The 72,089-nt window shown below is 41.7% G+C and overlaps 2 protein-coding genes across 4 annotated transcripts in view; one reads left to right on the plus strand and one right to left on the minus strand.

Annotated features, from left to right (window-relative positions):
* Window positions 1-2,971, plus strand: part of LOC121871785 (PRELI domain-containing protein 2-like) — a 41,655-nt gene extending 38,684 nt beyond the window's left edge. For all 3 annotated transcript variants that reach the window (XR_006089947.1, XM_042374265.1, XM_042374266.1), the window contains one exon: window positions 2,534-2,971. Coding sequence is in view for 1 of the 3 variants with exons in the window: in XM_042374266.1 (XP_042230200.1) it covers window positions 2,534-2,591 (58 nt within the window). In the remaining 2 variants the exon portion in view is untranslated. The remainder of the gene's footprint in view (window positions 1-2,533) is intronic.
* An 18,949-nt stretch (window positions 2,972-21,920) lies between these two features.
* Window positions 21,921-39,257, minus strand: LOC121871786. The gene is made up of 3 exons (XM_042374267.1): window positions 38,743-39,257; window positions 31,131-31,451; window positions 21,921-23,427 (listed from the first exon to the last, which is right to left on the minus strand). Exons 1-3 carry the CDS (start codon window positions 39,175-39,177, stop codon window positions 22,837-22,839), a joined length of 1,347 nt encoding a protein of 448 aa, XP_042230201.1. The 5' UTR covers window positions 39,178-39,257; the 3' UTR covers window positions 21,921-22,836.
* Window positions 39,258-72,089: the final 32,832 nt, after the last annotated feature.

Genomic DNA, 72,089 nt, shown 5'->3' on the forward strand with positions numbered 1-72,089 from the left:
TGGTCAGGATAATATGTACAGTGGTCCCTCGGTTAACGAACACAATTCGTTCCACAGAGTCGTTCGTTAATCGAAAATTTCGTAAACCGAATCTATTATTTCTGTGGGATATTGGGTAATTGTTTCCAACTCACAGAAAAGGTACATACAAAGTACTGTATACCAGTAATAGAATTAACATAACATTAAATATAAACTAAATACAATACAATACAGTACTGTACTGTACAGTATACTGTACAATAATAAATAAAAAGCAATAGAATACTGTATTTTAACCCCCTTTAAGGTGTGTATGTCGTATTACCGGCAGCTTTGTTTACATATCAAACAGCTGATTGTAGAGGCAGTCGATGATGACATGCCATATTCTTTACAGAGTGCATTGGTTCTAATGCCTTCTTAATGTTTCATAATAATTTCTGCATTGTATATTATCATATGTTAACTAAATTTCAGAATAACCAATAATTTTAATGTAAAAATGCAAAAATATTCAAGAGACCAACAAAATCGATGTTCACTCCACTGTAAACAAAGTTAAACTGAGAAGCGTTGTTGGGTGATTCAATCAGCTGATGGGCGCACAAAAACTGTTCCCTGTACTGTCTATATTATCAATATGTTAACTAAATTTCAGAGTGACCAATAATTTTAATATAAAAAATGCAGAAATATTCAATAGACCAACTTTCTTGATATTTACTTCACTGGAAACGAATGTAAACATAGAACCAATTACTGTATTGGCAGACTAGCCATCAGCTGATCAGCTAAAGAGCACAACAAAACTTGTTCATCGTAAGGATTTCGTTAATTGAAGTTTTGTTCGTTAATCGAACTGAAAATCCTTATGGGAGCTAATTCGTTAACCGAAATTTCGTTAATCGAACCATTCGTTAACCGAGGGACCACTGTACTGTATTTTTGGTGTTCTTTATATCACTATTTATCGTTTTTATACATTTATAACATTCGCCAGAAGATTCGGACAATCGGCTTTTTCGGACAGGTAGCCCCCCTTTTCGTCCGGATCTTCGAGGGTTCACTGTAGTTCATTAATAGTTTCTTTTGAAAGCCTGATGCATTCTTTGATCAATTTGAAATCTGGGACTGCCTGCTTTTTCTTTCATCTGAAGATGTGATTATGTGTTATTTTTGTGTGTGAAAATGTGTTCAGAGAAAACGTATCCCATTTTAAAGAATCATGTCTTTCTTCATCCAGAAAAGAGTACAGGTATTTAAAAAAAAATCATTCAGTACAGCATTATCATGTTACAGTACAAAGACAATATTTCTCAGCATTTGTTGGAGATTGGTCCACTAGAAAATCACATGATTTTTTTAATTAAAACTGTTGCAGAGAAGTACAAGTGAGGTATACAGGAAACAGTTTACCTCAAGACTGCAAGCTACAAATATACTGAAGAGTCATCAAACCTACACCAAACATTTCATGTTTAGTGGTCAATAAGGTCATATTTATATAAGTTATGCTGAGTGTAAGAATGTACTGTTTAATTATTTGAATTAATTGTTTTTATGAATCACACAACAATTAATGTTATTAATAGATACAACCACAGTTATTTTTACCTATCACTGACTTTTTATATATATTTGACAAATCTTTATGCTACCTGGTGCTTGGGTTGTGGCAGCCAATAGTGACTGTTTTGCCAATGTAAAGATGGCAGCACATGGGCTTCAGTCTGGTTCCTGTTTATCACTGTCTGTGCCACCTCCAGTCATAAATTGTCCATGGTTCTAACCATACAAAAGTAAACAAGAATGAGCCAAAGTAACAATATTGATACAGAGCAGTAACAATCCTTCCAAAATTTGAAAATAAATTTAAGTATCAGGAAGAGTCCAACTTAATCCCAGCATTCTGGTTGAGGATGCAGTTCTTTCTTGTACTGTATATGAATTATAGTTAATGTGTTTATTGAATACTGTACTTTTATTAATTTTTTCCTAAATGGAAAGATAAAAGGTTCAAATAAATGACAAATTGCACAGACATGTGTTGATTTAGTTATTTTTTGCAGTTCAGGATGATTGATGAACCAGGTGTATCATATATAACTTTAATTCATTGTGTACAGTACTGGACTGAAAAATTATATACAGGGGTGTATCTGATTTTTTCAAAGGTGCAAGTCAAGTGAGCTGCAGTGTTTGAGAAACCATTGATATAAGGTCTAATTGTAAAGTGAATGGTAAACCTTTTCCCATTAATTTTTTTATGTACAGTCTCGTTCAAGATTCTTCGAACACTGTTGGAGACAGCTGGCAACTCAAGGCTGTTTGTTTACTATAATACGTAGTAAAAATTATGAATAAATGTAAAAGTGATTGGTGATTGGTTACATAGTTCCCCGTTGCTTAATTTAATGGTTGGGCTTTGTTGTTTCATATTATATTATACTACGTACTAAAGTAAACAAACGGCTTTGAGTTGCCAGCTGTCTCCAGCAGTGTTCGAAGAATCTTGAACGAGACTGTACCTGTATTGGTATTTTTTTTCCAGATGTGTTATGGTTTTCTACATTCGTGACAGTATTGACTCCAGAAACACAATCTCCTGAAGACATTTATGATCCACAGTGCCTTGTCCATATTTTAGCAACTAAGCCCAATCTAGACATTTGAGTTAGGTTATTACTTGAATTAGTTAGGTTATTACTTGAATTTGCTAACTATAACATAAGGTATTAAAGGTATATATATTATAAAAATTTAGAAGATGTTACTTGATCATCTGTCATAATTCTTTTGGGGTTATATGATTCCATACTCTTATGAGATCTTCACTTGGTAAAGCCACCTAGAATTAACCTGTTCCTTACAGTACAGTCAGTTCTGCTACAACGCGATAGTTGTGTTTTTGTAAAACCTCGCGTTGTAGAAATTTGCGCAATAGAAATAACACGGCTTATGGAGAAAATAGGGCTAGGTGCAGATTACTCGAAATCGAAAAAACTTTAGTAGTTAGCCTAACTCAAAGGATAGCACAGTCTAAATAAATGTTACATTCATATCTAATAATGAAATCATACGGTAAATGTAACACTTTACCTTGAAAAAATATTAATATAACTTGATGGGGGAGCAGGGTGATTTTGAGGTTGAGGAGTCATGCAGACAGGAGTTGAGAGTTGTCATCGTCATCATCATCAGGTGCAGTTTTGGTGGCATGGTTGGGACGAAAAAACGTCTAATTTCTAATTCCAGAAGTGGATTGCTGTGGTTCATGTCCTCAGACTGCTTCTTGGGGGTTGACTTAAAAAAGACGTCTAATGTTTGCAGCATTGCCGTCTTTCTTCTTTCACAAAGAAGCTGTTCATAAGGTGCCAAAAAAGACTTAACACCACGAACTGCAATCCTGCTCCGTTCTGCATTGTAGTCATTGTCTTCCAAGAGCTGCAACTGCTTATCAACTTCCCTCAGAATAGAAGACAAAAGAGAAGTGGGAAGCTCTTGTGGTTTTGCATCCTGGACTTCATCATCTTTGGCATCTTCAATTTCCCCAGCAGCAACAAGTTGTTTTAGATCAGCTGTAGAGAGGTCTTCACAGTAGGACTCGAGCAGTTCCTCAACATCAGCACTGTAAACACTGCATAACCCCGCGCCAAGTGACAGTACACTTTAAACGTTCAAGTGGAATCGCGTTACAGCCAACATGCATTCGCGTTTTACAAATATCATTCTTCTATTCATCAATCGCTTTATAACCAATTCGCATTGAAAAAACACGCGTTGTAGCAGAAATGACTGTATTGTATTCCAGTATATTGCTAGATGTCCAAAAATTTAAGCCAGTTGGACAGAAGTCCAACTTTTTAAATTAATAACTATATAATACAGTAAACCCTCACCACCTTGGACTAATTGGGGCAAAGAAAAACCTGCACAGGCTGATTTAACATGTAAGCCAGAGTCTGACCTAGGTCTGAGAATCTAGTGCAATTGTAGTCTGAGATGGAAGGGAAAGTCCATGTTAAGTACAGTAAAGCCTCGAATAACGACGGTAATGTGTCCTCCAATATTGCAGTGTAAGGTGAATCATCGTATCGTGAATCATTAATTACCATTAAAATAAAGCAATAATAATGAGATGCGTTCCAAAGACTGACCTTTTCTCATCTTTTATGTTGCTTTTTACCCTCTTTCCCCCAAAACAATAAAATTAATGAGAAATGCAAACTATATTCTTTAAATATTGTTTATGAATGCACCTTATACAATATACAGTAAATGAATAATAATATGGTCACACAACAGGAGATAGGACGGCATTGTTTTCGTTAGTGTTTACAGCCGTGATAATGGTTCTACATATGAAACTGAAGAAAATAAGACCCTGGTTATAGCTGGAGTAAAATTAATGTAAAAAAATTAATATATATGTTTTAAGTAATGTTATTTAATGTTAATAAATGGAACAATAGAAGTAGCTAACCAATTATGGTTAAGAAATAAAGCGAGACGGATTGGGAATGCCAACGTATGTAATTGCGTATATGTGAAAACATATCGTCACTTCTCTACATAAGAATATGAAAGCAACACTTATATGCTGTTCATATATGTTTTAAATAATACTAATGAATGTAAAACAAAATTTCTACTCACCAATGGTGGTAAAAGCTTAAACATAGGGACAGCCAATGATGTTGTGTGAGTTTTTACTCAGATGACAAAGTCATCAGGTTGAACTCTGGCTGAAGCTGTAGGTTGAACTCTGGTTGAAGCTGTAGGTTCAACTCTGGCTTAAGCTGTAGCTTTCCATAAAGATGTCATAGCTATTGCTGAAACTGTTACTGAACCTGAAGTTGTTGTTGAAGCTGCTAATGATGCTGAATTTGATGGTGTAACTCAAGTTGGTGGTTTAGGCCTTTGAATAATAAAGTTGTTGAAAGAATATTGCACAGCAGCTTTCTTTTTTCATTATTTATCTTTATGTAGAGGTCATTTGCATTTTTCATGTCCCTGTTGATTTTAATGCTTCATTCTGTAAATAAATTCACTTCAGAAAATATGTTCATTGCTTGCTCCATATAATATCCACAGACCTCTCACCTTTTTCTTATTGTTTTAACACATCTAGTTTCTTGGCTAAGCTTATACACTTTCTTTTAGCTTTTGAACTAACACTGCCATCACTTGCTCTCTTGTTCATGTTCAATAGGGACACAAAAATGCAGTAAGAAACCTGAGAAAGTTTTTCTCTTTTTCCTGTTGATGCCTGAAAACAAAGGGCCCGCCAGTTGCGACTGTTTATACTAGTGATGCTGGCATCACCACTCACAAGCCCGGCAGCCTCCATATGCAAGGTGTGTTTTTTATTTTTTATAATACATATTAGGATTTAGTTATTATTTATATGAAAAATTATTTTTATATTTTATTTTTTATTCTATTTTCATCGTAAATACGAAGAAAATAATGGCATAAATTGAATTGAGTCCTAAATTAACCAGGGTCTTAAATACGAATCGTTGCTAGTAGAACCGTCGTTATCGGAGGCTTTCCTTTACCTTGGTGGATTTCAATATTGAGGACAATGCATAGATACAATCCAACTGACCAATTTTTATAGAAACTTTTTGAGAATATTTACCAGCTGATCATATGGACACATATCACGTGTTCTGACTCATTTACTCTCAAGACATTATGGATGGACAACAATGTATTGTGTATAGTAAATATGATTTGTTAAAATGTGTTTTGAAATGATAGAAGTGAGAAAAGTTTTCATTTGAGAATTTATTGCTGCATTTTATGATATATAAGATACATAGGAATGTAAATCACACATCCCATTTCAGCAGAGAATAAAAAAAAAAAAAACTTTCTAGTGTATATAAGCATTTAATGTTTACTAATATGGAACATGACTCAGTAAGTTTGTAGCTAATAATACGGCTTGGTCTTTTCCCTCCTGTGGTCATAGTGTTCTTAAAGTGAGTGTAACATACTGTACAGTACTGGAAACTCAACGTGTTAGCACTGTCCTTGTTGATATGTTATTACCAAGTTTTTGTTGTTGTTATGATCATTACTTGCTGCTCTAAAATGTCCATACTACGGTAAGCCCTGCAAACAACATGAAATGGCAGCTGAATACTAGTTCTCTGTTGCACAGCCGATAGTTGCCGTTATGTGCAAGTGAGACTGCAAACGAATGGTGATTGGCTGTCGGCATTATTCACCGGTATTATCAAAATTTCAAGTTTCATTCAAAGGCTGAAGGATGTTTTGAAGTAAAAATAATAAGATAATTGCAGTACGGTATAGTTATAACATTACTACATGTAAGATAGTAACACTTTTAAGAGTTCAGGAACTGTTGCTGATTAACGTTGAAGAGTTGGGTGTCATCCAGACAATACTATTTATCTCAGGTTATCGAGCTTTATTATTGATAATTATTCCTTATTTAATTAATTAAAAGTAATAATGATGTACTATACAGTATATTCGAGTACAGTTTCAGCTTTTTTATTATCAAATTTTTATGCAAAAAATAGGGGGTTGAACTATATATGCATGGTATTTTTGAGAGGTTAAATTCATGCATTTCCATGGCTCATTTACGGTGAACGATAGCTACCTGGTACACTCGGAAACCACAATTTCTAGCCCACCCAGGTTGGGAAGGAGTTGAGGACCGGGTTCTTTCTGAACGGCGGGCCATGTAAACTATCACGGGGCAACACGCGCATGAACACACAAGTTATGAACCCTTCGAGGCTTCTCTATCAGTCTGCCATGTTATACTCATCTTGCTGTATAATGGTAAGCAGTCATAGTATGGATGCATGGATGACAATATGTATTAGTATATTGCATTTTATACCCTTCAAATATCTTTGTAAATCATAGAAATGAAGGAAACCTCTCTTTGATGGTAATTTTGAAAATAAGATTCGAACGAACCAACTCCAAACCAGCCAACGCACAAGCAAGACAAGAAAGGTAATATTACTCTGTAATGTCATGTGTGTGTGTGTAACATCATGCTTCATCCTTAGTATTGAAAATGTTTCATAAATTTGTTTTATCCATTTAGTGTCCGAGGTAGCTCTCCCATACGTCGTTTTAAGCATAGTGCCAGAGCACAATATTTCCACCACACCCAATCTTTACCCTTATTTCCCTTCTTCCGTGTAACTACGTATATCCAAATGCCTGTTTTTTTTTTACGGGAATTAGCCCACCCGGGCACAGGTCAAACGACCCACAATGGGGCCGGGGGGACGAAAAAAAAAAAAAAAATTGAAAATAGAGAAGAAAAAGGTTATACTGTGTTAATCTACACCACAAAGATGCTAAAAAACCAGCTTTTTAAAGTGAGACAGATTGTATAAGTTTGGAAACACAGAAGAAGGCAGAGCATTCCACAGTTTGGCTGTATGAGGAAAGAAGGAGGTACTACTATAACGGGTTATTCTCGTGTGACCGCTATCCACAGAGAAACGGTGGGCACCACGGGCAAGACGTGTGTTATGAGCCCATGGCCTTGCCGGCAGAACACAGGATGCCAAATCCACCGAACATTGCCTGTTAAAGTACAGGTTGTACCTCTCTAGTCCGGCAACCTCAGGACCTGACCGGTGCCGGACCATGGAAATTCACCCTTTTCCTGGATAGATAGTGACTTGTGCTTATGCTTGGAAGCACTAGCACCACTTTCTCTGCATCATGGTCTCTTTGAAGACATATTGAAGGGTTAAATGTCGTATAGTAGCTTCTCAAATTTCGCGAATTTTTAATTCTTAACGTATTTTATTGGAACACAAAAAAAAAATAACTAAAAATTTTGACGGCGGAAACTTGAATATTGACGGGTTTGAACGGCCCGCCAACGTGCAGACGACGTGCATAATCGTGTAAACAGTATCATTTCTCTTACTGTATGTACAAAAGATTCATTATTGTTTATTACCGAATGTCATTTTTATTGAATTAATGTCTATGTGTGCAAAATGAGCAATACAATTCATTAATAATACGTAGAATATTAAAACACATGAGGAAATGACACAGCATTGTATTCGTTGATTACAAAACCAGTGACTGACTGGTTCTACATATAAAACTGAAGAAAATAAGACCTTGGTTGTAGCTGTAGTAAAATTAATATGGTTGTTTTAAGTAATGTTGTTTAATGTTAATAAATGGAACAATAGAAGTAGCTAACAATAATGGTAAAGAAAAAAGAGAGATCGCATATGTAAGTGCGCATGCGCACACGTGAAAACATATCGTCATTACTTTACATAAGAATTTGAAGCAAAACTTATTTACTGTTCTTATATATTTTAATTAATGTTTCTGAATTTGTTTTTATTGAATTAATGTTTGTGTGTGCAAAATTAACAATACAATTTATTAATAATACGTGGAATATTAAAACACACAAGGACGAGACGGCTGCCGGCATTGTTTATGTTAAAGCTTACAAAACCAGTGACTGATTGGTTCTACATATAAAACTGAAGAAAATAAGACCCTGATTGTAGCTGTAGTAAAGTTAATGTAAAAAAATTAATATGGTTGTTTGAAGTACCTGTAATGTTATTTAACGTTAATAAATGGAACAATATAAGTAGCTAACCATTAATGGTAAAAAAAAGTGAGACTGCGCGTATGTAAGTGCGCACATGTGAAAACATATCGTCATTACTCTACATAAGAATATGAAAGCAACACTTATTTACTGCTCATAGATATTGAAGGGTTAATTGTTGTACTCTGTATAGACAAGCAGAGAGAGAGAGCAGCCGAACTGCCGGATGTAAACAAACCTTAATTTCCCGCGGCTTTGTTGTTTTTTTTTACGGGGATTAGCCCATCCAGGCATAGGTCACTGACCCACATTGGGGCCTGAGGGGCAAAAATTTAATACTCCTGTAATAATAATAATTCAGAAAAAAAAAGCGGCCTATCTACCTATTGGACAAACTAAAATCGTTCCGGACCATGGGAGTTTCCAGACCACAGAATGCCGGACTAGAGAGGTACAACCTGTACCTGTAAAAGAGAGAGAGTGAAGCAACATTGCGGCGAAGAGAAAGGGAAGAGAGATTGTCGACTAAAGGAGGAGAGTTAATAAGACGAAATGCCTTATGGTTGGACAGGACAGAAGAAGAGCCACCCCCAGATATGAGAGCAGTACTCCAAGTTAGGACGAATGAATCCCTTATATACTTGGAGCAACTGCTCAGGAGTGAAGTAGCTCCGGCATCTGTACAGCATTCCCAACTTTCGGGAGGCAGCTTTAGCTATACTAAGGATTTGTGATTTCCAGGACATATTGGAGGAAATGGTGATTGTTTTTCACCCATATATTTACCAAAACTAAATGTAAATATGGATCAGTTACTCGTCATTTCACACACACATGCACACAGAGCATCAAGATTGTTTTGTAGGCATGACTGTTGGTTAAATGAAACCACAAAAATATTTTGTCAAAATATATATAAACATGTATCCATTGTAAACATTACAATTGTTCATAATATTTAAAACGTGTGTGAAACAATTAGAAAGCGATATGGGTGTGCGGTTACATGTCCTGCAACACATTTACAGTATGTGGAGTGTAGTAAAAACACATAGTTTAATAACTTGTCCAACCTCCATCTGCTGCTATAACTTCATGCTGTCTGGTAGGCATGGAATCTAACAGATTGCTGCAAATGTCCGGCCTATTCTTTATTCCCTCCCATGCCATTCTTTCCTGTCTCCTCACTGCCTCCCTAGTCTTCTCCACACCCCATATGCACCTAAAGACTCTCTATTGGGTTACGTCGACCCCTTTAGGGGGCCAATCCAATAGAATAATCTCTGGGTGACCCTCAAACCAACGCCTGGCTGCCTGACCTGTATGTATTGTACTGTGGTCTTGCACCATATATGTAGGTTGAGGCTCTGGGATGGCATATGCCTGCACCGGTGGGAGAAAGGATGTCTCTAGAATATCAATATACAGTACAGTACTTGTCTGCAATCATATGTCCCTCAATGTCCGTCAGTTCACTTACACCTCCCCACCACATCCATCAGTGTATGGAGGTTGTCACACGACCGCTTGTCGATGTCTCATGGAGGTTTCTTTGAGCATATCTTGTATTACGTATTCGCCAACACTGGTGACCGACTGCTGCGACGGATGTGAAAAATTTTTCATCGGTGAAAATGACGGATCTCCGAAAATCAACCCCCACATCTACATACGTCTCACCAAACCTTTTACATGCTTCTCTGTGTGCCTCTGTTAAGGTTTCCTAACATGCTGGGATGAAACACTGTCTGCCAGTCTCCCATATTTGCCTCCTGGTAGTTATTGGGTGACAGTGAACTCCTGTTACCCTTCTTATGTACACTGCAGTTGAGAGTGGTGCTCTCTCTGCTTTCCTTCGTATCTGTTGATCCTCCTCAAGCGTGGTGACTCTTGTCCCTCCTGTTTGGGGCCTGGTGAGCATGTGACCATCCTCCTGATGTCGCCTCACCCAAAGCCTAACTGTATCTCTAGAGATACCGAGAAGGTGACTAATCTCCCTTATCCCCTTCCCTGCCTTGTGAATGGCAACAATCCTGGTGCGATGTGTTATCAGCTCAGGCCAATTAGTCCTCATCTGTGGTAGCCTCATGTGACCTTGTGGCTGAATCTCCATAACTGTAATAATAAAACGATAAAGTCATTAATGTATCAGATCTTTAATAACAATTGGACATTCATTAATAAATATTTAGAATGTTATAGGGTATGGAGTAAATATCAAAATGTGAATGAAGGATGACAACGATTCACTGACACTGTATCGAATATCAATGTACCCTGTATACGAATACCCATTTCCTGTTATTTTGCAGCATTGTAGGGTTCGACAGCCTTTTAATTATCACAGTTAGCCTGTAGACATCATATTGGTTGGAGTTTGGATTAGTAGATGGAGAGGTTAGTGAGCGAGGTGATACCGGGTATTTATAATTCATCGAACACAGGACACAGTCCATGTTGCCAGGGATGGCCCACCTGGAGGGTAGGGGGGGGGGTTGCTCCCAATGATTGGGCTTAAAGTTGGTCATGATCGTCGTAATGACAGCTAAACTTCAGGTTGTTGGTCAAGAAAGGAAACAAGAGGTTTTCAGGACCAATACATGGCTTTAATAGGTGTTCAAGAAGCAGACAGACTTTTAATAATGGTAAATAATTACATATTTAACTAGACAGCACTCGGAGACTGCTAACCTCCGATATGTGGAAAAAGCATCAGATCTTGGCAGATATGAACAATTAAAAATCTTGCACAACGTGGTAACATTATCAGTGGAAAAGGTCACATGATGTTAATAACGTGTCCAGTCTCTGATAGTGTTATCACATGTTACATACCCACAAAACGTTATTAGTTGGGCCATTGGTGGGTAACTATCTCATAATTCTTCAACTCATAACAATTGTCGCTATGGTCAAAATGCTGTATTTATTAATGCAAATAATAAGGCATTATGCTTGTAAATGAACTTTACTAGCAACAGTGAACCTTTAATTTGCATCCTATAGTTTTCCTCACATTCCTACGTAGTCTGTCACATGTTCTAAGTACAAAATTTTATGAGAGTTTTCTATTTTGTCATGTCTCAGGAAAACGCCCCTACTTTATGAATGGTATTTATGATACGCCCTGTACTATATTTAGGGAATCCGTTTTACTCACCGGAGTCACCGCTTGAGATGATACAGGAAAGGATGGGAGGATGGTTAGCAGTCCTGTTGAGCTTACAGGTGGACAGAAATCAAAGCACACACGGTGAAGCTGAAAGAAAACAGATTGAAAATATGACCTTAGTAAAGAACAAATAAGAGGTTGTATTAAACAATAATGTCAAAATATATCCACCTTTGTATATAGATTGGGTTATATACGGTATATTTAGCACTTGTCAAGCAATACAACAAAGAAAACCTACGACTTACCCATTGAGCAACTGCGTCCTACCCACGACTTCAGGTCGGTCATTGCTGTGTGATTCGCAAACCTGTATGGCAGTGCTTCGGATATTAATTTCTTAACTAGTGTGTGAGACTTTTCCTTCCTGTCCAATGTTTATGACGATATTTTGAAGGGTATAAAATGCAATATACTAATACATATTGTCATCTATGCATCCATACTATGACTGCTTACCATTATACATAGCAAGATGAGTAAAACATGACAGACTGATAGTGAAGCCTCGAAGGGTTCATAACTTGTGTGTTCATGCACGTGTTGCCCCATGATAGTTGGCGTGGCCCGCCATTCAGAAAGGACACGGTCTTCAACTCCAGCCCAACCTGGGTGGGCTAGAAATTGCTGTTTCTGAGTGTACATGCTCTTGGTAGGCTAACCTTACCAAGTTCCTTTACCCTCGGATTGCCTACCATACACCTAGATTATCTTGCTGCATGAAGAGCAGAACCTCATTCACTATACATATATGGCATGCCACTTTAGATCTACAAATACCTGATGCAAATGAAGATTTACAGGTATACAGTAATGCTTTATTCATTTACATCTATTATCATCACAACTTGGGAAGCCACCCATAACACATATTTACGTATGTACATCAGGACTTGGGAACCATTCAGAATCTTTGGGAAGTTTCTAGAACTTTTGGGAAGCTTCTAGGAAGCTTGTAGTTATCTGAACTTATCCATCCATTTCAGATATTGTCTGAGATGGATGGGAAAGTGTCCAAGGCTGACCTCCTGTCCAAGATAACAGGGTCTATGTTGGTGAGGGTTTATGGTATATATTTTGGGAAAATTGTTTTGTTTATCATTTTGATGTTGTTAGGGAAAAAAAATCATAATTATTACTGTGTAAGGTACAGTACTGTAGTAGCTTTTAGCTGCTTAAAAACCTGTTTCAGCATATGAAACGACCTTGACTTTATCTCCGGTGAATACTAAATTAAACCTGATATATAACTACAGTACTGTATAAACTAAATCCTCATTTGTAATGGATAAGTATGGTGTATGCTCCTGAATGAAATTTAGGTTTCTGTAATTTAAAGAAATTTCTGAAAATGTGTAACACTTTTCTTGAATTTGAAATATATCCTTCAGTAAAGGAGGATTGTAACACATGTGCAAGTTTCACCATATGCTTGAGGATCACAAGGGTACCCAGCTAAATTTGTCATCAGGTCTAATAACAGTGCTTTAAACATTCTCACGTGCACAAACAGGATACTGTATTCAACTTATGTGAGAAGTGCACAAGATTTATGTCATTATAATGGATTCCAATACATGTACTGTGTTAGGGCTGATGTAGCAAATTTAGTGATTCTGATTAATTAATGTTTTAATAACTATTGAAGATGTAAATATATAACATGACATTTTATATTAGGTTAATCATATGGGATAAAGATTTTTTTGTGTTCCACCCCATTATATTAAGAATTGGAGTACTGTAAGGTTGATAATGGGCTCCAGTCCTAATAGGTCATGGTTGTAACAGGTCCCATTACTAATACTGTAGTCCCCCAGTCTATCCAAACCATTAGATTGATGTTCATTGTTGTAAGTGCCCATTGGAACTGGGATCCATGATGACTTGGGTCCAATCTTAATGGATGTGTTTGGTTTGATTGGGATACATTTGGGCTGGCATTTATAGGACATTCACCCATAGAAAAAGAGCAAAAAACTCTTACAAGCCTAAAGAAAGAGTAGCAACAGTGGGACAGAAAGAGAACATATTTTAGTATGATATTATTGTGCTTTCATTGGACCTGAGCTGTTTGATCAATTATAATTAGCATTATGTTTTTAAGAACTAATCCTCTGTACATTCAGGTTCTCCCCCACTTAATGTTTTGGTTGTCATAAATCTATCACCCAGATATCTAATATTAGTAATGTACAGAATATAATAGTGCGTTTTATGGCAAGAAATTTTTAAATTCATTCCATTCTCTATTTATATTTTTAATTATTTCTATGCCTCTCTCATTTTTAAGCAGTCAATGGCTAATGTACCATTTAACTTTCTAAGATAGTTTCTTTGTTTCTAGTTATTCCCAATATTTTAGTGTTCGCCTCTTATGCCAATAAGAAACGCACACAATCTTGATCTCCATACAGTTAAATAATGACAATTTCCCATTCTCATAAAACTTTAGTACAGTGGTCCCTCGGTTAACGAACGCCTCGGTTAACGAAATTTTGGTTAACGAATTACCTTCCATAAGAATCTTCAATTCGGTTAACGAACAAAAATTCGATTAACGAAATTCTTACGAAAACATGTCAACATGTTTTGGCTCGCTCATCGGCTGGTAGATTAGTCCGCCAATACAGTAATCGGTTCTAGGGCTTACATTCGTTTCCATTGGAGTAAATATCAAGAAGGTTGTGTTACTCAATATTTTTCCAAGTTTTACATTAAAATTATTAGTCGTTTTAACACTTATTTAACATAATTGCAGTACAGAGAACTAGTTTTTGGTGGGCCCATCAGCCACTTCACTCACCCACCAAGGTGTTAGTTTGTGTCTCTGTTCAGTGGAGGAAACATCTTGCTTGTGGGTCTCTTGAACACACAGTATTTTTATGTTTTTCAGTGCAATTATTGGTCATTCTGAAATTTATTTGACATATTGACAATATATAGCGCAGTGCAGTGTTGATTTAAAGAAAATAATCTTGAATTACACTTAGTGAACTTAAAATTTTATTGGTGAAATCACGGCATCAAGCATGGGGTGATTTCTCCTCCATCCCCACTTCCTTCTCTTCTCCCTTCTCCTCCACCCCCACTTCTAATTTCCATCATCATCATCATCAACCAGGAGCCGTCTACATACACACCTCAAAGTAAGTGTACTTTACTGCATTTTGTTTTTACTTTGTATGTACTTTTCGGTGACCTGGAGCTAATTACCCAATAACCCATTGAAACAATGGATTCGGTTAAAGAAATTTTAGGTTAACAAACGACGTTCTGGAATGAATTGTGTTCGTTAACCGAGGGACCACTGTAATTATATTTGTGCCTTCTCCATCACTGGTGGGGAAGAACCCCATGCCATCTAGTATTCCTCTGTAGCCTCAACTAAAAATTTTATGTAAATACAGTACTGTACTATGTTTACAGTAGAAGTTCGTATGAAAAACAAAATGAACAATAAGAAAGATCAAAACGTCATCCTGTCTTTGGTATAAAAATAAAGAAGGGTGGCTCTTGTTCTCACTAATATTGCATGTATGATATGCTAAGTAGTGCAAGAAGTAACTGGGCAACTTATAATATTTTTGTAGCTTAACTAATAATATTTTTTTCTGTACATTAGTAGTGAAATATAAAAGAAATAAGTGAAAATTATTTAGTTCAAAATGGTTTATGTATTGATTTGGTAGTGAATCCTTGAACATTATTGACTGATTGAAATTGAAAAAAGAGGATAAAATAAGTAAAGTAGCTATATGCAGTCAGCCCCTACTACAGTATTAGCACAGAGGAATAGTACATATTTGCAAATTTTGTGTAAAAGCTACATGTGGTATGTATACAAGTTTTATATCTGCTTTTTTTGAATACCTTATAGCTCTGTTCAGTACTGTAATTTGGATTAATTTGATTGGAAGAGAATGTGTAGATTATATCTGTATTTCATGATTATGGATTTTGTAAATAACCTATAATTTAGAAGGCTTTGATCAAGCTTTGAGAGCAGCTGTCGGGCCAGGGACCTGATTGTTCCCAGATTGAACCTGAAGGCCAAAAGTGTGATGGTCAAGGTCTGGGAGTGGCTGTCAGAAATCACGTTCAAAATCATGAGGCACTACTCTTCCAACCACAAGTGGATCTCAAAATTCATAAGATAAGGCTCTGTAAGATAGCCATGCCATACAGAGTGGTAGTGAGCATTCTCAGCAGCGCAGAGTAATAGGGAAAAGTCTGGATTTACATCGTCAGTGTTAAATGGCTAGATTTGTAGTGAGACACTGACATTTTGTAAGGAGATCTTCACAAGTGCAAAATCGTGATATTTACGAAGGAAATTTTTTGGTCTTATCCTACGTGGGTAATTTGTAAGGATTATTGCAATGTGGGAGATTTCAACAGATGCTTTGTTCAGGAATAAAGTTGAAATTATTATTTGAATTGATAAAAATTACTTGGATCGACTCTGTGGGAGTGATTCATTTGGTAGATTTATTGGCCTTCTTTTAGTGGATCTGATTGCTGTGGCTGACCAGTCCAAATCATCAACATAAGTTTAACTTTTTACCCAAAATAGCATAAATGATGTGAGAACTTTTCACTTGAGATTGGAATGGTTGTGAATAGGTATTTATTGTACTGTGTTTGTTTACATCATTTTCCAAGCTCTTGAAGATTATGATAACATCCATGAAATTACTGTACAGATAGTTTCTCTCTAGCCAGACAGGAATTTGTTTCCTCTGCTGCTTTTGGTTTGTGTGAAGTTTGTTCCCATTCCTTCTTGTGTTCAGTTATAAAGTTGGTAAGGAAACAGCTTACTGACCTTATCCTCAGTTTTATGGGCTTCATACCATGATCTTCTAGGGTTACTTTGTTTCTCAAACGTTCATTCTTGTTCTTTTCTGACCTTAACAGTATGCACACAGTTCTCTTGGGGAGCACATCTTCCACCACTTGATCTTTATTAAGATGTGTGTTGTTTGATGTATATATGGGATTCTGATTTTAAAGGTTAGTCTCCCAGAGTAATGAATTCCTGTTTTGGTAATTACAATAGATCAATTCTTGTTGGGGTATTTAGCTATTGATCATTGAAAGTTTTTGTTGCAAATCCTCAGCCTTCTTAGTTTTACTGTAGCTGGCTCAGCATTACAAGTACTGTGCCATCTGGCAGAAAGGTAGAGACAGAAATGGAGAAATGATCTTTAAATCCCCTTTTTAACAAGATTCAAACTTGTGTGGCTTGGAAACTTCCTCCCTTCTCCCTTGGTTTCTATACTAGTCATTACAAATTCAAGTGTGAGCAGTGGACTCAGCCTGGGCTTTCTTAGATTTGTTTGTGTTTAGTTGGATTCAAAACAGCGGAATAAGTCATCATAGGGATTCAGTACAGGTACTTAGTTATATGGTAACTGCTCTCAATGGAGTTATGTTTTTTTTTGGGGGGGGGGGGGACCATTGTGTCTTGTCCCCTTTATTTGAGGCTGATGGGACAAAGGCAAGGGGAAGTAAACAATTTATCCAAGGTATGAATAGATTAACCTTGGCTGATGTTAGGATGTTCTGTCTGATGGACCCCAATTCATTATATGTTGCACAGTACTGTATTGTGATAGTTTCCTTGTTCTGATTTTCATGAAAAAATTGGATTTCTGGATCAATTTTTTATTTTTCTGGTTTTGGAATCATATTTTCAGTAAAATACCAATTTTATGTTTATACAATTTAATAGAAATACTGATTCTCGGGAGTGGATTTGATCTGCTACCTACTCTTGGTGCTATCAAGAAGAGGAGATGAATTAACTTGTGGTCCTTCCCACTGATCCGAATATTCAGTTCAGTGACCCTTTCCTTCCATGGTTGGCATTGGCAGTCAGTCTAAGTGATGACAAAGGCCAGCCCACATCGCTCGTGCGTTTTGATTGTTCTGTTTCATGCCTCAGTGTTAACAATGTCTTTCAAAAAGTGATTAATGGATTGCCCAGCATCATGTAGTGCAAAACATAGATGACTTGCTCTGATACTAAACAAGAAAGTGGAGCTATTACGATAAGTTGAGGCAAGTGAAACAGTATGCAAGCTTGTGAAGAAGTATGGGGTTAGAATAAGCACAGTCTACAATTTAAAAAACAGAATTTGAAGCTTTATACCAAAACAAGATCAAACAAAGGAATTTAAAAGAGAAAAAAACGTAAAACAGTTAAAGTTTTCAGAGTTAGACAAAGTGGTTTCGGAGAATTGCAATGAGGGTAAACTTATTTGAGGACTGATGATCATAAAGAAAGCCGAGCATTTTCATCAGCAAATGAGTATCAAAGAGCCTTGTGGCTAAATCGCTGCAAAGACATGCATGGTATTCGAAAGCTAGTTTGAGGAGAAAAACATTCTGCAGACTCTGAAAGTGCTGCTAAGTATGTTGAAACATTTTCAAAATTTATAGTGGTACAATCTTGCTGCTGAATAAGTTTTCAGTGCAGACGAGAATAGACTTCTTTTTTTTTTTTTTTTTTTATATATAGATGTTTACCTTGGAAGACGTTTGCCACTGGAGATGAGAAAGAGGCAGCAAGCTTTAAGGAGTTGAAGGAATGTGTGACACTGTTTTTGTGCTGAAATGCTGCTAGATGCAAGCGCAAGCCATTAGTTATTTGGAAAAAGTGCTTATCCACGTGCTTTTAACCCTTAGCCGGCGGCAGCAGTGATTGAAGAAGCGCCCAATTTAAAAATCGTCATTAATAGATGCCGCTGACCACTGAAGTGGAACATAAATAAAGTTACACCGCATTTTGTGAAATTTTAGCACCATCTATATATAGACTCTACCACAATATGGAACAGTTGCTATATTTCATTAACATAGCAAAGATGCTTTTAATATTAAAACGTGAATTTTGTAAGTGGCTGGCTATTATTTATATTTGTATAAGTAAGGCACGTGGAGTCACTCACACCCACAGCCAAAGCTGTGTCCAAGATTTGTGATCTGGATGTGGTTTCCCTCCCACCCGTCCTTACTATGTTGTTGACTTACTGTTGCTTCTTATGGCATTTGTTCATTCAATGCTGTCACTCCTACGTTGGAAGGCTTTCTGATGTGTGGTAAAGCTTAAAACATGGAGTAATACACAGTGCAACTTGACAAACATCACAGCTGTAGATACTTCTCCTCACTTTCTTTTGTATGGCACAGTAAGTACATCTCCTTTGAACCTTCTTTGTACTACAACCTTCAGCTGACTCTGTCTCTATTGGGAAATGTCTTCCACTCAGTCTTGTAGGGCATGGCCCAAGAGTCACTGAACTTGTGGGTTTCTTTATCTAATAAACATCTTTGCTATATGCAGACACAATCTGTTCGATCAAGAGCAACTTGAAGTCAAGGAGGTTTTTTTGGCTTCCATTTTTCTTGTAGATTACATGGCAGTTATGCAAACTCATTTCTATCAGCCTGAAAAATAGCTTCTTGTAGTACTTTGTAATACACTTGTGCTCCTTCTCTTTTCTTTACAGACCTTGGCAGCATATTTGTTTGTCTCTCTCACTTTGACTCCCGTGTCTCCAGTAAATGGAAATTGTTCTCTACTAACTGGAGAATTGTTCAACCATCCAACTTGAGCACTGTCATCTTGACCATCAACTTCTGCACCTGACAGAATATCATCTGGTTCCTCTGTAATAATCTCAAGTTGTGATTCATCACCACTATCTGTGTCATCACCACCACTATCTGATTTTGCATCATCACTAATAATTATCATCCATGAATTTATTATCAAAATTGTGGTCTAGAATATACTGTATTTCCTCATCAGGAATGTTCCTCCTATGGAACATAATTATGGCTATAATTTCTATATACTGTACAGGCAAAGAAAATAAAAAGTAAATAAATGGTGAAATGCCAAACAGACAAAAAAAAAATGAAAATTATATCTGACAAAACTTAGCTCTCTTCAAAATATCAAAAGAAATAATGGAAATTCAGCTCCACAGATGAAACCAGAGAGAGTGCTCTGTACCTTATGAAAGTTAGGAACAGACTGTTCGAGTGATTGGAGCTTTAGGCGGCTGGCGCCAGCGATCAGGCAAGCCATCGCCACCCTTGAGTTGCTAGTTAGGGATTTCTGAGGCTCTAGGGCACTCATACATATCCGACTATGTATAGTCTCAGCTGGGAAATACAGGAGATGAATTTTGGAGAAGTGTCTATATATAGTCTCACCGCAATTTTTCAGCACATTCTGGACCATCTATATATAGTTCGGCCGCCAGCTAAGGGTTAAACATATTAAGCAATTTCCAGTTATTTACAGGAGCAGTAAAAATACTTGGATAACACAACATTTTCCTGGACTATTTTAATCATAACTTAAAATGTGAAGAAAAAAATCCATTTTGCGAGGTTTGTTTAACAGAAAACAGTAACGCATGCTAGGTATAGACAGCTGTGGAGCCCACCCATCCTGAGACAGATATGTTGATTCATGAAAACCTGTTTGCAGTATTTCTCCATCCCAAGGCTGCAAGTTTAATCCAGTCTATGAACCAAGGCCTTAATACATGGTAAGTCTGTGAAACAACACCAACAGAATAATTTTATAGATTGAATGATTGAAGATGAAAGTAAAATGGGTGACACTGATGCTGTGTGTTACTTTGCCACAGCATGGGTGTTACCCAAAAAAGCAATAAAGGCAGTCTCACACTAGGAGCTATGCGAGCCACACTACGCATGCTCTGTTAGCTATGCAGTGGTCCCTCGGTTAACGAACACCTTGGTTAACGAAATTTCGGTTAACGAATTACCTTCCATAAGAATCTTCAATTCGGTTAACAAACAAAAATTCGGTTAACGAAATTCTTACGAAAACATGTCAACATGCTTTGGCTTGCTCACCAGCTGGAAGATTAGTCTGCCAATACAGTAATCGGTTCTAGGGCTTACATTCGTTTCCATTGGAGTAAATGTCAAGAAGGTTGTGTTACTCAATATTTTTCCAAGTTTTATATTAAAATTATTAGTCGTTTTAACACTAATTTAACAGAACTGCAGTACAGGGAACTAGTTTTTGGTGGGCCCATCAGCCACTTCACTCACCCACCAAGGCATCAGTTTGTGTCTCTGTTCAGTGGAGGAAACATCTTTCTTGTGGGTCTCTTGAACACAGAGTATTTTTACGTTTTTACAGTACAATTATTGGTCATTCTGAAATTTATTTAACATATTGACAATATATAGTGCAGTGCAGTGCAGTGTTGATTTAAAGAAAATAATCTTGAATTACACTTAGTGAACTTAAAATTTTATTGGTGAAATGACGGCATCAAGCATGGGGTGATTTCTCTTCCCTCCCCACTTCTTTCTCTTCTCCCTTCTCTTCCACCCCCACTTCTAATTCCCATCATCATCATCAACCAGGAGCCTTCTACATTCACACCTCAAAGTAAGTGTACTTTACTGCATTTTTTTTTTTTTTTACTTTGTATGTACTTTTCGGTGAGCTGGAACCAATTACCCAATGTCCCATTAAAACAATGGATTCGGTTAACAAAATTTTCAGTTAACGAACGACCTTCTGGAACGAATTGTGTTCGTTAACCGAGGGACCATTGCACGTGCTCTGTCGTCCTCACACCAGAAAACGTGTATCTCAAGTAATGCTCTCAGTTATGTTCCATCAGTCAAGATGGCTAGTTGTGCTCTGTGATGTGATGATTATTCAAATGAGGAAACCTACTCCTGACACTGGGACTATCCAAGAAAAAGAGGAAATGGGTACACAAAACACATATGAAAAGACAGAAATTTGGCGAGTACAGTACCATCATTTAGTACAGGAGTTTTCCCCTGATGAGGACAAATTTAAACAGTATTTTATAATACCTGTAGCCCACTCTTAGTTCAAAGACATTTTGTTATTAATTGACAATATATCAAGAACCTGGATGTACAATCAAAGATAAAAGTCATGTCGCGGTTTTGTCTGAAGATTAAATATAACTCGTGTAACATTATGTGAGCCCCCAACCACAAGGCAGAGTGCACCAAAAGTTTAGCCCTTCGGCATATGTTTTCACCAAATTGCACGATACGACTTTTGTCTTCCATTGTACACTACAGGAAATCCATATCACCTCAGGAATGAAATGAACAAAACTTGACTTTGGTTACGTTCACTTTAATAATTACATTCACTTCCATTAATTAAGTCTAATGGTAAAATACATCATTTAATTTGTTGTGGGCACACCACCACCTAGCAAAGCTGAATTACACGCTATAACATCATCTTGTGGGTGGTGACTAGGAAGGGAGCCGGCAAGACCATTACATGGGGCTATTGTCCTGGTGGTTTACATGTTTACATAAGACCTGACTCATGATACAGTTTTAATAAATCACTCATTTTAATGGGCTGCAACCATAATGCTTAGGTCCGTAATGCCTAAGAGGCGATTATGATTAGTCGTTTTTGGCAGAGAACCATTTGATCTTCAAATTTTCAGTGTTGACCTTGTCACAGCTCAGTATCAGAGATCAATGTTTTTGGTGAGTTGGTTCTCTCCTCCCGTTTTAGATGTGTGTGAACGTCCTCATAATCATGCCTCGGGAATGTCCTCACACCTCGGAAGCATTAGACTGCCTCCTCGTGTTTCAGGAACATAATTTTAAGCATACAGTACCTGTACAATACTGTACTTTGAATAAAAAACCATTACATACAGATTTTCAAGACCCAGAGTCAAGTTAAAATAGGTTTGTTTATATCCCAGCAACTTCTTGAAAGTCTTTGGACTTTGCGAGTAGTAGGTTCAAACCATAACGCACTTTTCTTTCCATGTATTCTGCTAGATGAGGATTTCACATCTAATGGACCCTCGATATAAGGGACTTTCATCTCTATGGAGTTCATTAGATGGAGGTTTCACATAAAATGGACCCTCGATATAATGGTCTTTCTTCTCTATATAGTCCATTAAATAGAGGTTTCACTGTACTATATATGCTTTTATACTGAGTACTAATTTGGCTTGTACCTTATCAATCAATGTAAGGTTGATCGAGCTGGATTATTCACTTATTTTGGAACGAATGCTTCTTTTGGAAGCAGAGTTACTGGATTATGCATAGAATAATTTCGATGATAGTTGACAATATTGTTCCACCAGATTGAGCGAGGAGCAAATTTAATGAACCAGACGACCTCGTGTCCAAGGGTTTCCATCTTGATACGTGGACCACCATAATATTTCTGGAAGGGTAACTGTTTAATACCGGCCTGTTTAGCCAAAAGGCCACTGATGTAGGCATCATCCACCCACAGGAAAGGGACTACTTTGGATGCTTCTAAGAGGCGGGGAATAAACTTTGTCTGCAAGAACCATGCCCCGCCAGAGCAGTAGAGTGGGTAGTTCTTGGCTGGGTACTCCTCATACCTGACTTTCCATTTGCCTGACCTTATTGCTGGCCCATACATATGACTGCACACAAAATTCTGCCTTGATTCTTCATTAAGCTCGTTAAGGGCCTGGTGGTAGAGGAAGATGTCAATGTGTGTATCGTCATCAGCATGAAGAGTCCAGGGAACCTGAGAACAGTGCTTATTGATCCAGTAGAGGCCAGCCAACCCCTTGTAGGTCAGCAGGCGGTAGTGGTCACCATAGTCACCCTGGTCAAAAAAAAAAATAATAATTTAATTGTAAAATATGTCTTTGAAAAGATGTAATAATACAGCAACAACTATCCAGATTTCACTCAATTTTATATCTTGCCTTTTTTATTACTGACCCCCTAAACCTTTTACCATTAATGGAAAGTGAGTCCAAATAATAAGCCTTTTCTTGGTATATAAATAGGGAGTTTCTAACACTGCACCTGACCACCTTTATTTCCATAACTGTAAAGTTATGGTTTATGAATTGATTTGCTTTATCCTCTTTGTCCCTGGTCAGCTTAATAGCAATGGACCCATTCACAGATACTGTAATAGGATTAGGGGTGCCCTGGGTCCAAAAAGGTCAACCTTTAGGACCAGAGACGAGGGGTTTCCTCACTTGGCTGGTGCATCCCTGTGCCCTTTATATGTCAGGTTGAAGCCCTGTAAAAAATGTATTGGTATTCCAGGCTTTTCATAGGGCAGTATGAATTCATAATGCCATCCAGTTAACTCTGGTAAAAAAAAAAAAAAAAAAAGTATTTGTGTAATTGTTTGATGGAACTGTAGTTGAGGGAAAATCATCTTCATATGAGAGTAGCACGAACATTTCGGTTTACAATAGAAAAATTTATGCCGCACTGCATGTGATGCATAGAGAGGAAACATAAAGAAAAATCAGAAAGAAAATATTTAAGTACAGTTCATACAGATATTTATAGCAAATGAGGAATGTTGAAAGAAAGAAGCATGTTTAAGAATGCAATACCAGGCCGCTCATCGAGCCTCTGGACGGGCCCTGAGCCAAATATGACGCCACAATAGTAAAGCCTAGTCATAAAATTTAAAGATAACAGTAAGTCCTCGTATAATGTCAGCCTGCTTAACGTTGTTTTGGTACTACGTCGCTAATCTTTAGATACCAAAAATTCGTTTTAACGTCCCGATAACTCGGTACAACGTTGCTTTGCGTCGTCACGGACTACTTTTTATGGCGCATCACCCCCTCTTGTCTGGCCGCGCTACACTCGGCTCGGCAGTCTCAGTGACTCGCCACCCTCCTCTCCCGCCCTCCTCCGCTCCCGCCCTTCTCCGCTCCCTCCCTCCTCCTCCGCTCCCACCCTACTCCTCCCCTCCCACCATCTGCCTCCTCCTCTTCGCTACCCACCACACACTCGCTCTACCACCTCCGCCCATCGGTGAACATCGGTGAGTACCAATACAAACTTAGTAGTTGTAATGCATTTCATGGGGCAAAGGGAGACTCAGGAATGTAACTCCCATATTTTATTTATTTATTATGGGGAAAATTGATCCGCTTAACGTTGTTTCGTATAACGTTGCACTTTTAGGAACGTAACCCCGATGTTAAGCGAGGATTTGCTGTATTTGATGCTGAAGTAAAAAGAAGAATATAATAAGTGCACAATGCACATAGAAAACTGAGTTGTGATTAAATTGGGAACAGAACTGTGCAATGAGATCTGATTGCCTGAAGATGCTACCAAAAAACCTATAAAGCCCATCCCTAGTGTTCTTCTCTAAAGGGAGCACAAAATACTATGAACGCAAAGTATATATTTGAAGATGCGGTTAGTGTGGTTCTGTGTTTGATAAGCAACCATGGAGACTGATGGCATGCATTTTCAGTACAGGCATCCCCCGCGTTACGGAAGGGTTCCGTCCCTGGAAAATTGACAGTATCGCGAAATTCTGTAACGCGAAACCTATTTTCCCATTGACTTCCATTATAAAACTGGAGATGCATTCCTACGGAATTTTTTTAGGCCTCAAAAACGTAATTCAAGCACTTTTATGAATGAAAATAAACATTTATAAACACATACAATACAGTACATTAAATAATTCATGATATACATGTAATATGAAGAGAAATACAGTTGGAATAAATAAAAATATTGTACTGTACTTACCACAAAAGATGTTGACTGCTGCGTGAGGATTGGTGGTGCAGAGGAAGTTATTTGGAGGGAGAGGCAATACTCTCTTCTGCCCTGCCCTGTAAACCATCTGCTTTTAGCTTTTCTCTGAGGATGAATAACTCATCCAAAGTTGTTTGACATTTACGGCGCACCTTCTCCTTGTACAGCTCATTGTAGGAACTGAGAGCATTGTTAACTGCTCTTGCAATCTTCATGTTCCTTTCACGGTTGGGGTCGTTATCAGCAAAGATTTGCAGACCTTCCTGTATTAGTGCAAATGCTTTAGACATATCCTTTGTTGTCAACTGAAGTGTTTTGGATGGAGATTCTATATCCTCTTCTTGTCCTGCAGCTCGCTCTTGTTCCAGCATCATCAGGTCTTCATGAGTCAAATCTTCTCTATGGGACTCTAGCAACTCAACCACATCATTTTCTATGATTTCTTCAAAGCCTACATTATTTGCAAGTGTCACAATGTCTTGTTGAACTTGCTGTAGACTTTCAGCCTGTGAAAAACAGTGAAATTCATGGACACACTCTGGCCATATGTTTTACCATGAACCATCTCATAGCTGAGGTTTTCACTTCATCCCATGACTTGGCTATATTATCCACAGCATCCAAGTTGTTGAGCTTTTTCCAGAAGTCCCTAATTATAGGTTTATCCTCCCCATCAATTGCTTTTATGAGCTGCAAAAAAGTTTTCCTAAGATAATATGCCTTAAAGTTAGCTATCACACCTTGATCCATTGGCTGGAGCAAGGAAGTTGTGTTCTTGGGGATGTACTCTACTCTCACATTATCAGAAAGATCATTTAAATTTACCGGGTGGCTTGGTGCATTGTCTAAGAGGAGCACTGCTTTATTAGATATGTTACACCTGGCATTATATCTTTCTACAGCAGGGCAAAAATAGTTAGTGAACCAGTCTTGGAAAAGGGTTATAGTCATCCAAGCCTTCTTATTGGAATGCCAAATCACAGGTAGATTAGACTTGGCATAGCCCTTGAGAGCCCTTGGATTTTCTGAGTGATACACAAGTAGGGGCTTTAATTTCATGTCACCTGAAGCATTTCCTCCCAGAAGAAGTGTTAAACGATCTTTGGATGCATTAAAGCCTGGTGCTGATTTATCTTCAGTGGAAATAAAAGTTCTAGCAGGCATGTGCTTCCAGAAAAGCCCAGTTTCATCAACATTGTACACTTGTTCTGGTGTGTAACCTCCTTCATCAATAATTTTCTTCAGCTCAGCAGGATATTTATTAGCAGAATCTGTATCGGCACTGGCAGCTTCACCGCTCATTTTTATGTTGCGTAAATTAAGGCGCTTCTTAAACCTTTCAAACCAGCCTTTACTAGCCAGAAAAGGTTTAACCTCAGAAGATGCACCTTCCTCTTCCTGCAAATCATTATATAAACTTATGGCTTTCTGTTGAATAACCATAGTGTTTAGTGGCACATTGCGTTTAGTCTGATCTTCAATCCAGACACTCAGGAGTCGTTCCATATTTAGCATCACATCACTTCTATGAAAATACAAGGTTCGAGCAGTTAATGGAGTAGCAGCTTGAGCTCTTGACCTAATTTTGTCCTTATTATCACGGATTGTTCCCACTGTTGAAGTAGCAAGACCTAATGTTTTTGCAATCTGGCTAAGTTTTTCTCCAGCATCAAACCTTCTTAAAACGTCAAGTTTAATATCCAATGTAATGCCTTTGCGGCTTCTTTTTGCACTACTGCGGTCACTTCCACTTGATGACCTCTTTCCAGTCATCTTGAATAAGGGTAATGCACTGTACTGTACTTACTGTATGTTTGTAAAAGTTAAATCCAACTGCTGGGGTGAGAAACATTTAATTTTATATTGTATAGTGATTTTTTTTTAATTGCGAAAATTTACCCCAATTTCCGTTAGGGCGGATTTACGGGCCGTAACGCGAAATTATTGGTCATAATTTACAAATTCCATAAGAGCGAAATTCCGTAACCCGGGCTTCCGTAACGCAGGGATGCCTGTACTGTGGTAGGTGGTTTTGTAAGGACTGCGAGCACAGATGATGATTAACGCAGTTATTCGACAGATTATGTCCTAGAAAATAGGGACAAATAGTGAAATGAATATAACTTTAGAATTTTCCCCATAAGAATTATTTGAATGAGGTGGGAACATTCCTATTGTTGCTAACGTCACTTAAGCAGCGATAAAGGGGCAATTTCTGCCATAAGAAATAATGTACAGTAATATTGTAAGGATTGGTTATATTCCGCGTTGTTGTCACTGTACCCTATGACATCCAAGCAAAGAATACACAAGTTAATACTTTTACAATACATAGTATGATGTGCACTGAACATTAACTAATCATCTGCCTTATTATTTTTGTCACTGAAATTTTAGTAGTCAAGTTAGGTTTTGTTTGATTTTGCCCTGCATCTTATTCAAGGAATGAGCAGTGATAGAAGGCAGTCCCTAATGTGCAAGCGTTGCTAGCTGTATTCTCGCCACTCAGCTCTTTTAAACTTCTAACTTTAACTCTTCTGCTTAGGCTCACTCCTTGCACTTAACACATGCTTTGGACACAGGATGGCAAAAAACAATGCAGTAAACCCTAGGTGTAACGGACACCCTAAACCTATCGAACAAACCCTCAAGATAACAAACAGATGCCCATTATCCCAAAGAGTTGTCCAATAGCTCCTCACTGCCTGAATATTAATCTTACGTTCCTAGTTATTCTGATGAGATAACAAAGTAAGTATTTAAATGTACTGCTCGAATTACTAGTAAGATTCAGATTTGCCCCCGAGGGGGCTAGTTTATTGGGCACCCCCCTTACATAATGTGCAAGGTGAAGCGCAGAAGTGTTTACAGCGCCCATCTGGGAAGTGTGCAAAGTTCATACGTGCCTTTATGACTCGCACATTAAGGGCGTAAAAGCCTGAAGGGTCATAGGTTTTGTCAAATGACTAGAAAGAAAAGGAAATTTATATTTTGGCGGGAGGTGAAATTTCTGTCTTTTAAACTATGATTTGCTTAATTAACAAATTTAAGAAGAAACTACTTCTTAATGAAATAATAAGAGTATCAAAATATAAACAACTAATATTTATCATTTAGGAGAAAAATCAATTTTAGGCTTAAGACATTTTTCCGCAGATTTAGCTGTTGGGACACCAGGCACTACGTCCACATGGTGTCAGTCAGACCAGCAATGATACTAATGGAGGAGAAACTTCCTAGCTGACTTCCCAACCACTGACGACTAGACCTTCGAGTAACTTCTCATAACCGAGAATAAGTCCATTTAAGTTTATATTAGTTGTGTATATCAATACTTAATAGAAGCATGGATGTCCAATCAACTATAGAAGTTATTATGGCTTAGAAATTAACACCAGTCCAGGAGTCAAAAATGTCTCGCCATCAAAGATAATTACTTTATATTTGTTATATTTTAGAGTAGGACATTAGACTATCTAAATCTGACTGTACAATTCAGTTTTGATAATGTTTTGGCCAAGTCATCTTATGGTGGTGTAAAAGACACTCGAATTATAACATGTATTATTGAGACAGCATATGACAACATCGGTTGTCCATAATAGTTAGTAACACTGTTTAAAGTTAATGTGATCCCTTTGTTATCTGCTTATACCAGGTGTCTGCCATTGAATCAGTGCATGGATTACTTTTTTATAATTATTAAATAGTAATTATAAGTAATTCTTCAGAGTTTTGATTTTGTAGCAATGGTAAAGATTTTAACTGCAATGGAGTAGGGCCTTGTGTTTCTACCACAAATTTATTAGCGTAAACTACTATTCCAAAATTCTTTACACCATCTTCCACAGAACAACCTTTTGCAGGAATTCCATTACAGATGTATACTTGACACAGCTGCTGGAGGTACTGGATGTATGGTCACACATTCTAAAATCTAGGACATGGTGATCATACTGACGATATTTACTTCAACTCTACTTAGAAATTTGATAGTATACTTCATGAAAGGTTTAAAGTAACCTTTACTAAATTTTACTTTTATCCTCTTCGCCAGTGACTGGCTCGTTGGTCACTTAGGCAGCCGGTCACATCTCTATTATGCACTGTTGGCAAGTACTGGCCATGCATTGGCTCCTGAATGTATCTGAACTTGCTCCAGTGTTGGTCAAGTATGTTCTTGAAAGAGTTCACATTCGGTGCTGTCATAACACTGTGGCAGGTTGTTCCAAGAGTTCACAATTCTCACTCCCAAAAAGTTTGCCCTCACATTTTTCTGGACTTGTGGCTTTTTCAACCACTTGTCCATCTGTAGTATAAGCTAGGCAATTGCAGGCTGGGAAACACCTCACTCTTGAAGATCGTTACAAGGGATGGACCATCTAGATAGAGTATCTGAACGACTTTCTTACAAGACCTACTTTTAGGTGCTTGATTCACCTTGTCACAATGGCCTAAGAACTTCACGACTTCAGTTCATTGTCAACTTACACACCTAGGTCCTTTTCGCATTTGGTCTCTATTAATGCAGTTTCTTCGTCCCGTTGGGATATATGAAACGCCTCCTTACTGTAATGATACGCCTTCTTACAGTTAGTATGACCCAGGTGCATCCTCTTTCACTTTGCGACATTTTAGCAGCCATTTCTCTGACCTTTCTTGAAGCTCATAGAGATCTTTGTGCAACTCTTGGTAGTCTGTTTGGTTCTTAATTTCCCTGAATAACTTGGAAATGTCTGCAAACATTTGTTTGGAGGAGTGTATAGCTTTTGGCATGTCATTTATGAAACAAACATCTTGTCACGGGTACACATTTATTTTTTTTTTTCGGGGAATAGTCCACCCAGGCACAGGTCATCGACCCACAACGGGGCCTAGGGGGCAAAAAAATTAGAGTAAAAAGAAGTTAAAAATAGAAAAGAAAAAGATTACTGTATATTAATCAACACCACGAAGATGCCAAAAAACCAGCTTTTTGAAGTGAGACGGATTGTATGAGTATGGAAACACAGAAGAAGGGAGAGCATTCTTCAGTTTGGCTCTGTGAGGAAAGAAACTATAATGGGTTATTCAAGTGTGACCGACAACCACAGAGAAACAGTGGGCACCGCAGGCAAGACGAGTGTTACAAGCTCATGGCCTTGCCAGCGGTACACAGGATGCCAAATCTACCGAACATTGCCCATTAATGTACTGTACCTGTAAAAGAGAAAGTGAAGCAACATTGCAGTGAAGAGAAACGGAAGAGAGATTATCAACTAAAGGAGGAGAGTTAATAAGACGAAATGCCCTTGATTCCACCCTATCTAACAGTTGGATGATTTCATACCATTTATCACCACACACTGCTTGCAGTCATGTAGAAAGTCTCCAATCCACAGTAGGACACTTCCCTGAATCTCGTACACTCCCAGTTTAATTCTCAGCCTTTCATGGGGTACGCTGTCGAAAGCCCTAGCAAAATCTAGGTATATATTGTCGATATTGCCCCCCCCCCCTGTTCCAGAATTTGAGTCCAAACATCTCCTACTTTGAGTAATTGTGTTAAGCAGGAGCATCCCTGCATAAATTTGTGTTGGCAGCCTTTACAAGGTAGATGTTCCATCATGGCATCTCTTATAATGCTCTCAAGTACTTAACACACTATGCTTGTCAGGCTCACTGGATTCAGAACACAAGAAAAGGTCCTGTCAAGGATTGGTGAATTTCTTAACAATTATAAATAATGTGTGTGATGATCAGCAGCACATAATGGTCGTAGCATCGTAGACTCACCTGGATAATATCATGGTAGCGTTGACTCTCCTCCTTCACAATCATTCGTTCCACTTCATTCTTGGCTCGCCCAACCATGAAGACAGCGCCAACTTTAACACTTATATCCCCCAGATTGTAAGCAGACGCGTTGGCCCAGGTCTGACGGGTCTGCATCCTTTGTGTGACCCGCATAATGGAGGAATGGACATAGGCAATCACTTGCAGGTTGGGTCTTTTCTTGCAGTAGTCCGCCTCCTCAATTATAAACCGCTTCGGGATGTGAGCAGGCTTTCGTACTGGAGAAGTGTCAGGTTGGTCTGGGATAAATTCCTTAGTTGACTGGAAATAACAAAACAGATTACATGGTTGATTCTCACTAACAGAATGTGTTAAGCTAATGACTACCACTGATTCCTCACCTGGGATTAGCAGTCTTATTACCTTTGATAGTGTCTGCAAACTGTGACAACACATTTAAAAAAATTTAATCTTCAAAATATGGCACCATATTCTGCCTACCATTAGTAACACTTCATGAGGCTGCTCCAGTACCTAAACTTCAGAATGATTATGAGGAAGTGACAGGTAATAAAGTGTCCGCTATGCTGTCTTTTTTTTTGTGCCAAAGGATTAGTCTTTAGTACACTAATAATTGGACGAGGCTTGTTAATGGAGGGCCATCCTTAACTGATCATCAATTTCATTATGGAAAAAATTGTGATGCTTTATTTAGCTGTAGATCAGTTGAAGCCAAACCTAACCTACCCTACTAATTAGGGTTGGACCCATTATGACTTCGATCTAGTAGGACTGGGGCCTCAGTCCTAATGATTGGAATAGGTTTGATTGTTTGAACAGTGTACAGTAAGCTCCGTTAGGAATGTAAATCCTTGACAATCCACCATTCCATTTACTATCCTCTAGTTAAGTGTAACCACAGCTAATTTACTTAGTCACCCTTGGGTGGATAATGTTACCATGACTACCCTCATTCCAGAGATTCATCTGATTAACAGGACCCGCCCCAACCTCACTCAGATTATGTCTATGCATTTAAATTTTCTTACATTAAATATTTCATGTTATTTTCTTATTCATTCTTATTGTGAAAAATAAAATAAAATTTGTCACTTCTTCACTTTACATCACGTAGTACCACGTTTGAAACACAACTTCTTGTCCGATCAGCGAAGTTGAGCAATGTTGGGTCTGGTTAATACAGTACACTACTTGGATGGGTGGACCACCTTGTCCTAAGAACCCCAGATGCTATAAAGACTCTACTGGAAACAAGCCTCTCATGCTTTTTCAGTTGTCCTTGGTGAAATTGACTGAATTTCAATCTCACCACTTTTCATTACCACTCACCTCACCTCCTCAATCACCACTTACCTATCAAACAGGGAGGTACTACCGCTTGGGAAGATATTGGAAGCATAATGTGTTGTCTATGATAGACCCTGCTGCCATGTGAATCACAAAAATTTGTGACCAAGTCCCAGGTTGCTGATCTGACTTTCTGCCTCATTTACACACAATTGCAGGGTTTTAATTGTTTTCTTACTACCTGTATTGACAACACAACATGCTGTAAATCGTTTCTCACTCTTTATTTTTTCGTTTGTCTATTAATTTATGGTTATTATTAGTATTATTAATATTTTTTGGTTGTAATTTGTATCTATTTTTGCTAATTATTATTAAATGTTATTGTTATTATTATTATTATTATTATTGTTATTGTTATTATAATTATAATTATAATTATTATTATTATTATTAATTATTATTATTATTATTATTAATTTTTATTATTATTATTATTATTATTATTATTATTATTAATTATTATTATTATTATTATTATTATTATTATTATTATTATTATTGTAGTGGACGTCTCTACAAACTGCGTAGCTGCACACCACCTGCTACCGTCTTCCCTAGCAACCAAGCGTATCCGCATTCCAATGCCCGCCGTATCTTAGCAACGGAACTAGTCACCGGCTACTTCTCGGGTTTTCCCAACATGACTCATAGAGGACTGGCGGCCGCTGCTGGGTGTATATGAGCTCTGTCTCTCCATTGAGATTCATTCTGCCCATTTTCCTGAACAAGCAACATCTCCAGCAAGCTCCTAGCTATCCAGCATTCATTCAATCAGGAGGCCAGCAACAGGCAACATCTTCTCTAACGAAGCTCCTGCACATCTACCTCCTTCACCAAGCTACTCACCGAACGTCTCTATTGACCAGCTCCTCACCACACAGCACCTCCAGCACCAGACTGTCTAGCATATAACTTTTATATTATACAAGAAAACCACATTAGAGTTTCCTTCCATCCTGAGTGCTAGACAACATTAATATCTCGATACCCCTACAATGGTGACTCCCGGAGATAAGCACTCACACAGGATGGAGGACGGACGGATCTCTCTGCCGATTTTCAACCACAACGTCGAGGACTGGCTTGACCATGTGGAAGCAGCCCTCGCCGGTTCACGAGCGACCGACGGGCAAAAGTATTGCGCCCTGCTCTGTGCCTTACCCACGGAAGTGGCCACGCGGGTTTCACAAACCATTTCCAACCCTCCAGATCACAACAAATTCGCTACCCTGCGGGCTGCCTTGAAGACGTGTTATCAACAGACCAGCCCCAATCTCCTGCAAGATCTATCCTCTACCTCCCTCGGGAACTCAACCCCGGGACGTCTCTGGGAGGAGATGTGTCGGCTGAACTCCCGTCACACAGACAGACTCCCCGACTCTATCCTGCGCCAGCTTCACGCACAAAAGCTACCCACAGAAGTACGCAACATCTTGTCCGCAGTAGATTACTCCACGACACCGGAACTATATGCAACCGCGGCAGATAGAATTTTAACGAGTGCGCTGCTGCACCCCTTGCCGCCACGGTCACACCAGTACCTACCATCGAACTTGTAAGCCGGGTCAACACCCCTCAGCCGAGCAATACCTCACAAGACATCAAGGACCTGTTGCAAATTCTGAACCGCAGGATGGACACCATTGAGCAGTTCTGCTCCTCCATACCCGCTGCTGCGCCGGTTCCTGACTCACACACTACGCCCTACAAGTTCCGACACACAGCAGCCAACCCCCAGCACAACAAATTTACCCTCTGCTGGTATCACCAGACTTTCGGCCGCTATGCTCGAAACTGTGAGCCCTATTGCACCTATTCGGGAAACGGCAACACCGGAGGCTGGTAGACGCCTCAGCCTCCGTCCCTCCAGGCGTCTCATTACTGCGCGTCACCGACCGCACCTCCGGCAAGAAGTTCCTCATCGACACCGGTTCATCGGTCAGCCTCATCCCTCCCTCACTACGAGACAAGTCAAAGCAACCCTCGTATGACCTGTTCGCTGCCAACGGTACCTCCATCGCCTCCTACGGCGTACGCACCCTCGCCTTAGACCTCGGTCTGCCCAAGACTCTGCGTTGGTTATTCGTGATAGCAGACGTGTCTCAACCCATCCTTGGTTTCGACTTCCTCACCTTCCACAAGCTCGGCGTCAAACCAAGTCATCTATGCCTCAGTCATGAGCCTACAGCACGCAAGATCCAGGGTTCTCGTGCCAGACACACGGACGCTATCACCTGTCTTGCGCCTTCCAACGAGTTCTCCTCCCTGCTCGACGAATTCAAGGAGCTTTTCTCACCCCGAGTCTCCATACCCCCACCACCTACGTCGGGAATTTTCCACCACATCGAAACCAAAGGACCACCAGTCTTTTCACGCCCTCGCCGCCTGCGCCCTGAGCTCCTGTACACAGCCAAAGTAGAATTCAACAAACTACTGCAAGACGGCATCATTCGCCCTTCAAGGAGTCCCCGGGCATCGCCTCTTCACATGGTTCCTAAGCGAACACCCGGCGAGTGGAGGGTGTGTGGCGACTACAGAGCCCTGAATCTCGTCACCAAACCTGACAGGTACCCTATTCCGCATGTCCAGGACTTTCACCACAAACTTCATGGCAAGACTATCTTCTCGAAGATCGACTTGGAGTGTGCTTTCCACCAGATCCCAGTAGCACCGGCAGATACCCAGAAGACAGCCATCACCACTCCGTTCGGACTCTTCGAGTACACTTTCATGAGTTTTGGCTTACGCAATGCAGCACAGACTTTCCAGAGGTTCATGGACCATATTCTTCGCGACCTCGATTTTGTCACCGTCTACATTGACGACATCCTCGTCGCATCTTCGACGCCTGCCGAGCACCGCCACCACCTACAACTCCTTCTCCAACGCCTGCAGAACAACAACATGAAAGTTCATCCTGCTAAGTGCGTCTTTGGAACCTCGGCCATCGATTTCCTCGGTCACAGAGTCTCGCCCAGTGGCATACAACCCCTACCACAGAAGATAACCGCGATTAGGGAATTCCCCAAACCTGAAACGGCGAAGAAACTCCGAGAGTTCCTGGGTTTAGTCAAATACTACCACCGCTTCATTGACAAAGCTGCCACCGTCCTAGCCCCCCTACACGACCTTCTCAAGGGACGCCCAAAGAAGTCTCACAAGTCTCTCATGTGGACTCAAGAGGCTACTACGGCATTCACCACTATCAAACAGCCCACCCCGCACCTAACGCCCGGACCACTCTCACAACAGACGCTTCTTCTACTGCAGTGGGCGCCGTCTTACAGCAGGAGATCAACGGAATTTTCATGCCCGTTGCTTTCTTCTCACAACGGCTTCAACCACCACACCTCAAGTACAGCGCTTTTGATCGAGAACTCCTGGCCATATACTTGGCTGTCAGACATTTCCAACACTTCCTCGAGGCCCGTCAGTTCACCATCTTCACTGATCACAAGCCCCTCGTCCACGCCTTCGCTTCAGCTTCCCAGTCACATACACCTCGTGTCCTGCGCCACTTGGCTTACATCTCGGAGTTCTCCAGCGACGTCCCACATTAAAGGCAGCCACAACGAGATCGCCGACGCCCTCTCTCGCCTTCTTCCCTCATCTCCACCCATTGATTATGGGCAGCAGCCGCGGCTCAAGAGAAAGACGAAGACCCAGCATACAAGACATCCCCCTCAGGCCTCATACTCCAAGGCACAAAGATAAAATTGTGGTGCGACGTATCCTGTGGACAGCCTAGACCGTTCGTGCCTCACGTCCACCGCCGCGCTGTTTTCGACCGCATCCATGGTCTCAGCCACCCGGGTGTGCGGGCCTCCCAGCGCCTCCTCACGCAACGTGTCGTCTGGCCCGGCATCAAGTCTGATACTAAGAAATGGGCTGCCCAGTGCCTGGCCTGCCAGTCCTCCAAAATACATCGTCACATACGGGCCCCCTTACAAGCCTTTCCTATTCCCAAAGGACGTTTTCAAGTAGTACACCTCGACATCGTGGGACCTCTACCATCATCCTACGGTAGCACCTACATCTTCACCTGCATCGACCGTTTCACCAGGTGGACAGAAGCAATTCCCATGCCCAACGCTACAGCAGAGACTACTGTCCGCGCCTTCATGTCCGGTTGGGTTTCCCGTTTTGGCCCCCCCGCAACCGTAATCACTGACCGAGGAGTACAGTTTGAGTCACAACTCTGGCAGCACCTCCTACAGTTCCTCGGCACGTCTAGACAACGCACTACAGCATACCACCCTCAAGCCAACGGCATGGTAGAGCGTTTTCACCGGCAGCTGAAGGACGCACTCAAGGCACAGCACGACCCTTACAGCTGGACTGATGCGCTTCCCTTAGTGCTCCTCAGCATCCGTGCGTCACACAAGGAGGATATGGACTGTAGCCCAGCAGATCTGACACTAGGCGAGCCCCTTCGGCTACCTGGGGATTTCTCACTCCCTCCTGATCCCAACCAAACCACTCCAGCCGTTCGTCACGACTTACTCCAAAAGCTACGACAAGCAGTTTCTGCATTCAGAGCTACTGCTCCACGCCAGCCTACTCGGCGCCCTGAACACATCCCTCCTGCACTACTCACAGCCGAGTATGTTTTCGTCAGGCATGATGCTCACCGCAACCCATTACAACGCCCCTACGATGGACCCTTCCAGGTGGTTACCCGTTCAGCAAAGTTCCTGACAATTATCCGGAATGGCAGACATGACACCGTCAGCATAGACCGAGTCAAACCGGCCACCTTACCCGTCGGGCCCCCAGCCCAGCAGCACCATCAACAAACTACGCCTGCACCAGTCCACCCGCAGTTACCACCGGCAGCAACACCACGCCCACGACATTTCTGGGCACCCTCTTTTCACCCTCATGTACAACCTGCTCCTGTCATAGAACCTGCACCTGTAATAAACCTCCCTTCTATCATAGAACCTGCTCCTGTCATAGACCCTCCTCCTGTCATAGAACCTGAACCTGTAATAGATCTCCCTTCTATCATAGAACCTGCTCCTGCCATGGACCCTCCTCCTGACGCAGCCCCTGCAGCAGCAGGAGCACAACAACCATTGCTTGTACAACCTCCTCTAATCCCAAACCCTCTTTCTCCTCCCAATTCTCCCACAGGTTTTGTGTCACTGGATGGAGTTGTTACACGTAGCGGTCGAGTCGTACATACACCTGCCCGGTATGTGTTATGTGTGGGACACAACCCGGACAACATCCAGCCTCCCGCCGCGCCGGGAGGGGAGGGGGAGTATTGTAGTGGACGTCTCTACAAACTGCGTAGCTGCACACCACCTGCTACCGTCTTCCCTAGCAACCAAGCGTATCCGCATTCCAATGCCCGCCGTATCTTAGCAACGGAACTAGTCACCGGCTACTTCTCGGGTTTTCCCAACATGACTCATAGAGGACTGGCGGCCGCTGCTGGGTGTATATAAGCTCTGTCTCTCCATTGAGATTCATTCTGCCCATTTTCCTGAACAAGCAACATCTCCTCCAGCAAGCTCCTAGCTGTCCAGCATTCATTCAATCAGGAGGCCAGCAACAGGCAACATCTTCTCTAACGAAGCTCCTGCACATCTACCTCCTTCACCAAGCTACTCACCAAACGTCTCTATTGACCAGCTCCTCACCACACAGCACCTCCAGCACCAGACTGTCTATCATATAACTTTTATATTATACAAGAAAACCACATTAGAGTTTCCTTCCATCCTGAGTGCTTGACGACATTAATACTTCGATACCCTACATTATTATTATTATTATTATTATTATTATTATTAATTATTATTAATTATTATTATTATTATTAATTATTATTATTATTATTAATTATTATTATTATTATTAATTTTTATTATTACTATTATTATTATTATTATTATTATTATCATCATCATCATCATCATCATCGCCCCCCAGGCCCTAATGTGGGTCAGTGACCTGCGCTCGGGTGGGCTAATCCCCGTAAAAAAAAAAACTTACCTTGCCACCTTCAGTCACCACTTACCTCACCATCTCAGTCATCCCTTTTACCACCTCAGTTACTACTCACCTCACTACCTGTCACCACTTTCCTTGCCACCTTCAGTCACCACTCACCTAACCACCTCAATCACCACTCATTTCGTCTCTAATCTTCATATTCAGTATCTCACCACCAATATTTCATTGTACTGTACTTACTCCTGTCACCACCTAAGTTGTCATAAACACTGATTACCTGTTCTTCCTCGTTGTCATGATCAATGTTGGTGTTTACTTCCTCGTCACCTTGAACAGTATTTGCATCATTTCCATCGTCATGACCAGTGTTCACATCACCTCCTCCACTGTCACGAGGACTGATCATGTCACCTCCCTTACTGTCACTAGGACTGATAACATCACCTCCCTCACCATCACGAGGACTGATCACGTCACCTCCTTTAATGACAAAATCACTGGCTTCGTCATCAACAATAACTTTGGGGTCATCGGACGTGGTACCTCTTTCAGGACGGTCTGGGAGAACCTCTAACTGGCCACTGCTGCCAATCTTGAGGAGTCGCCCTTGGTATCTTAACAGCTCCTGAACCTGCCATAGAGGGATGTGGATCGGAGGCAGAGTGGTGGTTGAAGGTGTGTGGCTGAAGAAGAAGATCACGACCAACAGCATGAACACAAACGCCTGCACCACCAGGAGTGAACACCAGAAGTAAGCTGATAGAGGAAAAAAGCTCTTACTTTAACATAATAAAAACGTAGGGGTCTCTCTCTCTCTCTCGTACATACACACACACACACACACTGTAGGGGATAATTCACTACAGTGTAACTTGATTTAACAATTTGGTGCTTGTACAAAACCAATAAATTATAATATTACCCAGAGTACATATATACATTACCAATCTAATACTGTATTATACATAATCTCATGTCACAGTAAGAGCTGGTGAAAATAAACTTGAGTACATATTATATATATATATATATATATATATATATATATATATATATATATATATATATATATATATATATATATATATATATAAAATATATATATATATATATATATATATATATATATATATATATATATATATATATATAGTGGGTCCTCATGTAAACAATCTGTTTCCAGAATATGTTCGTTAAACCGAAATTTTTGAACTCGAATCCATTGTTTCAATGATATTGAATATTTGGTTCCAGCTCATATACATGTAAAAAAATTTAAAGTACACTTACTTTGAGGTGGTAGAAGGTTCCTGGTTGATGATGATGATGGAATTAGAAGTGGGGTGGAGGAGAAGGAGAAGGAAGGGGATGGAGGAGAAATCACCTTCAGGGATTTTTTCACTACAAAATTTTTAGTTCACTAGGTGTAAATCAAGATTATTTTCTTTAAATCAACACACTGCACCAATAATACTCATTATACCAAATCTGAGAATGACCAATAATTTAATAAAATGCTAAATATTCAAACACTATCAAAATAGATGCCACTCGACTATCGTTGCCCAACTGACACCTAAGTGCTGAGTCGAGCTGCTGATGGGCTAACAAAAAACTAGTTCCTGTAATGCATATATTATCATTATATAAAAATGTTAAAATGATTAATAATTTTATATAAAAAATGCAAAAATATTGAAGAGCACAACTTTATTGATATTTCATCAAACAAATGTAAACACAGAACAGATTACTGAATTGGCAGAATAGCCCATCAGCTGATCGGATGATGCTCACAACAAAACGTGATGCTTAAGTAAGGATTTCTGTTAATCAAATTTTTGTTTGTTAACCGAATTGAAGATTCTTATGAAAGGTACTGTTAACTGGAATTTTGTTAACCAAACCGTTCTTTTAACAGAGAGGGTATATATATATATTTCATGTAGATCCACAATGAAAGCATGGATAAGATTAATCTTGATAAAATCACACGAAAAGGAAACAACGGAGCACCTCCTAGCTTTCGTCTTTATTCAAGACATTCTCAGAAGCAACTGGATTAATGGACAGAGAGAGGCTTAATATATGAAAGTGACCTTAAAAACATGAGGTTAGGGTTCCTAATGATGTCATCCATTAATCCCCACACCAACATCACGTAGAGGAGCTTTTAAGAAGGGGGTGACGTGACTAGTCGGTCAGGTCAAAAAATAAGGGACCCATTAAATAACTATCATACATCTAGATCAAAGGTTTCAAAGCATTTTTTAACCTTTGGACACTGGACAACAATTTATGTAATACATACAGTTTGAACTTAACTCCTAAGTCATTGATTTAATTCCTAAATCAAACAACTTCAACCAGAAGTCTTTCTGTGACACAAGACGATTTAAACACTTCCAAGCTTTTTCCCCAGCAATGGGATGATTATTATTCCTAAGAACAGAACAAAGTAAAATCTATAGCATCATTGTACATATAATATATTTATAAAAACCAGAGGTTCCCTTCACCCATCCTTAGTGCGAGATTACATATAGCCTAAATAAAAAATTCATACATTCCACAGTTATTCTAGTGATGCATCGTGACCGACATCCACAGAGAACAGTGGAGCACCACAGGCAAGACGTGTTACGATCCCACAGCCTTGCCGGCAATACACAGATATCAAATCAACCAAACATAGCCAGACAAAATACCTAAAAAAAAGAAAGGAAGAAAGATTGTAGACTATATATATATATATATATATATATATATATATATATATATATATATATATATATATAATATGTATATATAATATGTATATATAATGAGCAAATAGTTAAGTACCTATTTTCATCTCTTGTGGTTTCAGTGATGTGATATCAGGAAATCACTTATTTAGTCGTTGTTGCTTTAGCTGATTCAGCTTCTTTGGAGTCCCAAGAACTTTTCGAACCAGTTTTACCAGAAAACTGGCTCAATAATCACCTAAAGGAAGACAAAAAGAGGGTAGTAAAATGTAAATAAATTGTTCCAAATGAGATGAGAGAGCATCCACACAGCATGTGTCATCTCCACAATTTATGGTAGAACAACTTCTAAATCTAAAGAACATGCCTCTTTCATGACATAACCAAACTAGGCTCTGTAATCTCCATCAGTGCTCGTATGAATCATGCAGAATTATACCACTAGCAACCTGCACCTTAAGCATCCCTGCACTGTTCACAAGTATCCTGCACACACTAGTATCCAGCATCACCACTAATATCCTGCACTATCTAGTATCATGCACCATTCACTAGTATGTTGAACCGTTCACTAGTATTGTAGTGATCTCCTCTACAACTACATCCACATTCCAATGTGACAGTATCCAGCAACCAGCCAACTGCTCGGGGGTCAGCCAGCTGCTACGCTCATAGCAACGGAGTCAAGAAACCGGCTAGTTCCCACGGGTTTACTTCGCTGTTGTGTATATAAGTCAGTCTTCCATTGAAATTCATTTTCTAAGTTCCTGAACGGGCAACACTCTCCTCCAAGCAAGCTCTCGCTGTCCAGCTTCTGTTCAACCTGGAGGCCAGCAAATATAAACATCCTAACGAAGCCTTCCCACCTCTACTCAAAACACGCTTACTTCACCGAACGTGTCTTTCGAGCAGCTATCACCACACGGCATTCTGGCACCAGACTGTCTTGTATATAAGAGTATTTTATATGAGAAAACCACCACTTAGAGTTTCCATCCATCCATCCTGAGTGCTAGACAACATAATAACACGCACCCTACAAAGGAGAGACCCCTGAAAACGCACTCACAGGATGGAGTGGACGGACGGATCTTTACCGACTTCTTTGCAACCACAACGTCGAGGACTGGTTAGGATCATGTGAAGCAATCTCATCAGCTCACAAAGCTACTGACGAGCAAAGTACGGTGCCCTGCTCTCCTTCTACCCACGGAAGTTCGCCACGCATGGTCACGGATTACTTCCAATCAGAGAACAACACCCGCCACTTGCGGGACGCCTTAAAAACGCATTACCGACGGGATCTGCCCCAGTCTCCAAGAACCCATCTTCTATCTCCCTTGAAACCTAACCCGGACTTCTCTGGGAGGAGATGTAGGCTGAACTCCCGGCACGCAGACAGACTTCCTGAACCCATCCTGCGCCAGCTTCACACACAAAAAGCCCCCCCACACAAGTAATGTATCACCCTGTCCGCAGTAGATTACTATCGACACCTGAATCACACAACCGGCAGACAGAATATTCACCAATATCACAAAATATGTGGTCAGTAAACCATCAGTGGTCACATCTCCACTCTAGCCCTGGTTTCGTTCATATTCTGACCAACGCCTCAAAGAAGTAGCATTCCACCAGACAAGCAAGACATTAGACCTGTTGCAACTTCTTTAAACCAGGATGGACACCACAGCTCTGCTCCTCCATGCCTGCTTCTTCTCCTGTTCCTGCCCCACGCACTGTGTCCTACCAACCCCAAACAACACCCCTGTCCTGCCTCCCAGACCCGCCAGCCAGTCCCAGCATACAAACACCTTTCTGTTGGTACCATCAACGTTTTGGCACTAAAGCTAGACGTAGGAGGTTCTCAGTGTCTACACGGCGAAGCAACATGACGGAGACTGCAGGCGCTAGCAATCCCTCCGCCACTATCACAGCACATCACACGCCTTTTACTTGATCTTGACCACTGCATCTCTGCTGCCCGTCACACTTACTACCACATCGAGGTGTTTCGTATTCAAGGCTACCGTCTTACGCCAGCCTTCCCACCTGCCCTGAACACATTTTATCCAACACCTCCTCCACTAGTCTACCCACCATTGGCCACTGAACACCACTGCCCACAACATTTCAGACACGCTCTTTTTTTCATCCGTGGGTACCTACTGCTCCTGACAAACTCTGCACGGGGCCCCACTGACCCAGACAATTCCCTGCACCTGGCCCCTCCACCTGCGGTGATAGAAGACCACATTCCCTCGCCAGTACAAACCTTCCTATCCACAACCCTCCTTTCTCCCTCTGCTTCTCCCACAGATCTCGTGGCTTCAGACAGAGTCAGTCTCCACAGGGCGGGTTTAATTTATCCTCACACCTTGCCTGTTATGTCTCGTTCATGTGAGATACAAATCCCAAGCTGGACAACAAGTCTCCTGCAAATGGAGGGGAGGGGGGGGAGACAGAGCAGTGGATCTCCCCACAACTACATCTGCATTCCCAATGCAACATTATCTCTAGCAACCAGCCAATTGCTCAGGGGGGTCATCAGCTGCTACGTTCCTCCCTAGCAAATGGAGTCAAGAACTGTATGAGTCTTCACGGGGTTACTCTCCATGCCAGTATATAAGTCAGCAGTCTTCCACATCTGGCCTTTTCTAAAAGCCTCGAACACGCAACACCTCCTCCAGTCCCCAAGGTTCAGCTCTCTATTCAACTCCTGGAGGCCAGCAACATGCAACATCCCCTCTTAACGAAGCTCCTGCACATCTAATACTTCCTAAACATAGCAATAATGAACGTGTCTTCAAGGTGCCTCACCACATATCTCCAGCACCAGATCATTCTTTATATAATATACGATATAAGAAAAGCAACCACTTAGTGGTGTTCTTAACTCTGGGGTCCATGGATGGGCTCTCAGGGGTCCGTAATAGATAAAATTTAAATGATTTATCTTCAAGCCAAACAACAACAAGTCTTCCTCATATTGAAATGAACTTTTTGAGCAGAATTAAAGTTTTGTTTTTATACACTCAAAATAAGATGATTGTATTTCATTTTTGTATGGGAGCGGCCTGCTAATTCTTGCATAAAAAAAGTGTGAAGCATATTTCTTTGTTAAGATTGTTACTTTATTCATATTTTGTGTGATATGCCACTGCAGAAAGTGCAATGAATCAATAAAAATATATATTCATTGCATGCAAAGTTGTGTTTATGTGTTTATGTACTTTTTCTAGGGTGGGGGTCTCATAGCTTTCACCAGATTCCTGGGGCAAACCAAGGATCTTAAAGTATATATGGAACCACTGACTCTTAAGAGTTTCCATCCATCCATCCTGAGTTAGACAACATAACAAATTACCACAGTATGTTGCACACCCACTAGTGGTCTCTGCAATCAAGTCTACCATGCACAGTATGTTATTTTAATGCTAACCTGCCCGCAAAGCCAATCTTTGTCTTTGGTTACAAATAGTTGATTGTTTATAAATGTTCATGAAATGTCCATTTACTCAAAACTAAAATTCAATGTGTGTTCACAACTACAACGTGATCCATTATTCTAAAAATAAATGTTAAACATTCGAAATATCAAAATTCAAAGGCAGGCCATAATTTCAGAAATATTTAGAACATTTAAAATGAGATTTCACCCCAAAAGGTCCGTCAAAGATGGTAAACAGTTTTAAACGAAGTCTTCATATTACTTTTGTTTTTATATATTGTAGGTAGTAAGCGGCCAACAAAGAGGGAGGTACTACCGCCTGGAAGATATTGAAGCACAATGTTGTTCAATGGGTAGACACTGGCCATATGGCATCACGAAAACAGACCAAGTCCTGTGTCAAGTTGACCGACTTTCTGCCTCATCTCACTATGTTTTAACACTACTATTGACATCATTAAATATACAGTAAGCAGTACCGTAGTGGACGTTCCCCACAACGGTGCAGCCAGCGGTTCTTAATGCCACAGCATCCTAGCAACCAGCCACCGCCATGCCCCTGCAACCAAACGATGGCCCAGGGGACGTCAACAGATGCCAGCAGACCTAGCAACCAGCCAACAGCGCCACGCGGGTCCTAGCAACGGGTCGAGAAACTATGATTTCCTACGGTTTCCATGGCTGTGTATATCTTCTCCATTGAGATTCATTCTCTCGCTTTAAAACACGCAACACCTTAAGCAAGCCCTCGCTGTCCCGCCTCATTCAACCCTGAAGCCAGCAACAGGCAACATCTTCTAACGAAGTTCTGCGTCATTCACCTCTTCAACACGCTTACTCACCAACGTGTCTACTGAGCAGCCTCAACACATCGTGCATCTCCAGCACCAGACTGTCTTTCATATAATTTTGAAATATAAGAAATTAACCACCAGAGTTTATCAATCCCATCCTGAGTGCCAGACAACATTCCTCGAAACCCCAGCAATGGTGACTCCTGACATTCGCACTCACACAGGATGGAGGAGAAACTGATCACGCTCCCAGTCTTCAAGAAAGTATGGAAGACTGGCTTATCCACACACAGAAGTGCCTGCTCACTCTACAGACACCAGCTTCTCTTCCTCGCTCCCTGCTACACCACATCCTATCAATTCCCAGTACATTCCTGTCCTGCCTCAGACGCCGACCCCTGGCCCAGCAGTACCCCCCTGCCGCCCCTGGACGGGCCTCTGTCTCCTGAGTGTGACCCACACACCCCTCTTTCTCCCTCTACAGGTGGCCTCCCTGCCAATGTCCTGCACCTGCCGTCAGACCCAGCTGCTGTCACGCAGCCCCTCATCCACAGCTTTCTGCTGACGCAGCCCTTGCTCCCTGACCCAGGCCCACACACCCCAAGAGGGCACCCCACGACCCCAGCACACCCATCCTGCCTCAGACGCCGACCCCGCCCAGCAGTAATCCCCTGGAAGCCGCCCCTGACGCGGCTCTCTGTCTCCGGAGTGCGGACCCACACACTCCTTCTTTTCTCCCTAGGTACCCTCGTTAATGTCCTGCACCCCATCACAGTCAGAATCTAGCTGCTGTCACTTCAGCCCTAACTGCCATGCCATCTGAGCCTGCTCCTGACCCAGGCCCACACACCCCAGTGAGAGGCGGATCTGATGACTCCAGGCCTCATCATGAGGGAAGCACAACATTCATCGCCTCCACACCCTTTTCTCCCTCTTCCATAGATAGTGCGACACAGTTGTATCCAGGGACAGTTTCATCCCACCATCGCCAAGAAACTTATGAGGCATGCACTGCTTGCCTCACATGTGCAAGCAAGCAATTTCATATAATAAGCTCTACACCGAAGGGAAGGGGGGAGTATTGCAGTGACGCTCTGTAACCGCGTAGAGTCAGCATTCCAATGCCACACAGTATCCTAGCAACCAGCCACCTGCTACGCCTTCCCAGTGTAACCAGCCACCTGCCACGCCTTCCCTAGCACCAGCCACTCCCACACATCTTCCCCATAACCAGCCACCTGCCACGACTTCCCTAGCAACCAGCCACCTGCTACATCTTCCATCTTCCTAGCAACCAGCCACCTGCCTACGTCTTCCCTAGCAACCAGCCACCTGCTACGTCTTCCTAGCAACCAAGCCACCTGCTACGTCTTCCTAGCACCAGCCACCTGCTACGTCTTCCCTAGCAACCAGCCACCTGCTACATCTTCTGCAACCAAACAGGCAGCGCGCCCAGGGGGGCGTCTTAACGTATCCAGCCACCAGCTGCTACCATATCCTAGCAATGGGTCGAGAAACCGGCGACTTCCCACGGTTTTCTTCTGGCGGCTGTGTATATAAGCTCTGTCTTTCCATTGAGATTCATTCTGCTCTCGGTTTCTGAACACGCAACACCTCCTCCAAGCAAGCTCCTCGCTGTCCCACTCTCATTCAACCTGGAGGCCAGCAACAGGCAACATCTTCTCTAACGAAGCTCCTGCACATCTACCTCCTTCAACACGCTACTCACCGAACGTGTCTACTGAGCAGCTCCTCACCACACGGCATCTCCAGCACCAGACTGTCTTTCATATAATTTATATTATATAAGAAAATCACCACCTAGAGTTTCCATCAATCCCATCCTGAGTGCTAGACAACATAATATCACGAAACCCTACAGTACTGTATATTGTTTCTCACTTTTGATCTTTTTTTGTATTTCTTTATTATTATTATTATTATTATTATTATTATTATTATTATTATTATTATTAATATTATTATTATTATTTAATTTTCATTTTTTTTTATTTTGAATTTAATTCACTATGAGTACCAGTAATAATAATAATAATAATAATAATAATAATAATAATAATAATAATAATAATAATAATTATTATTATTATTATTATTATTATTATTATTACTATTATTATTATTATTATTATTATTATTATTATTATTATTATTTTTATTTTCATTATTTTTATTGTTAATATTATTATATTTTCGCCTGCCCTCCCCCAGGCCCCGATGTGGGTCAGTGACTTGTGCCTGGGTGGGCTAATCCCCGTTAAAAAAAAATGATACCAAAACAAAATTTACGGGCTGAATATATCCCAAATCATTTATATAACTTATAAAACTGTGAGGGCAATTTTTTGGGGGGTGAGAGTTGTAAACTCTTGGAAGAATCTACCAGAAAGTGTAGTGACGGCACCGAGTGTGAGCTCTTTCAAGACCAAACTTGACCAATACTGGAGCGGGTTTAGGTACATTTAGGATCCGGTGCATGCCCAGTACTTGCCAACAGTGCGTAACAGAGATGTGACCAATCGCCCAAGCTGCTAACGAGCCAATCAGTGGTGAAGAGGATAAAAGTAAAAGATATAAATACGCGCAGTTTGGAAGGGGGGAACGCTCAGGGGGAACAGCCACTGGACTTCGCGGCCAGATCAACGACAGTCTGACATAAGTTGGACACTTTTTATTTTTTTTTATTTATTTATTTTTTTTTTAATGGGGATTAACCCACCCGGGCAGAGGTCACTGACCCACATCGGGGCCTGGGGGCAAAAATTTAATAATTATTCATAGTAAATAAAATAATAATGATAATATTAATAATAATAACACTGTAATAATAATAATAAAGAACTATAAAGAAATAAAAAATAAATCAATAGTGAGAAACGTGTAGTGGACGTCTCCCCTACAAACTGCGTATCGCATTCCAATGTGCCGCCTTCCCTAGCAACCAACCAGATGTTACCGTATCTTAGCACCGGAACCAGTCACCGGCGACTTTCTGGGTTTTCCCAACATGACTCATAGCGGCTGCTGCTGGGTATATAAGCTCCGTCTCTCCATTGAGATTCATTCTGACGATTCTTCTTGAACAAGCAACACCTCCTCCTCCGCCGCTGCCTGGCTGCCTTAGCTCCTCCTCGCCTGCCTGGCGGCCCTCGCTCCCGCCAGTGAGCATGGCGACCCACCAGCAGTCCTTCTACTGAGCAGCTCCCCACCACACGGCATCTCCAGCACCAGACTGTCTATCATATAACTTATATATTATACAAGAAAACCACATTAGAGTTTCCTTCCATCCTGAGTGCTAGACAACATTAATATCTCGATACCCCTACAATGGTGGCAGCGCTGGAGGAGGAGGTGTTGCTTGTTCAAGAAGAATGGTCAGAATGAATCTCAATGGAGAGACAGAGCTTATATACCCAGCAGCAGCCGCTATGAGTCATGTTGGGAAAACCCAGAAAGTCGCCGGTGACTGGTTCCGTTGCTAAGATACGGTAATATCTGGTTGGTTGCTAGGGAAGGCGGCACATTGGAATGCGATACGCAGTTTGTAGGGGAGACGTCCACTACAAACGTTATACTGTATGTATGTTGTGTTGTCAAGTAAGAGAAACAATTGAGACCCTGCAATTGTGTATAAATGAGGCAGAAAGACTGATCAGCAACCTGGGACTTGGCCACAATTTTCGTGATGCCATATAGCAGCAAAGTTCACTAGTATCCTGCACCGTTCACTAGTATCCTGCACTGTTTACTAGTATCATGCACCGTTCAATAGTATCATGCACCATTCACTAATATCCTGCACCATTCACTACTACCGTTCACTAGTATCCTGTACCATTTAATATTACCATTCACTAGTATCCTGCATCGCTCACTAGTACCATTCACTATTATCCTGCACCGTTCACTAGTATCATGCACTGTTCACTAGTATAGGGTTGCCATATCTGAACATTAAAAAAAGAGGACGTTCCAGACGACATCCCCCCCCGGCACACACTTTGGCGCTATGTAACCTTGAAGCAGCGTGACAATTAATTTTGCATATTTGCATAACATTAATATATATATATATATATATATATATATATATATATATATATATATATATATATATATATATATATATATATATATATATACCAGTATCGGTGTACTGTATTGCATTGTGTTTTTAATGTACGCTAATATACAACATTCATGGTAAAGAAATCTTAAAAATAATAAAAAAAATTACCTTTGCTTATGGCTGAATATCTTCATTCCCTTAGCTGCAGTCTTCTTCCCCCACTGTGTGTGCGACTTGATGTGCCCATGCACATCAAGATTATGGTTGAAAATTGCTAAAATGCCTTAAATGCAGGTCAAGAAAAACAAATGCTACAGTGTAAAAAAAAGCCATAAGAAAAAAAATGGTATACTTTCAACATTTCATTTATGGCTGTAATAGCACTAAATACAAAAACGAATTTAATAATGCGCGTGGCTGAAGAACAAGGAAAAGCAGTACATGACACTACATGCTAGCCCAAAAATTGCTAGCAGCTAAGTTGACAACACCGTACAGGCGTACACGTGACTTATCAGCTGACGAAAACTGAACGAGATCTGTACGGTTTCCACCTCCCCTCTCTCACAGTCTCTCTCTCTCGTCGTCACAGTTTCATGTTTTTTTTTCCGTGGAGAAAATGATGGAAGCTGAAATTCCGGACTTTTAAAGAATTTTAAAAATTACTTCCGGACGAAGATTTCGAGACCTAAATGGAGGACATGTCCGGGAAAATACGGTACGTATGGCAACCCTACACTAGTACCATTCACTAGTATCATGCACCATTTACCATTATCCTGCTTGTTCACTAGTATCCTGCACCGTTCGCTAGTACCATTCATTAGTATCTTGCACTGTTCACTAGTATCCTGCACCGTCTACTATTATCCTGCTTGCTCACTAGTATCCTGCACCGTTTGCTAGTACCGTTCATTTGGGTCTTGCACTGTTCATCAGCACCGTTCGCTAATACCCTGTACTGTTCACTGGTATCCTGTACCGCTCACTAGTATGTTGCACATATCACACCATTATAATACAAATTATTAATTAATATAAATTATTACTGCATTCCGATGGCGAATCCCAGATTTTGAAAGACTTTTATGTCAAATTTATATCCACTGGTAATTTAAAAATGATCTTAGCTGGCTTGCTTAAACATTAATATAAATATAACTTTCATAAACAGTGTTAAAACTAAAATGAGACTCTACTAGACATACTCCTCCATACCCAACTCCTAGGAACACGAGTTGCGTGCGAATCTTTGTGAATCGCTCTTGGAACTACTGTACACGAATTCAGGGAGAGCGGCACTCGCAGGTATTTGCGCACCTGTTCCGTCTTTTACCACTTGATCAGGTTTGATCTGGTTGACATAGCTGTTCTCCGCGACCCTAGTCACTGTTGGCCAGGACGCTGTCGTGGCTGTTTTACCTATTCCCGGCGACCACAGCATATGTTGGCGTGGATACTGGCGAGGGTAGATAGGAGTTTTTCCAGCGGACGTTTCCTCAAGGCTAGTTTAAGTAGGGTTAAAAATAGAGAGGTCCTTTCAGAATATTTTTGGAACAGAAATCTCTGGCAAGGACTTGAGGCATTTATTGTTTGTGTTCTGGGGTCTAAAACAAAACCAGGTGTGATATTTACTTCACATCATGTTCCTGTGGGGGACCGGTGGTATAAGCGGTACCGTTCTTGCCTCGCAAGCGAGATGTCACGGGTTCGATTCCCGGGCCGGTGGAAGTTGTTTGGACTTACTTCCTGGCCCCCATTAGTCCCTGTTCACCTAGCAGTAAAGTAGGTACCTGTCGAAAGTTGCGAATTCGTATTCAGGGATTTGTTGGAGCTTCCAATAACTTGATGACATAAACCACTGACTCTTCAGGCTTCTACGCCCTTGACTCTTCAGGTTTCTACGCCCTTAACTCATGAGACATAAAGGCAAGCATGAACTTAGCATGCTTCCCTGTTGGTCGCTGTAAACGCTTCTGCGCTTCACCTTGCACAAGGATGTAGGTGGGTGCCCAATAAAAAAAAAATCAAGTTCCTGTGTGTGTGTGTCAGTCAGTCATTTATAATAATATGCCTCTCTATTATGTGTATTATCTGTATGAATGTTTACAGTGTTTCAATATGACCTGGGACGTCCCCTGGTTTTTAAATTCACCCTCCATCTTTATCCTTCATCCTTTCAGTGTCCTCCAGTATGTATATCTGGCTCCCTTCAGTGTCCTCCAGTATGTATATCTGGCTCCCTTCAGTGTCCTCCAGTATGTATATCTGGCTCCCTTCAGTGTCCTTCAATATGTATATCTGGCTCCCTTCAGTGTCCTTCAGTATGTATATCTGGCTCCCTTCAGTGTCCTCCAGTATGTATATGTGCCTCCCTTCAGTGTCCTCCAGTATGTATATGTGCCTTCCTTCAGTGTCCTCCAGTATGTATATGTGCCTTCCTTCAGTGTCCTCCAGTATGTATATGTGCCTTCCTTCAGTGTCCTCCAGTATGTGTATGTGCCTTCCTTCAGTGTCCTCTAGTATGTGTATGTGCCTTCCTTCACTGTCCTGCAGTATGTATATGTGCCTTCCTTCAGTGTCCTCCAGTATGTATATATGCCTTCCTTCAGTGACCTCCAGTATGTGTATGTGCCTTCCTTCAGTGTCCTCCAGTATGTATATGTGCCTTCCTTCAGTGTCCTCCAGTATGTATATGTGCCTTCCTTCAGTGTACTCAGTATGTATGTGCCTTCCTTCAGTGTCCTGCAGTATGTATATGTGCCTTCCTTCAGTGTCCTCCAGTATGTATAATAATGCCTTCCTTCAGTGTCCTCTAGTATGTATATGTGCCTTCCTTCAGTGTCCTTCCAGTGTTATGTATATGTGCCTTCCTTCAGTGTGTCCTCCAGTATGTATGCCTTCCTTCAGTGTCCTCCAGTATGTATATGTGCCTTCCTTCAGTGTCCTCCAAGTATGTATATGTGCCTTCCTTCAGTGTCCTCCAGTATGTATATGTGCCTTCCTTCAGTGTCCTCCAGTATGTATATGTGCCTTCCTTCAGTGTCCTCCAGTATGTATATGTGCCTTCCTTCAGTGTCCTCAGTATGTATATGCCTTCCTTCAGTGTCCTCCAGTATGTGTATGTACCTTCCTTCAGTGTGTATCTATATGTGCCTTCCTTCAGTGTCCTCCAGTATGTATATGTGCCTTCCTTCAGTGTCCTCCAGTATGTATATGTGCCTTCCTTCAGTGTCCTCCAGTATGTATATGTGCCTTCCTTCAGTGTCTCCTCAGTATGTATATATACCTTCCTGTGTCCTCCAGTATGTATATGTGCCTTCCTTCAGTGTCCTCAGTATGTATATGTCCTTCCTTCAGTGACCTCCATGTGTATATGTGTCCTTCCTTAGTGTCCTCAGTATGTATATGTGCCTTCCTTCAGTGTCCTCCAGTATGTATGTGCCTTCCTTCAGTGTCCTCCAGTATGTATATGCCTTCCTTAGTGTCCTCAGATATGTGCCTTCCTTCAGTGTCCTCAGATATGTATATGTGCCTTCCCTTCAGTCCTCCAGTATGTATATGTGCCTTCCTTCAGTGACCCTCAGTATGTATATGTGCCTTCCTTCAGTGTCCTCAGTATGTATATGTGCCTTCCTTCAGTGTCCTCAGTATGTGTATGCCTTCCTTCAGTGTCCCAGTATGTATATGTCCTTCCTTCATGTGTCCTCAGTATGTATATGTGCTTCCTTCAGTGTCCTCAGTATGTATATGTGCCTTCCTTCAGTGTCCTCCAGTATGTATATGTGCCTTCCTTCAGTGTCCTCAGTATGTATATACCTTCCTTCAGTGTCTCAGTATGTATATATGCCTTCTTCAGTGTCCTCCAGTATGTATATGTGCCTTCCTTCAGTGTCCTCCAGTATGTATATGTGCCTCCCTTCAGTGTCCTCCAGTATGTATATGTGCCTTCCTTCAGTGTCCTCCAGTATGTATATGTGCCTTCCTTCAGTGTCCTCCAGTATGTATATGTGCCTTCCTTCGGTGTCCTCCAGTATGTATATGTGCCATCCTTCAGTGTCCTCCAGTATGTGTATGTGCCTTCCTTCACTGTCCTGCAGTATGTGCCTTCCTTCAGTGTCCTCCAGTATGTATATGTGCCTTCCTTCAGTGTCCTCCAGTATGTATATGTGCCTTCCTTCAGTGTCCTCCAGTATGTATATGTGCCTTCCTTCAGTGTCCTCCATTAAAAACAAGAATCCTCAACAAATCTATCACGAAACATGCAAAAACAAGCTGCACATAATCACCTCATAACAGTTGTGAGTCAGAACAGGTGTTTTGGCGTGCACAAATACATGCTGCGACCTCAACTTGACAACACCAGATATACACCCCGACCCCTCCTAGTATACTGTAGGTGTCTTGTTTCTGTGTTTTCTCAACATCACGCTCTGTGTTATAATCATTCAACTGCACCGCACCTTGCCTGTTGATCCAAAGGTACGTCGAAGGGTAAGCCACTCGACCGGATCCCACAGCCAGTCATGCGAAAAACAATATGACGATACGGCATAGTCAGTAAAATAACACTTGTGCCTGTCATACGTGTTTACAGATGTTTGTATTAACCAGTTCATTGTGGTTTTTGTCGGTCCTTGCCGTCACAACACACCAGCCATCGACCTTAAAGTTCACCAGGATAATCAGATACCGATACTTCATTTACGAATTTAAGTATTCTTATAAATTTAGGTATACGTTAATGGCAGAGCTCCCTGTCCTATACACGCAGTTTTTCCAATAATCAAATATGTATTATAAGCCTCCACTGTTACCCGTGGAGCCATTTAAGTAGAAAGTAGTGGTGGTTTCTAAAATAACAAAAACAAAAAACATGGTGCATATATTAGACTCTATTTGCTATGTGGACAGTAACTATCTTTTGAGGCCTGCTTATGTTGCAAGAAATTTTATTCCTGGAGAAATGTTGTGAAATATTTTTGTCTTTGTACATTCGAAATTGCTTGGAATCTATTCGATATTTTCTACAACGTAATTTACAATCAACAGCCTAACCCAGGGGTGGGCAATTATTTTTGATGGAGGCCCACTTCATGAATGGTGGCACACTTCGCGGGCCACCCACTTAATGTAGATGCAAATGTATTATATTAACACAAAGTAAAGCCTTGTATTTGTAAATACAAATGCAGTGGCGGGCCACAAAAATAATTTGGCGGGCCAAATGTGGCCGGCGGGCCATACTTTGCCCACCCCTGGCCTAACCCCTTCACTACGGGAACACCACGTTTAATATTTTATTTGGCTAATGCCAGACGAATTTATTCATCTCAGAGGGATCCCGTACACAAGAGGCTAAGAAAAACTGGTATTTGATAACAGTGGACGATTAATAAAAGTCATTTAATGAAATTGCTTAAGTACTGCAGTTAACGGCGTTTGCTACGTTGATAACTTCTCTCTTATTAACTGCCCATTTTGTTATCACATAACACATTTTGATTAAGCTGTTGATTGAAAATAAAGGAGTGTAAAATATCGAATACATTCCAAGTAATGCTCGTATGTACAAAGCAGGACTTTTTTTAAATTGAAAGTGAAGGGGGGAGGGGATTGCCCCTCAGCCCACCCACTCACCTACCCGCCCCACCCAGTATGTATATGTGCCTTCCTTGCAGTCGAGGAAATCTTTTTATTACCCCAAATTACCTACCCGCCCTATTACACGTTCGCCGTCTGGGAAGTAATGACTGCAGCAGATCCGGTGAAAGTAAAGAAAAATCTGAAGCTATTTTGGTTTCTTCATTTTGGAAGTTATCACATAGGCAGGTTTGGATGTCTGCCTTGTGTCATCGTAGTAGGCCGTTCGGTGGCGCCTTTCCATTATTACTCATATGGGTGTGCCTGGCCTTTGTCCTTTGTTATCATGTGTTTGGGCATCACACATGTGGGGTAGGTCAACTGGTCGTGATAGGTCTATCGGTAGTGCCTCCCCAAAAGTTACTGATATGTACGTTATTCTGGCTTGGATAGAGTTGGTCTGAAAACTCACAACAGTACTGTACTCGCTCACTCACTCACTCCCTCACTCACTCACGAACACGACTATCTCCCTGCTACGTGCAATAAATGAATCACCACGATAAACATAATCTTGTGCAATGAACTTCTATACACCAGCACCAACCTTGTGCAATCAATTCACTCATTTGAACTCTGCGACCTTCCAACACCTGACAGAAGGTATCAACCAGCTTTCACCCGATGTTACAGAGGTGACTAAACGTTCATTTGTTTCGTATATCTAAAAGTAAGATCTCGCTTCACTGTGTGTCTCCCTGCCCCCACTCTTGTTGTTGTACACGTGAATGTTGCACCATCACCATCACCATTGCCGCCGCCGCAGCCGTCGTCACCACCGCCGCAGCTGCCGTCGCCATCGCCACTGCCACCGCCACCAACACCAACACCCCGAATCAACATCATCAGTAAAAACATAATTGGCAGCAATAACACCAGCAATTACAACAACAATAATAACCGCAACAAAAATTACAACAGCAGCAGCAACAATAACAACAACCACTAAAGTAATAGCAACACTAACAACAACAATTACAACAGCAACACTAATAAAGCAGCAAATATAATATTACAGCAAGAGCAACAACAATAACAGAAATAACACCAACAATTAAAATAACAAAAGTAGCAGCAATAACAAGAACAATTACAAGATTACAACAACAGCAACAATAACAGAAATAACAACAATTAAAATAACAGCAACAGCAATAATAACAACAATTACAACACTACAACAACAGCAACAATAACAGAAATAACATCTGCAATTACAACAACAATAATAACATACAGCAACATCATCAATACCAGCAACAATTACAACAACAACAACAACAACAGCAGTAATAATAACAACAACAACTACAAAATTTCAATAACAGCAACAATAACACCAACAATTATAACAGCAATAAAAACAAAAACAAAAACAGCATCAGCACTAATAACTACACAGCTGACTCAGCAACAGCAATAACAACACATTACAGTGCGTAGTGGAAGTACTGTAGCCTAATAGTAATACAGCAGAAACAACAGTAACAATAACAACACAGCAGACACACCAGTAACAATAAAAACAGCAGACAGCAGCGCAGAAATTTATTACACATATAACACAACAAACACAACATTAACAATAATAACACAGTAGAAATAAGAGCAACCTCATCATAACAAATGAGGAAGGTATGGTGACTAAGCTGTGACACCTAGCCCTCGTTGGCACCAGCCACTACGTGATGTTGTCCTTCAGATTTAACTGTTACTTCGTTCATGACAAAACCAGGCCAAGGAGGAGGAGGAGATGAGGGGTATCCGCTGGCCTGACTCACTAAGGTATAAGAAAGCAGACACTACGCTGGATATCATAGCCAGTAAAGTAAACTACTTGATCGAGAAATATATACTCAAGACCAAACCCAGTGCCTCCTGGAATACAAGGAGACCGCTACACGTGAACCATGCTGCGGTCGACAAAGATAAGAAGAAAACCCGTATCTCCAAGACGTGGGTTAGAGCAAACGATAAGCAGGACAGGAGGATGTATGCAAGAGCCAGAAATCAAGCAAAGTCAGAGTATAGAAGGGTTGAAAAGGAGTTCCAGAGGCTGTTTGCAAGCGAGGTCAAGTCAAACCCAAAGGCGTTTTACCGCTACGCAAAGTCGAATTAAAAACGCGAGGAGTATCGGACCTGAGGGATGAAGATGGTAGTTACGCAGATTCTGACCAGGACAAAGAGGAGGCGTTGAACAGTTTTGCTTCCTCGGTGTTCACAAGAGAAGATGCGAATAATCTTCCTGCGATTGGGGACAGACGGTTCGACACAGTACTGACCCACATTGTGTTCACAGAAGAGGTTATAAGAAATAATTGTCTAAGCTAAAGGTTCATAGGAGTTCCGGCCCTGGCATGGTGCATCCCAGAGTGCTAAGAGAGTTGTGAAACGAGCTTGCTGAGCCTCTGAAGATCCTGTCCTGTAAATGCCTGGATGAGCAAAAGGTCCCCAGTGATTGGAAAATGGCTTATATGAGTCCTATCTTCAAGAAGGGCGATCGTCACTCCACGAATAATTATAGACCAGTGAGCCTGACCAGCATAGTATAAAAAGTATTTGAGAGCATTATCAGAGATGCCATGATGGAACATCTACTACGAAACAACCTTGTAAAGGATTTCCAACACGGCTTTATGCCGGGACACTCCTGCTTAACACAATTACAGGGTGGCAATATCGATAATATATACCTAGACATTGCCAAGGATTTCGACAGCTTACCCCACGAAATGCTGAAAATTAAACTGGAAGGGTACAGGATTCGGGGAAATGTCCTAGCGTGGATGGGAGGCTTTCTCTATGATCACAATCAGTGTGTGGTGATTAATGGCACGAAATCGTCAGTGTATTGGGTCCGCTGTTGTTTGTTTGTTTCATAAATGACATGCCAGAAGCTGTACATTCCTCGACACAATGTTTGCGGACGATGTCAAGTTATTTACGGAAATTAAGAACCAATCAGACTGTGAAGAGCTGCAGAAAGATCTCCATGAACTTCAAGAATGGTCGAAGAAATGTCTGCTAAGATTCAATGTCACGAAGTGCATGAGGATGCACCTGGGGCGTACCAACGGTAAGGAGGCGTATCATATGTCCCAACGGGATGAAGAAACCGCACTATTTGAGACTGAATGTCACATTCGACATGCGCACCGTAAAACGTCAACAAAGGCTGTGAGTGAGCTTTCCCTACAATTCCCAATTCTGATGAATTTAGTGAGACGACTACCTTCAGTCTGTTTAGAGAACTAAAGTGGAGCCCAGTTGTAAGCACAGTGTCGCTTGTGAAATTTATAGTTGTTGGACTTAGACAATATTTTAGATAAAATATCTGGACTTCCTGCCTGGACCCTCTGGTCGGTTATTTTCGTATCTGCGCATGCGCAGTGCGAAGAGCGTGACGTTGAATGACGAGGTAGTGATGTCGTTGCCTCTCCATCTCGCCTGTGACCGAACACAAGCATTGCACAATGCCTGGGGAGAGTGGTGGGCAGAAACCTATGAAGGCTTTGGCTAAAGTAGAAAAGATTGCCCTACTGAACAACTTAGAAGACGACCTGAGGCTTTCAAGCAGTGAATCAGAAGCAGACAATCCGCGGCCAACAACAATAGAAGTGATAGACAATTTTCAAGAAGTGATTAGTAAGAAAGAAAAGAAGAGGAGGCGAGAGGAGGCGAAGAAAAGTGAAGGAAGCGACAGTGATGAGATCATGAATGATAGGAAGAAAAGGACGACACAAACAGAAGGAAGCAGAAAGAATTCAACTGGGAATAAAACACAGCAGGTCTTGACTGAATCCAACACCCTTCAAGAGTCAGACCCCAGTGATTATGACAGTGACGGTAATGTTTCTATGGGAAACACTAGCCACAGTGGAAACAGCAATGCCATGGACCCTATCACCCTGCCCTCTGCCAAACAAACAAGTAAGCTGAATCTCCACTTTCCCAAGGACTCATTAAAATCTGTCGAGGATCGGTTTAATTGGATGATGAAGTACTGCAGACAGCATGGTCCCAACATTCAATTCCGACAAGGTAAGAACCGGAACTTTATCAAGTGTCAGACTCCTGAAGTCTATAAAACCCTTAGTACTGTTGGCTTTGACGGGGTTGTCCTAGTGGCCCCTCCAGCAGACGCTGATGAATGTTGCCACATCCTAGTGAAACGATTCCCCCTATACGCTGACATCGAAGATGCACGTGACTTTAATTCTAATATACTCAGTATACGTCGACATTACCGGGGACACACTCCACAAGCTGCTGTTATTGTCAAGTGGAAGGGAAGGGTATGTCCAACCACTGTGGAAGCCCATCCAATCCTTCCACCACTTTATGCAGAGCCCTATCATCCTGGGCCTGCATTTTGTGTTATCTGCTCTCATTGGGGTCACACCTTCACTGCCTGCTGCCGACGTGATCGTCCTAGATGTCGCTTCTGCTCACGTAACCACAACTCCGCCGCCTGTGCCCAGAAAATCAAAGACCACCTTAATAGGGGTGGTGTGGGCTATGTAGTTGAGCCCAGGTGCTGTAACTGTGGCGGCCGGCACAATGCTGACTCACGGCAGTGCCCCAGTCGCCCTTCTGTCCCAGGGGAGAGGCCTCCCCAAGGGCTGCGTCTACCACAACGCCCCCCTCAGTCTACTGGGTCACCTGCCCCTGCCTGGCTTCACCAGGCTGCACCACAACAGCACCTACCATTCCCTAACTCAACCACTACTGAGCCTCCTCCCCGTCTCTACTCTGACGCTATCAAGCCTCGTGTTCCCACCAGTTCCCCCCCACAACCCCGTCGCTACTCTGACGCAGTAAGCCTTGTGCCGCCACCAGTGCCCCCCCCACAACCCCGTCTCTACCCTGACGCTGTCAAGCCTTGTGCCGCCACCAGTGCCCCCCCACAACCCCGTCTCTACCCTGACGCTGTCAAGCCTTGTGCCGCCACCAGTGCACCCCCACAACCCCGTCTCTACCCTGACGCTGTCAAGCCTTGTGCCGCCACCAGTGCCCCCCCACAACCCGTCTCCAGTGACATGACACAGATCATGTCCCTCTTCCAAGAATTTACCAGTCATGTTGAGAAACTCTTGGTTACACTCTGTACCGCCATCTCCGACCTACACCGCCAACTCCTGCCCTTTGCTGCCACCCAGTCACTCCCCTCTTTTGGTTTGACACAAGCTGGTAGTCCCCCTGTGAGCCCCCCCTGCTCACAGGTTGTGTGTACTGGGGCCCCCGAGCCAAGCCCTGCCTCATCTTTACGTCACGTGGTGCCTCAACCTGTCTACCCACCTCAAGCCTCGCCTGCTCCTGTGTCTGTGCTGTCTCCACCAGGGCTACCTGTTGGACCTGAGGACTCCACCCCCGGCTACCCATACTCCACCGACATGCCGGCACCTAAGGCCCATCCGTCCACGTCAGGGGTAATCAGTCTAATACACCACAATGGATAGCAACGCTACAGGACTGCAGGTACTCACCTGGAACATAAACGGCTTGCAAAGCAAGTTTGGTGCCCTCAAAACCTACGTCTACACTGAAGACGTCGACGTGCTGTGCCTCCAAGAAACGCGGTGTGCTGCTGGTACCTATGTGCTCAGTGGCTACACATGTGTTGAGAGCCCATCCACTCCTGTTCTCCGCATCGACGGACTACCACGAAGCCATGCACGTGGACTACGGATCTACGTCAAGAAGGATGTCCCCTACCAACCTCTCGACGTCCCCCTTGATGACGACACCACCGACGCACATGCCATCACAATCACACTAAAAGGTATGTCCCTCAATATTGTCAATGTCTATGTGCCTCCCTCCACCCCTACTGTACCTGTCCTACCACACCATATCACCTCCACCCCCACCCTCCTTGTGGGGGACCTCAATGCCCGTCACCCTAGTCTCGGCTCCCAGGGGCCCCACTCAAACTCCCGGGGTAACTCCTGGCTCTCCTACCTACAAACCACCGATGACCCTGTACGTCTTCTCTGCCCTCCATCACCCACCCACATCGGGGGAGGGAAACTTGACTACATAGCTCTCTACTCTGACCCTCACCGCCCACACTCCACCCGCATCCTCCACTCCCCCCACAGTGACCATTTCCCTATCCACACTACCCTCCAGTATGTGAGAATACCCGTTCCACCCAAGGGCCCTAGGCTCAGGCTACCCCCTAGGCTCAGGCTACCCCCTGCCAACATACCTGCCTTCATCACTTCCATTGCTGAATGGTTTCAGGGTTACACTGTCACCACCGCAGACCAACTCTACCTTGATCTGTCCAAACAATGTACTGACCTCCACCGCCCTGTCCCAAAACACCGCCGCCCTAACCGCCAGCCCAGGAGTCAGTGGAACGTTAACCGTGACCCTCATGTTAAGTCTATCCGAGTATGGCACCGAATAGCAGTCGACCAGTGGAAGAAATCTCCCAGCTCCCCTGACTCTTTACGCTTTCTGATGCGCACAAATAAAGAGCTCCAATCTGCCATCACTCTCGCACGAGAGAAGCAGTGGTTTGACTTTGCTTCTTCTATTGACCAGTCTACATCTATAGGTGATATATGGCGCACCATTAACCGTGCCCGGGGCACCAACGCTAGACCCGCGCTCCACCCCAGACCAGCTGCCCGAGCTGAGGCGCTCTCCCAGACGTGGCAGAAGGCCGCCTCCATTGATGCGCTACCACCCGCTGTACGAGACCTCACCCTCGCGCTGCAACCACAACGCCGACAGCGCATCTTCGAGTACCAAGACCTATTTGCAGACACTGACGTGCCTTTCACACAGTGTGAACTACTAAATGCTGTTAAGCGTGGTCGGTTCACCGCCCCAGGCGATGACGGCGTCACATATGATGTGTTAAATGCCCTTATTGCCACCCCTGGTAACCCCCTCCTCTGTCTATTTAACCTCTCTTTTGATACTGGTCAGCTGCCTCACTCATGGAAGACTGCCACCACCATCCCAGTCCCTAAACCAGGCAGACAAGATGAATATCGTCCAATATCCCTCATCTCCTGCTTCTCAAAGATGATGGAGCGCATGATACTCCACCGCCTCCAATGGAAAATTGAAGCCCACCTGCACCCTGACCTCTATGGTTTTCGCCCCGGAAAGAGTACTGCTCACTGCATCGCTCACTACATGGCAAACACCTCCGCCAAAACCTCCCTCTTCGTCGACTTCAAGGGTGCTTTTGATAAAGCCAACAGTGAAGTGATTCTTGAGGGCCTCACTCACATGGATGTGAAGGGCAAACTCCTCACGTGGATTGCTGACTACCTCTCCCATCGACAGGCCCGTGTCCGTTTTCAGGGCCACTACTCTAAGATCAGGGACCTTGATCTTGGCACGCCTCAGGGAGGTGTACTCAGCCCTACACTCTTCAATGTTCTCATGAACTCCATCTGCCGTCTCAACGTCATCTTTGCTGAGCGAGCCCTAGACGGTCACATCATAAGCTACGCTGATGATATCCTCCTCCAAATTACTACAGTGCAACATGAACAACCTATACTCTCCACGTTCGCCCGGACCTGTCAAACACTCGGGCTAGTCATCTCACACACTAAAACCAAGTTCATCTCACGCTTCCGGCGTCAGACACCACTGATTCTGCAAGGACAAGACATCGATCAAGTACGCACCTACAGGTACCTTGGTCTACCTGTGCGAGCCACTACCAGAGCCACGACCTCCGCTGTCGCCGCCCACGTCATCTCCCAGTGCCGCCAACGAACGAGGCCCCTCCAGTCCCTCACTCACGGCCTCAAAGGAGCCTCTGTCAGGGTCCTACGTCTCATGTACATTGCCATCGTCAGAGCTGTCATAGATTATGCCTCTCCTGTCCTTGTAGTTGCCTCCCAGCGCGAGAAACAAAGCATAGAGAAAATCCAAAACAGAGCGATGAGACTCATCCTCGGCTGCCCTATGACCACCAGAATAGAAGTCATGCAGCGCGAACTAATCCTGCTTCCCGTCTGCGATCGAATTACTGCTCTCAATGCCATCCTTGGTGTTAAACTTCTTCGCAGTGAGCAACCGACTCCCCTGTCGCGCTCACTGAACTCACATCTTAACACCCTCCTGCGCCGGCCTGTCCCCATTACTTTCCCCCCTCCCTCTCAACTCTGGCCCGTCCACACTGCTGCTGACATCCTGCGTTATCACCTCTACACCCCCTCGACCTCTCTCCCTCCCGAGTACACTCACCCGCCTCTACCGCCGTAGACCTCCCGTGTGTTGATGTTGTCGTCCACACCTTCCCTGGTCGTAAATCCACCCAACTGAGGTATATGCTCAAACTTAACTGCCTTGAGCAGATTAATGATGTCGCTTCCTCTCTAAAGACCTCCCACCCTCCTATCCTCGTCTACTGTGATGGGTCTGTTACCACGCTGGGCAGCGCTGGGGCAGCTGTGTGGATTCCTGAGCGCCAGGCCTGCAGGAAAATCAGGGTCCACGACTGGGCCTCCTCCACTGATGCTGAAAGCATAGCCATCCTCGCGGGCATTCATGAGGGGGCGACCTATGCTCGCACTGAACGCCGGAACCTCCTTATAATCAGTGACAGCACTTCTGCGCTAGCGAGGCTCAAATTACCCTCCCCCTCCTCCCCTGCCGCCCAACACACCCTAGCCGCCGTTGCCGGGCTAGAACAAACTGATGACATCCGTGTCAAGTTTCTTTGGATCCCGTCACATATAGGAATAACTGCCTGTGACACTGTGGATCGGCTTGCCAAAGAAGCTACACAAGAAGAAGATACTGAAGCCACTCTCGCCCTCTCCCTGAACCATCTCAAATCTCGCATACACGCCACACAACGAGAGGCATTCAACGAAAATTGGACACACCTGAAACAACGGGGTAGCGTCACACTATGCCACTATGACGCTGTAACCGGTGACGACAACCGCCACTACAAAGAATATCAATCCCTGACTCGATCTCAACAGTTTATATACATGAGACTGCGCCTAGGGTACAGGTACCTATGGGAGTACATTGGCAACCCTGAGCCTCACCGCACTGTTTGTAAACTTTGTGGCCAACCCGACTCTCACACCCTCTCTCACTACATCCTCACTTGCCCTATGACCTCCTCCCATAGGTCCCCAGCCGTTACCAACACCTCTTCCCTCCCAGACCAGATATCCCTCCTCCTAGTCACAGGCCTGGCATTTGACATTATTAGGGACCTGCCACTCTTTGCCATAAACAGATAAAATGTACCGGGAACTTTCCCCCCACACACTCATCATTCTCTCACTTTATGTAACTTGACAGAACCTATGACCCTTCAGGCTTTTACGCCCTTAATGTACGAGTCATAAAGGCAAGTATGAACTTTTCATACTTCCCTGTTGGGCGCTGTAAACGCTTCTGCGCTTCACCTTGCACAGGATGTAAGGGGGTGCCCAATAAACTAGCCCCCTCGGGGGCAAATCTGAAATCTGAATCTGAGACTGAATGTGAGAAGGACCTAGGTGTGTATGTTGACAATGAACTGAAGTTCTCGGGCTACTGTGAGAAGAAGGTGAACCAAACAACTAAATTATTGGGTCTTAGAAGAAGGCCGTTCAGATATCTAGACGGTCCGTCCCTTATAACGATCTTCAAGAGTGAAGTGCTTCACCATCTGGAATACTGTCACCCCATCTGGTCCCCGAGATATGCTAGGGACTGTCAGTTGGTTGATAATGTTCAAAGGAGGGCCACCAGACTGGTGCCGCATTTCGGCACCTCAACTACCCTGAGAGATTGGAGCGCCTGAACTTGCCTAGCTTATATTACAGACGGGCAAGGGGCGACCTAATTGAGGTGTATAAGCATCTCAAGGGGCACTACTCAGTCGAGTGTCCTTAATTGGAGCTGGCGGACGCTCGCCCCACAAGGGGTCACAGCTCAAGATTGAAGAAGCTGCATGTCCAGAAAGCTGTGAGGGCAAACATTTTCGGAGTGAGAGTTGTGAACTCTTGGAACATTCTACCAGAAAGTGTTGTGACGGCACTGAGTGTGAGCTCTTTCAAGACCAGACTTGACCAACACTGGAGCAGGTTCAGGTACATTTAGAAGCCGGTGCATTCCCAGTACTTGCCAACAGTGCGTAACAGAGACGTGACCGATCGCCCAAGCGGTTAACGAGCGGATCAGTGGTGAAGAGGATAAACGTAAAAGTAAAAGATCACTGTACACGCACGCACTCCTACTTCTTTACCTCCTCATACCTCGTCATCCATCTATAACTTACAACCAATAAGTTATTAACTTGTGTGCTACGTTTGTCTAGGTTAGTTATGAGCTATACTTAGGCCTCAGAGGACACGTTGTCGATCATCACAGTAAATAATTATATTATGGGAGGGAGTGAAAGAGACCAGAGTGACTCGACAAACACATAGTTATGTAAATACTGTACTAGGCAATACTAATATAGGATTTGTGTTGTAATGTTGATATTTATGTCATGATGTCAAAAAAATAAGCGACGAGGAAGTCGCTTTTTAATCACTTTGCATAAATTGCTACAAAAATAAATTTAATATTTGAGTGATATTTCAGTGTATATTTTTGTGTATATACTCAAATATTCATTAAAAAGTGTGGTATTAGAACTGTACGTTTAGGTTTGCAGTGATAGCAATGGAAAGATTCTGAATGGTATTGATGTAGTATCATCTGAGAGGTGTAGAAAAGCATGTACTGTATATAACATTTCTCACTCTTTATCTGCTTTATTCTTTTTATTCTTTTATTCTCCCATGAAATCAGCTGGGTCTCGCTGGTCGGGAAGGTTGTGAACCCCAGGCCGACCTGATCATCATCAAACTACTGGGGCCTCAACTGACGTTACCGCGGTTGCTGAAGGATCGTTTTTTTTTTCACACTTCATTTTTCCAACATTCGCGGCCTGAGATCCAATTTTCCTTCTGTGGAGCAACATCTATTAACCTCTTCCCCCGACCTCTTTCTGCTACGTGAACTTCAACTGACTAAAGCAGCTTCACCCAAACCTTTTCAAGTCTCCAACAACAACATTTATACCTCTTTCCGTTTTAAGGGAGGAGTATGCGCCTACTACAACACAGGTACACCTAATAGCTCGACTCACGGATCTTGAATATTCTCTTTATGATGTCATCTGGCTCAAAATATCTCTCCCAACTATCTCTTCCTTTTATCTTCCTCGCAATGTTGCTTCAGCCTCTCTCTTTTACAGGTAATTTAAAGGGCAATGTTCGGTGGCTTTGGCATCCTGTGTACCGCCGGCAAAGCCGTGGGCTCCTAATACTCGTCTTGCCCGCCGTTCCCACCGTTTCTCTGTGGATGTTGGTCACACTAGAATAACCCGTTATAGTACATCCTTTTTTCTTCACACAGCCAAATTGTGGAATGCCCTGCCTTCTTCTGCGTTTCCATGCTCTTACAATGTGACCTCACTTTAAAAAGCTGGTTTTTCGGCATCTTCGTGGTGTAGATTAATACAAGTTTTTTATCTTCTTTTTTTCTTTTTACTATTATTTTTCCGCCCCCAAGTCCCTGGTCACCACAACACTTGTCTGCCTGGTCACAACACCTGTCAGCCTGGTCACCACAATACCTGTCTGACTGGTCACCACAACACCTGTCTGCCTGGTCACCACAGCACCTGGATGCTCCAGTTAGGTTGCCAGCAATCATCACATCTTACTTGTCACCATTATTTGTGAAGTATACAGGTTTATCCTCTGGCATGGTGCTGTTATTTCCAATAACAACAACATTAAGATGGCGGCGAGTGTGTTGTGTTGTGTGAACAACACACTTTACCACACTACACAGGAGTGGGTGTTCAGGACCACCACGAAAACACACTCAACACACACACACACTCACTGCCAGTGTTTGATGATTATTTATATTTTAAAATGTTGAGTGGTAAGATAATTTCTATACATCAAATTTAATTTACAAATGTTTAACATAATACACTGTGAACAATTACTGTACGGTTTAAAAGTAGTCCAATATATACACTCCTCCTGGGCCCAACTTTGTCACTCGTATTTTTCAACACTATAACACAATAAACGTTTTTTTTTTATCAAAGATAATTACCGATTCACTAAATGTTTTGGTTTACTGTTTTCTGCACCAATTTCTACGAGTGTTGGAAAAAATTTCCCCACACACGAAAATTTTTTCAGTAAAGTTGTTTTGGCTGGCTGACACGAATCACCTGTTGGGTAGTTTACGACGCCGCCACACGCGTTGACATCCTATCATTATTTGCATTTATTTTGTCTGATGAAATAAATGATAATTAAATCAGAAACAAATGTATTGTAATAACAGATATATTGAAATTTAATGAAAAAAGAGACAGAAATAATATGATCTTGTTGCCTTTACTGTGTTCTGTTCCATAAGAAGCACACTTTACTACCCCCTCCCGCATTCACTCCGTTTCGAAGTTCCCAGCCTGTGGTCACTGCTGGTGTCCAGGCGGTCAGTGGGACGCCGTCTTTCGTTCCGTAAAGAAATTCTTGACTCATTGTGTGTGAATTATATCTCATGGCTTTGTTGACTATAACTGTAAGTAGTGTTGTTAATTGTTGTTGTTGTTGTTGGGTGTTGTGATGTTATTGTTGTGTGTTATGGTTGTTATTGTACGTTGTTGGATGGTATTGATTGATATTATTGTTGGATGTTATTGTTCGGTATTGTTGTTGGATGTGATTGTTGGAGGTTATTGTTGGTGGTAATTTTTGGATGTGATTGTTGGATGATATTGTTGGATGTTATTGTCGGGTGTTATTGTTTGATGTTATTGTTGCTTGTAATTGTTGCAGTGTAATTGTTGAATGTTATTGTTGGATGTTATTATTGGATGGTATTGTTGGATGTTATTGTTGGATGTTATTGTTGCATGTTATTGTTGCATGTTATTGTTGCATGTAATTGTCAGATGTTATTGTTGGATGTTATTTTTTGATGCTATTGTCGGATGTTGTTTTAGGGTGTTATTGTTGGGTGTTATTGTTGGGTGTTATTGTCGGCTGTTCTTGATGGGTGTTATTGTTGGATGTTATTGTTGGGTGTTATTGTTGGATGTTATTGTTGGATGTTATTGTTGGGTGTTATTGTTGGATGTTATTGTTGGGTGTTATTGTTGGGTGTTATTGTTGGGTGTTATTGTTGGATGTTATTGTTGGGTGTTATTGTTGGATGTTATTGTTGGGTGTTATTGTTGGATGTTATTGTTGGGTGTTATTGTTGGATGTTATTGTTGGATGTTATTGTTGGGTGTTATTGTTGGATGTTATTGTTGGTTGTTATTGTTGGGTGTTATTGTTGGGTGTTATTGTTGGGTGTTATTGTTGGATGTTATTGTTGGTTGTTATTGTTGGATGTTATTGTTGGTTGTTATTGTTGGGTGTTATTGTTGGATGTTATTGTTGGGTGTTATTGTTGGGTGTTATTGTTGGGTGTTATTGTTGGTTGTTATTATTGGGTGTTATTGTTGGGTGTTATTGTTGGATGTTATTGTTGGGTGTTATTGTTGGGTGTTATTGTTGGGTGTTATTGTTGGGTGTTATTGTTGGGTGTTATTGTTGGGTGTTATTGTTGGATGTTATTGTTGGTTGTTATTGTTGGATGTTATTGTTGGTTGTTATTGTTGGGTGTTATTGTTGGATGTTATTGTTGGGTGTTATTGTTGGGTGTTATTGTTGGGTGTTATTGTTGGTTGTTATTATTGGGTGTTATTGTTGGGTGTTATTGTTGGATGTTATTGTTGGGTGTTATTGTTGGGTGTTATTGTTGGGTGTTATTGTTGGGTGTTATTGTTGGGTGTTATTGTTGGGTGTTATTGTTGGATGTTATTGTTGGATGTTATTGTTGGGTATTATTGTTGGGTGTTATTGGTGGTTGTTATTGTTGGGCCTTATTGTTGGTTGTTAATGTTGGGTGTTATTGTTGGGTGTTATTGGTGGTTGTTATTGTTGGTTGTTATTGTTGGGTCGTATTGTTGGTTGTTAAAGTTGGGCGTTAAAGTTGGGTGTTATTGGTGGTTGTTATTATTGGATGTTATTGTTGGATGTTATTGTTGGTTGTTAATGTTGGGTGTTAAAGTTGGGTGTTATTGGTGGTTGTTATTATTGGATGTTATCGTTGGTTGTTATTGATGGGTGTTATTGTTGGGTGTTATTGTTGGGTGTTATTGTTGGATGTTATTGTTGGGTGTTATTGTTGGTTGTTATTGTTGGGTGTTAAGTTGGGTGTTATTGTTAGTTTGTTATTATTAGGTGTTATTGTTAGGGTTGTTAAGTTAGGTGTTATTGTTGGTTGTTGTTGTTGGGTGTTATTGTTGGGTGTTATTGTTGGGTGTTAAGTTAGGTGTTATTGTTGGGTGTTATTGTTGGGTGTATTGTTGGTGTTATTGTTAGATATTGAGATGGGTGTTATTGTTGGATGTTCTTATTGGGTGTTATTGTTGGTGTTAAAAGTTGGGTGTTATTGTTTGGTTTGTTGTTGTTGGGTGTTATTGTTGGGTGTTATTATTTAGGTGTTAAGTTGGGTGTTATTGTTGGGTGTTATTATTGGTGTTTGTTTGTTGGTTATTATTGTTGATTATTAGGGTTAGGTGTATTGTTGGGTGTTAAAGTTGATTATTGTGTTGGTTGTTATTGTTTAGATTGTTGTTGTTGGATTAAATGTTGTTGGTTGTTTAAAGTTACTTGGGTGTTATTGGTGGTTGTTATTGTTGGTTGTTATTGTTGGGTCATATTGTTGGTTGTTATTGTTGGTTGTTATTATTGGATGTTATTGTTGGTTGTTATTGTTGGTTGTTATTATTGGATGTTATTGTTGGTTGTTATTGTTGGTTGTTATTGTTGGTTGTTAATGTTGGGTGTTAAAGTTGGGTGTTATTGTTGGTTGTTATTGTTGGTTGTTAATGTTGGGTGTTAAAGTTGGGTGTTATTGGTGGTTGTTATTGTTGGTTGTTATTGTTGGGTCATATTGTTGGTTGTTATTGTTGGTTGTTATTATTGGATGTTATTGTTGGTTGTTATTGTTGGTTGTTATTATTGGATGTTATTGTTGGTTGTTATTGTTGGTTGTTAATGTTGGGTGTTAAAGTTGGGTGTTATTGGTGGTTGTTATTGTTGGTTGTTATTGTTGGGTGTTATTGTTGGGTCGTATTGTTGGTTGTTAATGTTGGGTGTTAAAGTTGGGTGTTTTTGTTGGTTGTTATTGTTGGGTCTTATTGTTGGTTGTTATATTTGGACGTTGTTGTTGAATGTTATCATAGTAAGTTTTTTCTGTTTAATATGGCGGGGGGTCAGTAGTCAGGGCGGTTGAGCCTCGGCTTGGAAGTTAGGTAAGGTTAGGTAGGTTTCTTTGGTTTGGTTAGTGAAGTCTTCTAACAAATTTTCTGCCACTTGTTTTTCTTATCAACTAGGGTTATGTTAGGTTTAATGTAGAAATAATCACCTTACCACACATTAGCCAAAACTAGGACAGTGTATACTATAAAACACAGTGAAATTGCAGCATTTGTATTTCGTTTTTTATGAAAAATCGGCGGCGGGTCAGTCGTCAATAATTACCTAATAATTTATTATTTTATTTTGTAAATGCAACAAAACTGATGTAATAAATTGTCATGTTGGGCAGATAAGATCAACACGACAAACGAAGAAATGGAAATGAATACCACGATCACCAGCAACTATTACCATTCCTACTACCACCATTACTATTACCACCAGCCACTATCACCAGGGAAGGAACACGTCGCTACACTCTAAGGTCTGTTGATATAAATATTAGTAATTGTTTACGATAAGATAATTACGAATTTGGTTCAGTGTTTATGGTATATCATGGTGTATCATGTTGTATGAGGCCACGACACACGCACTGACTCGCACCATCTTACTACATTAACCTTGTTTTGAGAGTGTTGGAAGGTGTTTGAGGGTGTTGGAAGGTGTTTGAGGGTGTTGGAAGGTGTTTGAGGGTGTTGGAAGGTGTTTGAGGGTGTTGGAAGGTGTTTGAGGGTGTTGGAAGGTGTTTGAGAGTGTTGGAAGGTGTTTGAGAGTGTTGGAAGGTGCTTGAGGGTGTTGGAAGGTGTTTGAGGGTGTTGGAAGGTGTTTGGGAGTGTTGGAAGGTGTTTGAGAGTGTTGGAAGGTGTTTGAGAGTGTTTGGAAGGTGTTTGGTGTTTGGGGAGGTGTTTGAGAGTGTTGGAAGGTGTTTGAGAATGTTGGAATGTGTTTGAGAAATGTTGGAAGGTGTTTGAGGGTGTTGGAAGGTGTTTGAGGGTGTTGGAAGGTGTTTGAGTGTGGCAAGGAAGGTGTTTGAGGTGTTGGAAGGTGTTGGAAGGTGTTTGAGAGAGTGTTGGAAGGTGTTTGACGGTGTTGAAGGTGTTTGAGGGGTGTTGGAAGGTGTTTGAGAGTGTTGGAAGGTGTTTCAGAGCGTTAGAAGGTGTTTGAGGGTGTTGGAAGGTGTTGGAAGGTGTTTGGAAGGTGTTTGAGGGTGTTGGAAGGTGTTTGAGGGTGTTGGAAGGTGTTTGAGGGTGTTTGAGAGTGTTGGAAGGTGTTTTAGAGTGTTGGAAGGTGTTTGAGGGTGTTTGAGGGTGTTGGAAGGTGTTTGAGGGTGTTGGAAGGTGTTTGAGGGTGCTGAAAGGTGTTTGAGAGTGCTGGAAGGTGTTTGAGAGTGTTGGAAGGTGTTTGAGAGTGTTGGAAGGTGTTTGAGAGTGTTGGATGGTGTTTGACATTGTTGGAAAGCATTTTATGGTGTTGGAAGGATGTTGTTCCAAGTTCACTGTCTCGTGTCAATATTATCTGTTAAACATTGGCTTCAGGGCCACAATGAAAATAAGCGTTTTGTGATATCTGG

This window comes from Homarus americanus, unplaced genomic scaffold (genome assembly GCF_018991925.1).
Source record: "Homarus americanus isolate GMGI-L3 unplaced genomic scaffold, GMGI_Hamer_2.0 scaffold39675, whole genome shotgun sequence".
NCBI lineage: Eukaryota > Metazoa > Arthropoda > Malacostraca > Decapoda > Nephropidae > Homarus > Homarus americanus.

What these genes read in the sequence shown, in the direction of transcription:
- LOC121871786 (XM_042374267.1), bottom strand. Translation starts at nt 39,177, where the DNA reads ATGCTGTTGGTCGTGATCTTCTTCTTCAGCCACACACCTTCAACCACC. An exon ending in ATGACAACGAGGAAGAACAG is followed by an intron (nt 31,452 to 38,742) that starts GTAATCAGTGTT and finishes TGTTATTTCCAG; the next exon opens with TCAACTAAGGAATTTATCCC. An exon ending in GCTACCATGATATTATCCAG is followed by an intron (nt 23,428 to 31,130) that starts GTGAGTCTACGA and finishes TTTTTTGACCAG; the next exon opens with GGTGACTATGGTGACCACTA.